This window comes from Nelumbo lutea, chromosome 5 (assembly GCF_056320005.1).
Source record: "Nelumbo lutea isolate HS-2025 chromosome 5, American lotus-T2T, whole genome shotgun sequence".
Taxonomy (NCBI): domain Eukaryota; kingdom Viridiplantae; phylum Streptophyta; class Magnoliopsida; order Proteales; family Nelumbonaceae; genus Nelumbo; species Nelumbo lutea.
The window spans coordinates 7,719,100-7,787,427 of NC_142688.1; the positions used below are offsets into that span (position 1 = coordinate 7,719,100).

Genomic DNA, 68,328 nt, shown 5'->3' on the forward strand with positions numbered 1-68,328 from the left:
GCAAAATCTATGCTGCATTTTATGGAAAATGATGCAACATTGATTACATACCAGTAATAAAGCATTACATTATAATGATATTTTTAATATTATTATTAAACAATTTAATGATAAATATACCTTATAAATTGTGACATGAAACAAAAAAAAAAAGCTAAATACACTCTGTGACGTTTTAAACATAATTGGTTAAAGTTTGATTTAACATGTAAGAATACAAATACATATAGAATACAAGGTTTTGCTTAAACATACTTATATTTGGACTCCTTCCAAATGGAGCCTAGTTAACTTGTCAAGCCACCTCCGGTTCCCGATTGAACTACAAGTCTACGACAACGAAGAAGTTTCGAGAAGAGGGACAAAGATATATAGTGAAGTGGGCCCCCAATTGTTACCCCACATCAATGATGTAAGCCCTAACCCAGAAGGAGCAGTATCACGAGCGCATGCAGAAATGACACTCTTATGTGATGGAGATAGCAATTGAAAGATTGCATACATTGATACCGTGCACTAGGGCACGCCGAATAACTGGAAATCCACCTAAAAGACAACCGTATGATTTTGATCAAGTATACGGCATCAGGTGATAAAGCAAATGCTGTGAATAAAGAAAGAAGTGGTGTAAAATAGAAGCAAGACTGTCGGGCACTAGAGTCTGATATATTAAAAAAAAAAAGGGTGACAAAGGTCCACAACCCCTGATGGCTGATGATAGAAGGGAGCCTGAGGGGATCGATGAATGCTATTGCTCATTTGCTCACTCACAGTTAAACATTAATTAAAGTTTTTTTTTTTTTCTTTAAAACTAAAAAAAAAGGAGGAAGACGAGCCCAATTGATGGTGGGGAGGGGGAGGGGGACTAGCATTAGCCATGAGCATCACACCCACACGTGAACATAATTGAATTGAGGACGGTGGAGCGTCTCTGTGTCTGTGTAATATGAGGCCAACCACGCCAGCCAAGCCAACTGTTTTCACTTTCCATCTCCATCAAACTCATTGCACTGAAGAAGTCGTTAAAAAAGAAGAAAAACAACCCCGATGCAATTGAAAAGTGCTGCCGAAAGCTTCATTTTATTACTGTTATCCTGTAGTTAATGTGATAATACTATATGCTTTTGACTGAAACCGAACTCATTCTTGCTCAGGGCAACCCCCAAAATGAGTTGATCTTCTGACTAATCAGTCATCACTAATGCATATATTATAAGCCAGCTCCGCCACTGCTCTATGTCAATGCTGCGGCATCCACCACTGACCACTCCACTGCTTACCTTGTTTAGCTTTTTTTTTTTTTTTTTTTTTTTGGGGGGGTGGGGGGGCACGGGCCCAGCTCATTTAGAGATGGATGCAAAAGTGGTCCAACAACAACAACAACAAGTAATTAACATGAGTAAGCCATATATGACCTGAGAAAATTGGGAACAATAAAGCATGTCCCCTGCCGAACCCACATGGGAAATGTCAGACTCAGACTTCTCAACCCAACTGCCAATCTTTAGAAATTTTATCTCCCTCTTCCCCTCCTCCGTTCTCATTATCTTTTGCTTGACCTAAAATATCCAAATGTTGTTTCCTGTTTTCCGATTGGAAAACGTAAGAAAAGATCACAATGTTCCAAAGTCCAACCACCAGAAACCCCCACCATTACCCCCAAATTCCATGACAAGGAAACAAGTTCGTTAGGGTTTCGGTGTGAATGAGGGTGGGTGGGAACAAGAGAAAAGAGGCCAAAGGGGCACTGACTACATGATGGTGGTTGGACCCTTAAAATGGTGATTGATGCCCCCCAGTCACAGCCCCTGTAATGAGGAACAAAATCGCTCATTCACTCGTTTCGTTTGCCAAATTGCCATAATTTTTCAACAAAAGTAAAACTAACTTTAGGTTTAGCTTGCATGCAGTTGTAGCTGGCAGGCTACTGGCCTGGCCCTGGGCCTGGGGTAGCTAGCTTCCCTCCCAAGAGTTGACATTGACCACCCCTGGCCCTGGGCCCTGCCTAACCCATTCCAACTTCCAATCTCGAACCAACCTGGGCTGGGCTGAGTGCTGGGGAGAGCCGGAGAGTCCCTCCCTCGCCGTGCCACCCCAAATTAAGGCCAGTGAAAAAAGAAAGCCCCCGCCGTCCGAAACTCCCAGGTTGGAATGCGACCCGGGCATTAGGTTACGGTCAATAACTAAATGCTTGCTTTGGCGTGTTACAACAAAGACAGAAACATTTGGGACAATGAGCCAAATGAAATACGACTAATCTCTAAGATAGGAGGAAATGTGAGTAGCAGTTCTTCTTCCTTCCAAGTTCCATCCTGTTATTGTTCTCTTACAATTGATGGTACGGCTTTCTTACAATGTGATTGTGGATCAATAAGGCAGAGACGTAGAGGTACCTAACGGGGATCTTTTGGTTTCTTGGCTAGTCCTTTCTTTATATATTCTACTTGAATTGCTGTTTTTGTGCCAGTGCCAAGAGATGGAAGAACTGAAAATATTAATTTCATTGATACTTTTGCTTTTCGGTGTTCATGGGCCGGCCAAGACTGGCTTTAATAACTATGGTCGGGCCCCAGGCCTAGGCCTATCTTTGGGACTATGACTTTAGATAGATTATATTTAATGCTTTATAATATTATATATATATATATATGCCATTTTTTAATATATTATGTTGGAAAATCTATGGTACTGGAATAGTTTTGATCAATCAAACCCCCTTATGAATTTTGATGAATATGACTTGATTGATTATCATTTTTTATGATACTAGTCATGAAAAGAAACACAATCTACCCTTGATCCAATTTTCTGTGCTGGACACCGAAAGAGATCCTAGGGCCTGCGGTTGACTGTTGCCTTGTAAGGAGCTCAAGCTTGAAAGAAATTTTCCTCATTACCCAGTTTAAATATTCGAATTAATATCAATATTCAAACATGGCCTGGGCTTGGTCATGCTTGGGCAACATGGGGATACTATCTTGCGGCTGGGGAACATCTCTAACGCTGTATTTGGTTTGAAAGAATTGTAAAAGTTTTCCTATATTTTCTTTCAAACCAAACACAGCCTAATGGAACATGATTCAAAAAGAATGTCTTTAAGTTGGAACATGATTAGTTTTGTTTTTGAAAAGCAGCAAAAACAATATATAATATATACATGGATTCAGGCTAGGTCACGGATTTGTTTGTGTAATACATAGTAGTACCTAAAAATAAATAAAATTGTAACATATCTGTTCATGTTCCCTCGTCTTCATCACCATTCACCACCGGAAAATACAAAAGATTATAGATTAAATTTTAATTAAATAATCTATTTACTATGATTTGCACAAAGCAGCATCCCCTCGCAAGCATTATGTCATTGGCATCAATAACCGGCAGAAGGCATCAAACAATCAATGGGCTTGGTCTGCTTTCGCAAGCTCTGCTGAATACATACAATAAAACAAAATAAAATAAAACCCCATGTATTTGTGCAAAAGCCCTTTTTTTCTGATTTTAATGACTAGTAGTATGTTGATTGTTGATGCTAGTATCTACCATTCTAGTAGGTTGAAGAGGGTCATAGTAATGCATTTTTATTTTTATTCACACTGCCTATTCATTGAATTAATATATATTTGATTTCATTCATAAATTCTATTGCATGGAGCATGGATTTTAGAGATCTCTTTTAAGTAGAACAAACTACTTGAAAGAAAACAGTTCGTTTGTGTTTCCATCATAGTTGACAACGAATAGAGAAGATCGAAACTCACCAAACCTGTCTGTATGAATTATAATTTTATTTTATACATGGTAAAAAAAAATAGTAGATTTTGCAATTTGCCAGTTCTGTTATTACAACCTTTTATTTTTGTCGCAAAAAAAAAGCATTTAAATCCATACCCTCTTTAATGTATATATGGATGGTATGGTACCTCGAAACAAATTAGAAAATTGACCTATAAATAGGGTTGTGAGCCAGCTGAACCAACTTTCAAGCTATTTGGGCTCAGCTTGCTAAATATTCGAATTCGATTCGAAAATTATATAGTTGAATCATGCTTGACTCAAATAGAATAGTTAGCCCAGGGGCGGAGTCAGGAAATTGTTATAAGGGGGGCTAAAACATGAATGAAGTATGGATAGGCCCAAAGGGAAAGCCAACCATTGAAACGGAGAGTGGGAAGAGGAAAAAATTTACATGGAAATTTATTTTTCAGTGGGGAGTTTCTGAACCATAAGGGGGGCCATGGCTCCCCTAGGCCCCCCCCCCCCCAGTTAGCCTACTCGAGTTTGAGCTTTGTAATACCCAGTTCGAGCAGTTCGTCAACCTAATCAAGCTTCTAATAAAGTAATATTTTCAATTATCAAGTCATAACACATTTTTTAATAATCAAGTTCCATAATATATTTTTGCTTAAAATATTTCATAATATTGATTTATTTATAATTTTAGCATATAAGTAAATAGCTCGTGATTCGTGAGTATCAACTCGAGTATTTGAGTATGAAACTCAAAATCCAATCTAGCTCAAGTCAAGTATTGAGCTCCAAGTTTTTGAGTTAAGCTCAAATTTGAACCACTTAAAGGTCAACTCAACTTGCTTCCCTTACACCCCTACCTATAAACAATATAAATTAAGGAGATATTCGACAGTGTGCATGATTTTGTTTCTGAAAATAAAATCCTTTATTACTTTTGCCCGCATGACAGTTTATTCATAAGGCTGTGTTTGGTTGTAATCATGGCAGTGCAAATGATTTGTGTGTAAATTCTGACATATATTTGTTTTAAATTTTAACTTATTTTGTTTGGTTGTAGTATAAATGAAGTAAATTAAGACATGAAGTAGAATAAAGTAAAATCCAATACAAAATTAAATAAGAATTTGCATTTTTTACATTTGCATTGCCATGCATTTGTACTAATGTAAATAAAATTGCACTGCAATCAAACATGGCCTAAAAGACATGTATCAACTTGATGAAGGAACATTTGACCCGACCTTGTAATTACGTAACACGTGGCAAATGCAACAGCTCGGCACAACAACGCGCCTAAGGCAAGAGCACCAAAGGGAGGAACCAGCGGTCCGGACTCCCTACCGGTAGTCCGAACTCCCTACTAGGATCCCAAACTCTCCCTTAGGCCACAAGCCAAACTCAAAGGATAGTAACCCGAACTGGCTTGCCTTATGGCAGTTCGGGACACACCTCTCTAAACTGGCCTGCCCTATGGCAGTTCGGGACACACCTCTTTGAACTGTCCTGCCCTATGATAGTTCGGGACACACCTCCGAACTCAAGACTTTACCTCGCTCACCACTCCAGCACTTCGCCTCTAGGACGCCAAACTGAACAACCGTACCATGCCTAACACCGAGGAAGTTCGTATCCAGGGGGCGGCGCACCTGACTGACTTGGGATCTGACGCTTGACAGCCGCACTTCAAACGGCCACCTGCCACCTCCACCTGTCACCGCCATCTCCAGTTATAGAGACGGCTCCGACAAAGAGTAATGGCGGTTCTATCCCAGCAGAAGGGATGACACCTGAACTAGCAAAAACACAGAAGTAATCATACCCGACCTGACAGAAGCCTCGGAGTGAGTGCGCGAAATGGTTATAAAAGGCCCCTACCCCCAACAACAAGGTACGCAAACTTTGCGCCATTTGATTTTATCTTGCCTTTGAAAGAATACTAACTTGAGCTTCGGAGCAATCTCACTGGGTTCCCCCCAGAGTTCCCTCATCTTCTCCGTTTCAAGCTCCCCGTTGCCCCAATCAGAGGCAAGGTCGTCGGCAACTAGGACCGATGGATTGCACACCACCACAACTTATCAAGGGGTGTTTCACAACATGATTGATTTTGTTTTTGAAAACAAGAGCAGTTGTCTCATCGGTTGCATTTGTTTTTATAAACAAAATCAACCATGTTGTTAAATACCCCCGCACCCCCTAAATTTGTGAGGTGAGTCAGGCCCAGCCCAGATGTGGGTCACAGGTCCAACCAGAAAATTTCACATCAGGCCTGAACAAACCCCAAACTTGGAAATTTGTAGGCTGGGTCGGACCAGTCTGGTTCATAATAGACATTTTAACCAAAAGTTGTTCCTTTTTATTTGAAAAGATGATTAAGTCTTGCTACGTAGATGGACCATGAAATAAAAAGCTCATTTTTTGTGTAGAAAAATCTTAAAGCAGGGAATTAATTACAAGCCAAAATTTTGAAATGAACTGAAAATGCTTAGGCTGCGTTTGAAAGGGGTGCAAATTCCGGTTCAGCACAAATTTGCATCCCGGGTCAGATTTGTGAGCATTTGGAAAGAGTGTAAAAATGTATTGAAAATTGGCATAAACATGCATTTTTGTCAGAACATGCATGGATATTGAGGGGATAGATTATTTTGATATTTTCCAAGCAAATTTTGCTCTTTTAAACAATCATGGGAAACAAGCCAATCATTTGCATTGATGTCTGATATCTGCCATCGACAGCTTCTCTGTATAGTCAAAATATCTCAAATCCATATCTAGATTTGAGCTTCATATCTGAGCCTAGAACTTCACCATTGTAGTTTCAGCTTCAATGGTAAGTCCAGATATTGTTAGATATGTTTTATTTGCCTCCGATCTAGAAATATAGCTACTGATGTTCCATTTTTGTGGTTTCATTTCTCCATACTGGGCTTCCCCTCACTACATCAACATTTCCACCGGTAATATCTTACGTCAAATTTGTTTCTGTTCTCAAATCTATCAATCATTTTGGTAATGCATTTTTTTTATGTTTTTAGGTCACATACAATATTGGAAATGACTTCTCTCTTCTTTATATGCTGCCATGGCTGTAGATCTAATACTGTTGGAGCATTTGGAGTTGTTTCCCCGGACATTTAACATCAAAAGCTTTGGTCTTCTTGATATTTTCCAAAACTGTGAAGTATGACTTCTAAGAATATAGTTTATTTATTTTTTATTGACATATATGGAGTGGAAACCGAAGCTAGATTGGAGTGGAAAAGTTTTACATGAATTTGGGTTTATTGTGGGGATAATAGGATAGAATTTGTATAATTATATATATATGGTAAATTTAACCTATCATTCTGATTTTTTTGGGGTTTGATTTTGATTTTGGTTGTTTGCATGATTAATTAGTCATTTCTCCTTTCATGTAACTCTGAATTCTGTTCTGTGTGGGGAGTAGTAAAGCAGGGCTTCTTACCAATAAAATGAATGAAAATCGTTAATGTGTTAACTAACTAAAGTAGAGGAGTTGTTAAAAATCTCTACATGGCTTTGTAAAACTTTTCATATGTTTAACTGTAAACAATTGAGAACCCAATTATCTAATAATTAAAAGGAACAAAAATTCGAGAACCCTATGGTTTGGCAGACCTAGGCATTCACACCTCAATGGTTTGGAAAACTTGTTTGGGGCCTCTTTTTTCTCCCCTAGAAGTGGTTTGACAAGTTTGTTTTCCTAAATTTATTTTTTAATGTTTTCTTCTAAATACACTTGAAGGTAAATAAACACTAATTACATCAATTTTGTTTTTTTTAAATCTTATATACTATACTACATGAATAATATGTATTTTCAAAAAGATGAGATAAATTTGAATTGTTTATATTCTTTAAATTTAAAAATATATTTATATATTCATGTATGCATACATATAAAAATATATTTATATTCTTCTAAGATTGTTGCATTTGTGTGCTTTTATTCAATTTTTGTTATTTGTATGCAATTTCTATGCCTATAATTTTTTTGTTGTTTTTCGAAGATTTCTAATAAACTTTCCTTCCTTTTATTTTCTATAATTTATTAATCAGTTTGTTATCTTTTATATTTGTTTCAATGGTCTGTTATTTTCTTCTGCAACTGTTGCACTTTTCATATCTTTATTCAATTTCTGTTATCTTATGAAACTTCTATGTTTTTCTATAATTTTTGTTCTTTTCTATGCATTTCTGAAATTTCTCCTAATTTTTCTTGTAATTTGCATGTGTTCTTTATTTAATTAGACCGTGACAATTGATATTTTTCTTCTTGATATTGACAAAAAAATCAAATAATAGTTTATATTGCTGCATATAAACATGTGGAGAATGGTAAATTTTGGCGAGGAGGAGCTGGAACACCATTGGGTAGTAGATCCAGTTTGTATTTGCGTTGATGAAAGTGTCAAACATCCACAAAAATTGTTTTGTTATTTGCATAGTTCAAAACAAATGAGATGAATGCAAAGTGGATGTGTAAATCTTGAACCACTTTGCACTCACATGAATCGGAAATTTTTGTTTACTCTACATATTTGTATTCGTATTCCTTCTAAACACAGTCTTAATTACCAAAATTATGATGTTATTCATAATTAATTAATTATGAATAATTAATCCATTCATTCATTTTAAGCGTAACCAAATTGATCCTAAATAAATAAAGTTTAGAAACTCAAGTGAAAAACATAATACACACAGAGATTTCTCGAAAATTGATAAGCAGATATAGGACGGAGTGTCCTTGGTCGATTCAAAGTCTCAATCTAGTTGATGCAGGTCAGAGGGGACGTCACTATGTATTTTTTGAGCTTGGATGGACCCAATCCTAAAATCAGGATAGCATTGGACCCAACCAGGCCCAACAAAATGGTCTTGCCCATTCAGTATAGGCCGACCTCGAGATATTACAAACTCGTGAGTCCGGATCTCCTTGCCCATAAGAACTCTTCTCATGTCTACCCACATAACATCATAGTCACATGTGGAGAATATCTCATCCTCCTACATAATATTATGCATGGGGTAATATGTTGTAGATATACGTGGGTAGCGTTCTTGTGGGTAGGAAGATCCGGAGTCCAAACTCGCAGCATTTATAGTAACATTGATACTCTTCATCTGACTTTTTTTTTACTCTGATTCTGTAACAATGAAGATATTAGCCAAGTTTCATTATTTTTATTCATAAATTTTACATGGACTTGATTATTAGTTATTAAATATTACATATTTTATAACATTGTATATATTAGATATGAATGCAACAATATAGGAAGATCTAGCCACTGAAAGACTGCCCTAAAAAGATGCAAGAAATTCATTTTGAACTATTTTCGGGAAACTCCAAATGGAGTTTTTTCACTTTTTTCGTCTTATTTTCATGCAAAAATGATGTGTCTCCAACCAAATGATTTATGGAATGCCAAAATCTTAATGTAAAATCCCACTATGTCTTTTGATTGTTATATCTTCCAGAAAACCTTTCAGAAAATGCTTACGAAATGTCTATCTGTATGTCAGGTATGTTTGCTTGCCACAGCCCACATTTGACACTGTTTAAAGGTCAAAAGCAGGATTGGACCAGGGTTCGGGCTGATATATGGATAAATGGGTTCATTTGAGTCAGTCAACACTTGATATATGTTAAAAAAGAATAAGTTTGCTACTATATGCTCTACATAATTCCATGTTAACTTATCCTTCAAAGAAAATAGACTTTCCTAATGATAGATAGGACTAGGGAAGGTCCAGAAAATGATTCTTTTAGTATTGTGCAATTTACAAAATGAAGGTGTCAAGACATATTTCACATATAAATCCATATATAAGAAAAATATAGATAAATTTAAATAAATTGATTTTCTTTATATTTAATGAGATACAAACTCTTTATATTTAAAACTACTACAAAATAGATAGCACCATGGTTCTCTCCTGATGAAATACTTTGCAACTTTAAGATTTGTATTTGAGTTGAAGTAGAGGGTCGAATGGTGTGTTTCACAATGATCGAGATTGCTACCTTCAATTGGACTTTGAAAGGTTGATTAAAAGAAGAATTTTGCAATACTTCAAGAGTATTGTAGCTTTGCTCTTTAGAAGATGGTGTATGTTTCCACCTTCTCAAAGAGTCTTTTTCGTTTACTTAGTTCATTTTAAACAAAAAGTTTCCTCTTTCTTAATAGAAGCCCCTATTTATATATTTTCTTGGTTTAATTTCTTCCTCCCATTGATTGAGAATTTGATTAATTCTTCTTATCTTTTTAGAGAGTAAAAGATTGTAATTGATGTCATTTTATGAGAGAATAATTTATCATCCACTATTCTTTCTTCAATCATCGACTAATTTTCATCTATGAGAAGACATGCATTGGTTGACTAGACATTTTATTAGCTATAGTTGTCTTTTATAAAGAAGAAGTTTGGCAATTTGTCATTTTATGGAGAAAATGATTTTAAATCAATAAATTTCTCTTCAACTATTGAATAGATTTCTATCCTTGGGACTTTAGATGGACTTTAGTTGGATTATTTCCAAAAGAGACTAAGACTTGTAATTCAAATTTGAATTTGAATTTGACTTTAAATTAGATCCCACATTTCCATCATGGGAATGGAGTTGCAAAAGCAAAGACCAAGTGTTAAGGTCCATGCACATATATATTTGAGAGTATGGGACATGGTCAAAAAAGAAGGGCCCACAATAAGGCCCATGGGAAAATATGAGTTTATGGGTAGTAGGGCCCATTTAGATGCCCATAAAATTTTTAATTTCTACATAAGGATTTTAAGATTGTTTTGTATATAAAATTTGATCATCACTAGTCAAAACCTGGCATAACCAGTGAAAACCAATTGGGTTCACAACCTGTTAGGTGCACTAAATAACTACAAATTTTAAAATGGTGTTAGAGACAATGAAATTTAGGCTCTCTTAATTGTATTTATTATCCAACCGATATTGTTTTTTGTACTTACTTTTGCTTATTTTAATACATATACTAATTAAATTCATGTTTATTTTTGAAAAAAAGATGCAAACTAGAAGATTTGAACCTGGTCATTTATATAAAAAAAAACATTACTTTAACCATCTAGTCGCCACTTACAAGCCTATTTTTATTTACAAAATATATTATATATTTTCATGTAATTTTTGGTTAAACAAATTGACTTGTGACCTGGTAATCAATTTGGTTTTATGTCTGATCAAAGTCTTAAAAACATTAATCATCACCTTTCATGCCTTATCCCAATTATATGGGGCCGGCTACATAAATCTTGTTTCACCAATCCATTTTATTTCAAGTCATACCCACTATTAAACTATTAGTGTTTAAATAATCTCTTAATACTTTCATCCTTATCCTTTTTCGTCTACCCCTAACTCTTCTAGTCCATTCCACTTATAACAAATTACTTCTATGCATGTCATTAAGCCATCTCTCTCTCTCTCTCTCTCTCTCCCACACACACACACACATTTTATCACTTATTAAAAGTACTTCTAGGTTTCTACAAATGATTTCATTTCTGATCTTATCTTTTCTAATTTTTACACTCATCCATCTTAGTATTCATATTTTTATTACATTCATTTTTTGAATATATTATTTTTTGACTGCCCAATACTCTGTTCTGTACAACATAGTTAACCTTACAATGGTGACTCAACCATATGGGAGTCAGCATATGAATTATATTTTGTCATTCTGTTCTATAAGATACTATCTCCATAGATAAATTTTGATTGTTTAAATAAGTTATTATCACATCCACACAAGTTCCTTTTTTATTTGCCCTTAGTTTTTTTTAGTCCCTCCAACTTTACTTTTTTTAAAAGGTATTGTATATGATATATACATAACCAAACCATCTCAATCACCTTCCTAAATTCCTTCCTATGATAAAATTTGGCCATCTTCCATTTTTTTAAAACAGACGAACAAAACTAACTTGTTGCACAATTTTAGCTAAGCTGACTTAATTGCTTTCACAAATATTATTTTTGGTATGAAATGCATCTTTTTCGATTCTACTTTATTCAAAATTTCTCTTTTTTATATTTTTATATAGTTTAATTTATTCATAGGGCCCAAGATTTAATAATATGATGACGACGACACAATCACGAAGACGCTATCACACCATTTTTCTTCTGTTATTAAAAGAAAAAGAATCGGTAAGAATCACGTTTATGGCAACCGACAGGGAGAAGGCAATGAAAAGATGCCAGAGTAAATTTAGACTTTAAATATGTTTATAACTAACTTGGTATAGAGTATGGACCGACCAACAAATGCCGGAAGAGTTTGCAACCGGGAAATTATTGACCGATACGTGATTTTTACATTTGGACCGATATATTGGTTGATTTTTGTATGTTATCAATTTATGGATTCGACTATGATATCTAAAAAATTTTTGATCAATCAATTAGTATCATAAACATAAACTTGATAGTCAATCAGCCAATCAGATCTTATTTATGAAAATTATAGATGAATTTTGAATGATCAAAATTCTTTTGATATTATGTCTTTCTCGTATCATAGATTTTTCGTCAATTGATTAATTATCAATTTTTAGGTATCATATCTCACTGACTGCTCAGGGTGGCCCCAACAGTGATTTCATTGGGTCATTGGTGAAGTTTGTCAACCCAATGAGTTTGATTCCAAGGTGCTGCCGCATATGCTTTGTACCTTGCAACTACTAGGTAAGGTAGCAGCACCTTTGTGGCATATACCAATTAGGGTTCAAACCCTCAACTACGAACAAAAATGAGCCAGAGGATCCCAAGCGAATATTCTGTTACTTTCTCTTCCACATGTTTTATAAGACAAAATTACACATACCCTACCAGGACTTTTTAACTGTAACAAACACCCACCTTATGGTAAGCCTGCTCTAAATTGAAGCTAGCCCTAATCTTTGGACTCCCAACCCAGCCATAGTCCATCCTGATAATATCATGTGTGTTTGTTTCAATTCAAGGTTGTCCAATTTCTTTTTTTCTTTTTTTTTCTTTTTAATTTTAATCAATGATGATGTTCTCGTTTCTTTGACTTAAGATGATCCCATTTATTTTCAAAGTACTGATTATAGATATACTAAAAAATCTTTACTCTTTAAATTTATAATTACTGATACATACATAAAATACATATATAGCCCTAACATTAACCTGACCTGATCTACTTAACTATTTTGAGCTCTGTTTGCCCAATACAACCCCAGACTACATCATCATCATCCATGTTAATGATGGATATAAAATGCCCCAAATATTGTTGTGTGTACATTGAATCTATATTATTAGGCAAAACTTATGGCAGTGAATTAATGATAATCTCATGTTTATAAAATGGCATCTTTAATGTTGTTAAAGCCTTTGATATAATTGGCAATTGTATTATGTAAAATATAAAACAATGAAAAATAAGTAGATCAATTTTTTTTTAATAAGATTTATTATATTTTTTTGCCCCAAGACTAAATACATAAGTGCCCCCTTCAAAAAAAATTTTTTTTTTTAAATATTTGTTTATAATCGGTGAGGAGTCGTTCAATCAATTTAAAACCCCTAAAGTTGTTATAACCCCCAATGACTACATTCTTGTAGGCGTGTGTGCCCAATCCGGAGCATGCCATGTTGAGCTGCTAACCGGGCTATGACAGCTTGGGCCAATTTTATGGGCCATGCCATGCTAACCGTTGGTCTGAATCCATAAATCCAGCATGGACTGAGTTCGACTTCGGTCAATGTAAGTTGGTGTTAACACAGGTTTGAACCATCTCTTGCAATCTTGTATTGGGAATTTCTCTCCATGAAATAAAACACATAAGTAGAGAGATATTACCAATGCAAGGCTGTAAAGATTATTTGAACAGGCATTGCACTGAACGAGGTCGAACTTATGTTTGGCATATCTCAGTACTACAGCACATAGGTGGCCTAGCTCATAACATCGAGATCAGCTTCAATCAATTGAAGGCCCATTCGAACAACCTTTACAACCTTGCATTTGGAATACCTTTATACCTATACACTTTGTTTTATGGGGAGATATTCCCAATTGAAGGCCATAAAGGCTGTTTGAACGGGCCTTGCACTAACTAAAGTCGAGTTCCATTACATCTATAATCAAACCTATTAACGGCTTAGCGAGCTGAGTGTTAGAACATAGAAATTTAAAGGGTATTTTACACAAAGCAAAGTTTGAGGAACTAAGAGTTAACAACACCTAAATACACAGAGGTTATTTGTAATTCATGATATTATAAAAGCGAGTTACAGATTTGGTAACCGATCGACTTTGGATCATAGTTTTAAAAGGCGACTAAGGCGAGGTGAGAGGCATACCCCTCAAGGCAAGGCGGCCAAATTTCGCTTGGCCTTAGTAGCCTCAATCTCAGAGCAAGGGGCGTAAGCCTCAATTTAGTGGGGCGTATGCCTTTGTCCTTTTGCCTCAATTTATATAAGGCAATAGTCTTAAGTTAAAGGGGTTTTGGGTGGGGAAATTTGGATTTTAGTATGGACAATTTTGGAAAAAGTAAAAACCCCAAAATGTAGGATTTCCACTTTCCCGTGGCCATTTTTTTTTTTTTTTGTCTTCATTTTTCAATCGAATTCAAGAAGACCGAACTCGTTTCTCTTCTACTGTTCTCTATTATATCTTCTATATTCTACTTCTCAGGCCAAACTCAAGATTCAAGAAGACAAGAATATTAGACGAAATCAAATCATGGGACTGAGTACATGTCCTCCTCCTCCATCTTGAATCTTGTGTGCAGGTTCTCCTCCTCCTCCTTTTCACTTTTTCCTCTCTTTTTTTTTTGTCTCAAACTATCAACTAGGTTGAGTAGCATATTTGTGGGAAGAGGTGCTAGTGTGCTACTTTCTTTTAGTTTCACTTTCGAATAGTAAGTGTTGTGATAATTGATAGACTTGTTCATAGGTTGAGCTTTGGGCCTGATTTATATTGTGTCGGGATCGGGCTTCAGGCCGGGCCCATTTAAATTTTGACAAAAACCAAGCCTAAATCCAATCCATGAATAGGTCTAATAATTGATAACTGATGAGATGCTTGGATATATAAATTCATAATATATATTGAACCTGAATCCGTTTTATCATCTTCCATGATGAGCTCTTGTTACAACTGTTAATGAAATTTTATCATGACAGCCATGGAAACGAGTTTAATTTATTTCAAGATTTGTCTAATAGTTTCGAAAAGATTTAAACAATCAACAATTATTGAACAAGCTTGAAAAGATATAATTCAGAGTTTATATAAATAATCTAAAGATTTGAACAATCAACGATTATTGAATACCTCAAATGACAAATAATTATATAAAACTTCAATTACTTATTTTTTTATGATTTTTAAGTTTTTAATTTGAGAAACCGCCTCGACTCGCCTCTTCACTTCTATTTGAAATTGTCAATCTCCGATTCGAATTCGGATTTTCAGACACCGTTGGTCCGTTGGCGTTAACTTGGAAAGGGTGGAAAAACGGGAACTATCAAGTAAAAATCGGAAAAAGACAAAGGTAAACAAGGAAAGCAGATAGCCACTTGCATTGGCTGAGGTTTGAATATCCAGTCCGAAGAGGGCACATGGAATCTGGACCGTCCGTTCAATTTTATGGTCAGTTTTGCGCTTGAAAGACGACCAGACGTTGATATTTCTAATTTATTCACAAAGAGGGCTGGAAGTTGGAAGTTGCCCTAAAGGCCAGAAAACCTACATCTCTCGTCACGTTCGACTCTGATTTCCCTTTTCTCTCACTTCATCTTTGAAGAAAAATTTCTTAAAATCTCCGATGGATGCACCTTTCTCTGCTAATATAGACATCGATCCGTTTTCTTTCCTGCGAATTCTGTTGTTCTTCAGTACTTTCTACCTAAGAGCTTCTTTTCTTCATTGTGATATCCCTCAATCTCAGCAACCTTGTTTCTAACACACGACGACGATGGGTAAACGTAAGTGAAATCTCTAATTTTTCTCTGATATGTGTTTTTTCCCTTTCTTATTATACCATTTCTGATTTGGATTTTGTGAGTTCGTATTTTTCTCCACCGGTTTTGTCAAAATTTAGGGTTCCGTCTTATAAGAAAGACAAATAAGAAAACGCAGATTCGTATCCTTGTGATTAATCTTGCAACTTGAATAACAGAATTTTTGTGTCCTAATTTTGTTTAAACTGTTTCTTTTGATATTTATTGTGTTTATATCATGTTCCTTTTGCATTACCAATAACTAACTTTGGCAATTTTATGAGTTCGTTGTCAGTTGGTTTTCATGTTTCAATTTCATCTGTTCTTCGTTTTCTGTCCATGCAGGTAGTAGTCAACGTAAAACCGCATTATTGTTTGAAAGTGACGACGATGACACTTTGAGTTCTTCGTCGACAACAACTTATGACTCGCAGGCGCAGGAGTCTGATAAACTGAGCGACTCAGGATTGGAACAATGTCTTGATAAATTGTCTGAAAAAAGGTGTATACTTCACTGTTTTAATGTTTATTACCGTTTAAACCTGTTTGCTTATTGAATTATTTGTTAATGCTTTGTGTCCCCTGCTGGAATTGATTTTTTTTTTCCTTTTTTCTTGACAAAGGGGTTCCACTCGAGAATCGGCTTTATTGTTTATTATCGATGCTTTTACCAATAAGTTGCAGCATCAATTCGTTGAAAAGAAGTAAGTGAATGTTATTTATTTTATTCTCAACTCTTGAAGCGAGTAACCATTGATTTTAAATCTTTCAGAGTTTTCCATGCCAAGTCTGTAGGACCCTTCTATAACTGACTTTATCTATGATAAACAGCATGCATGCAACAGTCCATATTAACACATGGATATGCACAGGCACATACATATGCATGCTAGTATTTATGTGTCTGTATATGGACTTGTAATGTATTGCAAATTTACCCCCATGGCCAAATTAACTCTGCTAAGTTACACGACATTCTTATGTTTCTGCTACTTCTATGACAATTTCTTGCAGCTGCATTACTTTACTGCACCAGTGCCTCAATTCCATAAAAAAGGGGTCTAGCAAAGAGATATCCTTAGCTTGTCGTGTTATTGGTTAGTGCAGTACTCTATTTTTTTGTGGCATTTGTTTTTTCATCATTTTTTAGTTTGTAACTATCATTTCATATTCTGCTCTGTAGGATTGCTGGCTATCACAGTTGGTTGTGGCAATAGTGCAGCACACGAAATCTTGGAAGATTCAATTCCTCCCCTTTCTCAAGCTCTTAAATCTGGATCTGATCCATCGAAGATATCATCTGTAAGTATGACTTTGAAAATTTGTATATTTTGAAATCCATAGATTTTGGGTGCAGAAAAAATCTGATAAACAATCTGTTGGTTTTTTGGATTATATGAATTTGTTAGATACTGGATTGTTTGGCTGTTATCACTTTTGTTGGCGGAAATGATCCAGAGGAGATTGAAAGATCAATGCAAATTATGTGGCAGTTTATTTATCCAAAGTCAGGTCCTAATGTACGTAAAAGTGCACCATAATTTTATTACTGAAAGCCTCTGATCATATACTTGATAGCAGTATAATGATTTTGGTCCTGTCAACTGACAGGCTTACACCACTGGTGTTTTAGTTTTTTTTTTCATTTTATTTGAAATTGCAAATTTACATTTTGTCGTCCTTATTTCAGTTTGAAACCGATTTTGTTGTCTTTTACTTCTTAGGTGAATGCGTCCAAACCTACAGTGCCTGTATTAACAACTGCAATATCTGCTTGGTCATTTCTTCTTACAACCATTAGTGGATGGGGAGTTAATTCAAAAATCTGGCAAGAGTGAGTTCAATTTCGACTTCAATAGCACATCTTTATTGTTTGATATGAATCTTTAGTTATTACTCATGTTTTTTGCAATCTGGTGCAGTTCAATTGCTCATTTTTCAGGTCTACTTGATAAGGATGATCGGTCAATTCGCATTGCATCTGGTGAAGCAATAGCTCTTATTTTTGAGATTGGACAACTAGAGAAGTTCTCTAGTGAAGCTAAGGTTTCTAGTCAAAGTTCAGTTCACGAAGGGAATAATTCTCGGGAAGGTTGTGCATATATACAAGGATTGAGGGGTAAAATCTTACATCAAGTGAGAAACCTTTCTGTGGAGGCAGGTGGTAAAGGTTTAGGCAAGAAAGATCTCAACAGCCAGAGGAACTTGTTTAAGGATATCACTGATTTTCTTGAGGTGGTGTTTGTTGAAATAATCACATATTATTAATCATGTCGAACAGAGCTGTGATCCAGAATTTGAATCAATTTCAGGATGGCTACTGTCCAGAAACCTCAATGAAGATAGGAGGAGATCTACTAAACACTTCAACATGGTCTCAGTTGATACAGGTATAATTTTTCCTACAATTGTGCTCTTCTAATATCATTTAAATTTGGCTGGAAAGTTCCAGAGGTTTTCTGAAATTCTTTAATTTCTATTTCCAACAGTTGAACTTTCTGAAGCATTTTTTGGGAGGTGGATTTACCAAGCACATGCTGGTCAGTTTTCTTTTCCAAGTATTTGTAATTTCTTGAGTTAATCTGCTACTGTCTTTCTTTACTTCTATATTTGTGTTTCTCTCTAATTTACCAATTATATTGTTTAAACAGGAAAATGAATTGCTCCAGGATGTCTTTGAATTCACTCCAAGGGGAAAACATGTAGGAGCTGAACATATTATGTCAAACAGTGAAAAGGTTGGATTCTGTTTTCGTTGTGTGTTTATGGTTTGAATATGTTTATGCTGCTTTTATTTATCATGCTTCAGGTGTTTATATATTCTAAACCAAGATTTTGATCATTAAATAAATATTGATATTTGCTATTGTTTTCTGAATGTTTGGATTTGGGATACGTCTGATGATTTCTGAGCATTAATTTTGTAAAATCAATATTATTCTTTTTTGCTTTCCAGTTTTTAGAACTGGATGTATGCCATCTTTATGCTCATTGTTCTTTTCTGTTACTTATCCATGTCTTAAAACATTCCTGGCAATGGTATGTTTTTGCTTTTTGTGGCCTTTCCATGCTTAAATGATGACTAGGATAAACAAACTCATTGTGTAAAAAGCAAACAAATAAACAAACATTTACTTACTATCAATGAACATAAGATACCATGTTGAAAATCAGAAAACTGTTGGTGGAAGGAGACTCTAGTCTGACCGTTAGCTGGCTGCAGAAGGAAGATTCTAGTCTGTGGAAGTTCTCAAATGAAAAAAGGAAAATCAACCAGATAACTCAAAACATGCAAATTCAGGTTCGGTTGTAATCAAGAGGAGTGCCAATTCTCTAGCAGACTCTTTGGCCAAACAAGGGGTGGGAAGATCAAATCTTTTTTGGGCTTTGTTGTAATCTGACCTTTAATGTTAGGGAGGGTTAAGAGTTTTTACCCCTCCCTTCATATTTTATTTTTCTATAATCTTTTTTCTTAATAAAAGTTTTTGTTATTGATTAAAAAAAACATAAGATACCATGTTTATGTAAAAGAATCTTTACTGGTATTACCTTTTTATGCAACTCTACTAGTGTATAGGAATGGAATAAATAAGAGACCAACTTTTCTATGTCCCTTCAGTTGATTTTGATAAAGGGCTGAGATTTTTCATAATACAATCCATATTCTAGTTACATGTGGAAGAACTAGCAATTTTTTGCACTTCTAGAATTATATGCAGGATTGTAAGTTGCTTAATGATTGCCTACCTCACTGTGAGTTCAGACTTGCAATGGGTCATTAATTTTAATTGATTAAGGAATTTTCTATAACTAGTTATTATAATTTTATTACAAATTTGGTCAGAAAAATGTTGGCTTTCACTGGAAACAAAAGAGAGGAGGATGCAAGAAGAAGAATGGAGAAAATGAAATAAAAGGGTTAATTATCAAAAATGGGGAAAATGAAAAAAAAAGGATTGACCTGAAACTGCATGAAACAATGAAAAGCGGCCCGAAGAGCTTATCGTTTGACTCTGGGGTTTCTTCTTAGGAATCACATTGTAGTAAGGCAATGATTAATCATTGACTAGTTGAACTTTGAAAACAATGGTAGTATTCCTTTCATGCTAGGAAAACACCAATATAAGGGAATACAAAAACTTAAGAAGAATTCACACCCTAATTTAAGGATACAAAATTCTTGTTTTTTAATCAGTAAATAATAAGGATACAAAATTCTTGACTGCAAGAGCCATCACCACATACAAATGTTAGCAATAAGCAATCTTCCCTTATGGGCTCTGATGGAGTTTGCACCATGCCAGTGTTTTAAAAGCGCAAGGCACAGTGGCCAATTTGAGCCTGAGGTGCAAGGCGAGGCACACACATTTTTTAATCAAGGAGCAAAAATACAAAAAATGCTAAAAAGTCGAAAAATGTCAGAAAACAAAAAATATCCCAAAAATGCAAAAATAAAAAATAAAAAAATATTAAACATAATATTAATAAAAAAAATATAAACTTAAATTTTAAAATAAATGTTTAAAAAACCTATTATCAAAAATTAAAATACATAAACATAATAGGTAAAGCATATTCAAATGAGAATTTATAAGTAAAATCAAACATATAAAACTTTTTCAAGCATGTAAAACCCACAATCTCATTTTTTCCTCAATTGCATTACTTTGAGTAGCTAATGTGATGTAAAACATATTACTTTCCTGATTCTACGAGCCCCCTTTGTGCCACACCCCAGCTGTTAGGTTCAAAAAATATCAAAAAGTGTTGAATTTTCAAAAGGTGCACGCCTGGGCTGAGGCACTAGGCGCACCAGGTGTGTGCCTTTTGAAAGGGCTGCGCCTAGGACCATGCATGCATGAATCATCACATATACAAACGTTTTGTTTTGAATTTATTTTAATGATTTAAAAATAGAAATTCTCTGTTTTATTTAAGATCATAGGAAATCACTTATCAGTAATCTTTAGTTCTTTACTCACCTATCCCCATTTATCTCCTACAGTCTTAGGAGGAATCACCTGTCTTTTATGTAAGTAGTTTGCCTTAAATCATTTAATAAATTAAACTAGTAAAGTGGTTTCATTAATTCGTTCCCACTTGGTTTCACACCTAAATCCACTGTTACAACTCACTTTAGAGGCAGATTCTTTCAAACAATTGGACTTGCTAGGTGTATAATTAGAGATATTTGGTTGTTCAAACTACAATCAAAATTCCAGGGAAGCGTTCATTATTGTCTGGTTTTTAGTGCATTTTATTCAGTTATATGCTTGATATTATCCTGTTCAAGGAGCCACTGCTTAGTGTAATCTCAGGCTGACAAGTGTGAGACATGGATTCAAATCTGAGAGTGTCCACTTTGTGCAAACATGCCAAAAGTTTGGTCTGTATCCAGTCAACTCCACCCATGACCCCAGATAGCTGGGAATCCTGTTCAAACTAGCTCTTAACATGTAGTTGCTCCAGTTAATAGAAACCATTACAGTGACGGTGTAATGTTAGTGTCTCTTCTGTCACTGAGGCTATTCAACTGTCACCTCAATAATTTTTAGCAATGAATTGCTTCGTAGAAGAAGACGGTACCATTTTTTATATGAAGCGTGGATGGAATCAATATCACTGTGTAATGCTCTTCTAATTTCATGTAATATTCAACATTTTTATTGCATGGTTTGGTCGGTAAGGTATGAAGCACATGAGGCAGTTGACTATGCAATTTCCATTTTAAATGACTTGATTGAGTTTCTGCTAGTACAAGAACTGGAGTTTTTACTTGGAATGTTTTTCTTCTCCATCTAATAGAAGAATTTACATGGGAAGGTCAAATAAAATAATTCAATACACAGCTTGTATAACTACAAGAGTTTATTTATTTATTTTATTGGTTAGAATTAATCTGCTAATTCTTTTTCTTCTTCTTTTGATGAGTACCTTCAACGGTTCTCTTATTTCCTCCAAAATAGCGGTTCTTATCTTTTGGCTTATATGCAATCTTTGCAGAGGTTGTACAAATCCCCAAATTCTATCGTCAACAAGGCAAGAACCCAATTATTGAACAAGCAGCGAATGATCTCTCAGGTAATTTCAGATCAACCAGTTTTGCATGATTAATAGTTTAATACTATCTTTTATCCTTGTTGCCATCACCTTTCAACGTATGTGATGTGTGGCAGGTTATTTCAACTGTTTGATGTGACCCAAAATATATATTTCCCTGAAAATTAGCCTGTTCAAATGATCCTAAAACCATCCAAATAATGGTGTAATGTTGGAATAGTATACCAATTGCTTTATGTTTTGGTTGCAGGGTAGGAACGTGGGGCACTTTGCTGTTGGTGATGGAATTGAGGAATGATTTAGAGTGAAACCAACAGTGGATCTCAATGGAAAGCTTTTTTATATGAAAATGTTATTAGTTGATTTTGGTCCTTTTTTTACCTTTCACTCTGAGAGGACTTTGTAGTTGGAAGCATTCAAACAACACAGATTTGCTTATTCTTTTATATTATCATCAGAGAGTCAATAAACAGAAGATTGTTCTGTTAATGGTCAATGTAACTGGGAGTTGTATCTGTGCCGACTGCCTCTTATGTTACGACTTGTCAGTTGTGACATCGATAGTTGTCCTTCGTTAAACTAATGATCAATTGGTTGGTTGGTCAACATTTTAGGAGTTCACTATTAGCGCCCCCTGCTTTGGTGTAATCTAATATGCCTTTTGAAATCTTCGGTTCATAATGTGAATTACCAGGAGACATAATTCTCTCCCTCTTTTAACTCTTTTGGTTGATGTAATATTAACAAAATAAAGAGTGAAAACTCCAAATGTCTTACTCTTAGATAAGGATTCAATTATAGTTGATTAAAGGATATTAAATACGGATAGCAGTTGATAGCCTCAAACAATGAGTCGAATGGGGCTTGTTTGGCATCGTTTCTGCCTGTTTCTCTTTCTAAGGAAATTCTTGTTTTACATCAGGAATTCTGTTTATTGTTGCTGAAGAATAATTGAGCCATTCGGCAATCTATTCTTCAAGAACCATCAATAGAGCAACAGTTGCAGAAAAAAAAAAATCATGACTGCGTTTGAGTGTAGTGTAAGTGCGAATCGATGCAAAGCTCCGTCATTGTTTTATGCGTTTGTTTTCATTGTAAAAGTAGACCAGTGTAAAATTCTACACCTGGTCTACTTTTTCAGCTGTTTGTTTCCATTGTAAGGTTTACATCGAAAATCGATATAAATCACTCTTTCGGTTATTTTTTCATCGTAAATTAATGTAAATGATGCATCAATTCACTGACTTTTCAATCGATTGACTTTTACAGAGGATTTTTCCACCGCAGTAAAACGCAGCCTAAAGGAAAAAGGAGGCAGTAAAGTGTTCGTTAACTTGAAATGACGTCGTGGAAACACCACATTTCTCAATCGGTGTTCTAGAGAAATTATGACACGATTTTGAAGTCATATTCCAGAATAGAAGCATGGTGTTATTTGTAATGTTTTTGAACCAAACATGATCCTGCGGGAACAACGATGCCAAACGGGGCTTGGAGACCGATCCATAACACCCCAAAAGGTAAATTAAAGATAGGTCATAGGTACCCTGTATTTTGGGGGTAGTGACAGATATGTACCTTGAACTTCCAATTACACTTGGGTTCATCCGCTAGTATTCCATAAGCTAAACATTACATAATGTCAAAAATACCTTTCTCATGGATTTTTGTGATCATTCTACGAAATAAAATCATCATCAATAATGCCGTCGTTGGAAAATTTGAATATGCTATTTGCTGTCCATGTGAAAATGTCATCATGGGGAGATTACTTAAGAATGATTTCAGAAATACATGAGAATAGTATTTTTTATATTATGCAATTTTTAACTGACAGAATACTAACAGATGGTCCCAAGTGTATTTTTGAAAGTTAAGGGTACTCAAGTATTGCAACTGAAAGTTCTGGATACCTATCTGCCACTACCCCCAAATAAGACGGTACATATCTGTAATTTACCCTAAAAATAACATTCTGAAACCTTTCTTCAATGTTCAAATTTGTACCATTGTACGTCATAAAAGAGTGCTTATTGATATTGAAAAATTCTGAATCCAGCGTAAAAAACATCAATACTTATTATTTTGGGAAAATTATAGACAAAGATGACTGCATATTTAAATTTACACTATAGGTTGGTTTAGAAAGCAACAAAACTCTAATAGCCAGTTGTACATTTCAAATTATAAAACCCCCGCTATGTTATTGGAGGCTTATGTGGTTGTTACCAACATAGCACTCTTAATCCATGTTGGGCACACCAAAAAATTTATACCAAAATTAAAACATTTATATCTCAATCTCCCTCTCCTTTTGTCTCTCCCACTCTCTCAACTTTGGTGTACAGTCAAATCAAAATTTGTCTCTCTCTAGATCTCTCATTTTCCTTCAATCTCTATCATTCTCCCTCAGTCTTTCTCGCATTCCCTCCCTCATTTTTTTTAATTTTCACAGAAACTTATGCAGTATTAATTAGATTGTACAAGTTATAAGTTAATTAAGGGATCAACAACTTGTATAATCAAGTTATAAATTTCTATCAAGTTGGTATAAATTTCATAGCCAAGAGCTTCTTATGAATTTTTATCAAATTGGGTTGAGGGAGTTAGAACCATACCAAATTGGTCTTATGTTCTTTAATACGGTCTACTTAGTACCATATAAGTGAGTAAAAAAAATAACGAAAGAGGGAGCGGGAAAGAAATTGAGAAAGAATGATGATAGAGATTGAGGATGGAGAGATGGACTGAGAGAGAGAGAGAGAGAGAGTGAGTGAGGGAGAAGGAGAAATTGACCAAGAGAGAGAATGAGAGAGAAGAAGAGATTAAATAAGAAACAAAATAAGAGAGATTGAGGGAGAGTGATAGATTGACAGCGATAATGTAAAACCCTTTTCTCAAATTACACAATCATTGAGTAGGGAAAGACAACTATAAGAGTGAGAGAGTGGAAAGGAGATTGAAAGACAAAGGGAGTGGGAGAAAAAGTGAAAGCCCTATTCTTATTTTCAAATAATCCATTTTATGTCCAACATGGGTTAAGAATCTCATATCAGCAGCAACAAACACATAAGTCTCTGATGACATGACAACAGTTTTTATAATTTAAAATGCATAGACGACTATCAGACTTCTGTTGATTTCTGAACCAACTTGTCATGTCAATTTAAATGTTGAACCGGCTCTCACTATAATTTTCCCTACTATTTTAGTTTCAATCAATCAATGCACACCTTACCACCAATGAATGGAGAACTATTATTATTATTATTATTATTATTATTATTATTATTATTATTTAAACATGATATTATGAAAACAGATAATATCATCTGTATCGATACTTTCAGCCATGACCATATCATGTGTGTCAAAAACATTATCCCATACCTCTCTTAAAATTGCCCATCTTTATTTTTTTTTTCGTTGTATTGAGATTGATTTTCTGTAACTCTGCATTTTCAATACATTAAACGTTGCATGGAAATTGTTCGGGGCTTCAGAGAGATCGAACCTAGGTACATCCTCCTTTGGTTGGATCTCATCTGACTGTTACCTTCCCAATTCAACTTCAGACTGCTTTAGTTTAGAGTTTAGACAATGGCGCTTATCTTGCTCCTTCGAGATTCTCAGTCCAAGTCAGTGTTACTCTAATGGTAATGGATGACTTTAAGAGTCGTAATTAAAGTCTGTCGTATCGGTCTCTGATCGGATCCAATCAAAGTGATGATACAAACCATTGGGCGTCCAAGTAAAGAAATTTAACGTAATCTTTCTTCTTCGAGTAATTGAGCTATATATTCTAGTGGTTTTCTTGTTCAACATGCATCAATCGTCCTTAAGTTTGACATACGTATGCACTGAACCGGCATACAGTAGATTGCGTACAAAATCAATTGTGTTAAACAAAGTGAAAAATTTCAGGGAGGTTTCTTTACGGAACATCCTACAAAGTTAATCCTTTATTAATTTTATCCCTTCTCCTTTGGGTTTCACAACTCACAAGTCACAAGTCCTTTCGCAGACACGTTAGGTGAATCATGGTGTCCATGCCCTTTTAATTTAATTTTGGAATGAAAAGTCATCTAATAGAGATAGGAAATGGGTTTCCGCCATTGCCCGTAATCCTGATCAATCCAGCAACTTTTAAACTGGACATCATAATTCTGTTCTGGGTCGTGTCGTTTGTCTTAATTAGAATATAATAATCTCAGTGTCTCCTCCTCTACTGGTGTCGACCGGCAAACCTTCTGTGTACAGTTAGCTGTTAAGTTTGTTGGGCTAAAGCCTAAAAATTGTTAAAAACAGTTTAAGAGACGCGTGAACGATGAACAGAGACGGAGCGATATACCGGTCTATCTACAATTACACGTTTCGGTTTCGTCCGATGTCTGCGCCTACGGAACTGGAAATAAAAGGCTTTTAATTAATTTCGTATCCTTCGTCCATTATCGTCCACTAATCTTCTTCTCATCCATCTCTCTCCTTCTGGGTCTTTGCTTTTCTTTGTTCGACTTAAAACCACGCAATCATCATCATCATCATCGTCATCATCATCTTCACCTGGGCACAACCGCTTCCAGCCTCTGAGACTCACCCCATTTCTTTTCCTCCTTTCACACTGTGAAAGGGAGGATTAGTGGTTTGGGTTCTTTGAGGCCGGTAAGGGGTTTTAGGATTTCTTTTTTTCTAGCCTTATAGATTCACTGATCGTAGGATCGAAAGAAGGGAGGTGATTCTCTTGAAGCTTCTTTCAGGTTTCATTTGAATTAGACACAACAACAAAGCATGAGGGTTTGTAGTTTCTTTCACTTCTCTTCTGTCGCCCTTTTTTTTTTTTTGATTCCCTGATCTTTATCTTTAGGCTTCTCATTCCCAAACCAAAAGCATGGTCTCTTTTTTTATTTTTGACTTGTCAAAGTTCTTTCGGCATCATAGAATTTGCCTTAATTTGAATGTGTCCAATGGTGTGAAAATGAACCAAGCATATGTGCTGACGGTTGGATTGGGATCTGTTATCACTGGCGATTGGTAGAACATAGCGTTCTTCTTGTTGATCAGTAATTCTAGATCAATCATGCATGTCTGGGCTTGTGGATCAGGAATAATGGAGTCTGGGTCTAAGTCTATCCTGTCAATCAAAACTCAAGATGCCAATCCAACGCACGTGATAGTTCACGAAATTAGGACCACGTTGGTGACGTGAGGTTGACGGGTCGGGATCTGCTACAAACTAGCCAATCAAGAGTGAACACGTCATGAACCGTCATTGACCCGTATAATTTTTGTTCTTGAATCGGCTTCGTAACGAACCCAGATTTCCTACTCAGTTTTAGACCCCCTCGCGCTACCTACAGTAAGTGTGGGTAGTGAGTTGTGGGCAGGAAATTGGGTTTGCTTCGTAACCCATCCCGTGTGACTTTGTTTGTGGCATTTCGAGAAAGAAGGTTGTTTGACCCGAACCCGAATCCACTCCGCCTCAATTTTCCATAATGATTAATGGCATGACATGCAACCGTTGGATAGAAAATCCAAATCAACGCAATCAATCTTTATTATGATATTCATCACGTCACGTGGCAGCTGACAATATCATATCCTTTAGTCAAACCGAACGATGTGTATTGTGTAACATTAATACGGTAATGTAATGTGCAGCAGGCTGCAGATCCAACAATAAACGAACAGATAAAGAACACAAAGATGGATTGCCAAGTTACAGAGAAGGTCTCCTCGGCGCCGGCGGCACCTCCATTTACTGAGCTACCGACAACTAGCTATGACCAGAAAGAGAAGTTTCTGAATAAGGCTGGATCACCGGTGAGGGGATACAGCCTTGTTACTACTTGCACCAGAAACATGTGGGATCGCCTCTTCCATGAAGGCTATAGAGCTGATGTGCGTATTAGTACAGATGATGGTGGTGATATTTGTGCACATGCCGACGTTCTCGTGAGTTCTCTTTCTACATTAACAAACTACGTACTGTTTCTGTTTCTTTTCATCCAATGTTTTCCTTGTTATAGCACTGGCGACATTTCATCATCGATCTGCCAACAGGGTATGGCTTCTCCTGTGCTGAGGAACATATTAAGGCATACCAAAGGCCGTGGTCGTCAGCGATCAATTTCCATTCATGGTGTCCCCCACAAAGCAGTACAAGTGTTCATTCGATTCCTGTACTCATCTTGGTATATAATGTCTTCCAGCAACCCGGCCAGATGAATAGAAATTAATATACTCACGATTTCGAGTGATAATTTCTGCTCTTCACATTGATATTTTCTGCTTGTAGTTACGAGGAAGAAGAAATGAATGAATTTGTACTGCATTTGTTGGTGCTGTCACACGCATATGTGGTTCCCCAATTGAAGCGAGCATGCGAGCTGCAACTAGAGCGGAGTTTACTCGCTACAGAGAACGTAGTAGATGTGTTCCAGCTTGCACTATTATGTGACGCTCCTCGTCTCAGTATCGCGTGTCATCGTATGATCTTGAAGAACTTCAAGGTTGTTATTTACACCGAAGGATGGAAGGCAATGAAGCAAAGTCATCCAAATCTAGAAAGGGAAATTATAGAATCAGTGGTTGAAGCTGCTTCGGTGAGATTTCTTTCTCATGGTAGCTCATCAGAGTAATGGAGATATATAGAATCAATGGTCGTGGCTGGTAAATGATAACAGTGAAAGTTGGGCTCCCAACCCTTTTATCCAACCTCTCAGAATGCTTAGTTTTTGTTGCAGAGAAAGCAAGAAAGGATGAAAAAGGTTGAAGAGGGGAAGATCTATTTACAACTATACGAGGCAATGGAAGCCCTTGTTCACATATGCAGAGATGGATGTAGAACAATTGGACCCCATGACAAAGTTCTCAAGGGGGACCAGACACCCTGTACGTTTGCAGCATGCAAGGGGCTTGAGTTGCTCGTCCGTCACTTTGCTGCTTGCAAGTTGAGAGTTCCAGGGGGTTGCATCCATTGCAAGAGAATGTGGCAGCTCCTCGAACTTCACTCCCGCCTCTGTGCCAACTCCGATGAGTGCAGGGTTCCCTTGTGCAGGTTCTCCCTATCAACTTTTCCCTTCTTCTATTATGCTTTCTTATGGCTTCAATGGATCAATCATCTGGTTGTTCCTATCCTTTTCTTTCCTCCTCCTTTTCCTCTTTAAGCAAATGTCTCCTACTTTCTGAGACTAATTAATGCACTTCTAACTTTATAATCACCAGTCACTTTAGTTAAAATTGTTACTAAAACAAGAGCTTTCTGCCATTGCAGGAACTTCAAGGAGAGATTGCAGACACACAGCAAGAAAGATGAAATTAAGTGGAAAATTTTAGTGAGGAAAATTCTAACTACAAAGAGATTCGGTGGAGGCCAATTCTTTTCACTCGAATATGCTGTCTCTACCTGAGATAATGGACCTACCGGTCTATTTTCCAGTTTTGCCTTGAATTCTACGGCCTAAACTTGTATAAAAGAATTTGTCAAAACCTATGTTTTTTTTTTTTGTTTTTTTTGTAAGAAGAGTACAAATATAAATATGTACTGTATAAATACATACAAAATAATATAAAATAGAAGATTTTGCGCTCTACGTATTTGTATTTGTACTCTGGAGCAAATTAAAGAGGCAAAGAATCATTTTACGGAATTCTCACTTTGATCTTTATTTACGGAAGTGGGATAAATGTCGTGTGTGTGAGAGAGAGAGAGAAACATCGTTTAGGACATTTTTAACTTCACGAGTAATAGAAAGTTAAGAAACTACTTTGGCCAAAAGTAGCTTCAACTGATGACTGCAACCATATCATGTCCTCCTGGTGGAGAAGAAGGGCCCGACCGCTAATCGGATTTTGGGATGCGAATTCCCACGAATCTTGAGTCTTGACCACACAAAGCGATTTCAGTTTCAGTGGTTTATACGAATGGACAAAACAATCAGTGTATTCTTTTTAGCTTGATCAAATCTATTTTCTTAAATGGGTCCATACATTCCATCCGCATAAGAGTAAAGTGGTTCTCAAACAAAATGAAAATACGAAATAATCGTAATTTCAAAGATGCCAATTTCCCTTCCGATATTCACATCTGAGAACTAATGGGGACTCAAATCGATCCCAAAAGTCACTGATTGGAAAGTGGGGTTTTTCTAATTTTGATCTCAGACATCATTGAAAAAACAAACCACTTAGATACATTAGGCTTCTGTTCTCTGCGATCACAGGCTAGAGATATAAGGTGAAGATGGTGAGGACTGTAATTTAGTGTAATTTCCATCCATCTAAATTTTCCTGCTAACTGTGTAGCAATCTCTTTTTCTTACTCGGGTGGAACACGATTCACAGTAGGAACTGCATGATGGTGGAGCTTTGCTACCTAATTGCTGCCTTTAATTGAAAATAAATGTTCAAAAAGAAAGCAACGGAAAAAGAGTGAAGCACTTTGAAACGATTTTTCTCCATGACTGTTGGAAGATAGATTTATTGGTTCGACAATATACAAAGAAGAGAGGGAGAAGTATTCATCCCTTGCACGATATACCAATAAAATCCCTCCACGAAATAACAGCTAACCAACAGCTAGTCTACTCACAATGAATTATTTCAACTACATTGAACCACAAAAAATAAGTGATCCCAAAATTCAAGGAACATTCCCCTTTTCCTAAATAAATTGGCTGAAAGATTATTATATCTTTAACTTTAACTGTGTCATTGTTACTCTAGTAGTTCACACTTGACGATAAAATGTGAAACAGTCCCGACTAGTTTCATGTATCTCGTAGAGCTTCCTGTTGGGTGTAGGATTTTGATGTGACATCTGAGTCAACTTCAATTTCTATTAATGGATTCTTAGGTCTCCAGACTCCAGTCTGCAAACGTTATGCTTCTTTAATTTCCATACAGTTTTTTTTTTTTTCTTTTCCCTTTTGGAAGCACCACCTATAACCTAAGAGGATCCTGTCCATTTTGTGGGGGAATTTATCATCACTCTACATAGCCAGCTTCCCCACCAAAAAAAAATGATGTGCAACGATAGGGTCACTGTTTAATTGGTTCCTTTCTGAATGCCATTTCTTCACAGGGTGCATGTGCTAAGGTGACGAGCTATCTTGATCTGAACTTCCATCTTGTCTAGTATTGTATCTGTTAAGAACTGGTAATGAAGCACTAGAAGATATCCGAAATGATCTGGCAGAACCCACCATTGTCCTCTCCTGCATCTGTCCAACTTCTTTACAAACTTGGTCCAACACAGAGAGGAAATCTCTTACAATCACAAAAATTCTGAAAGGATGGGCTTCTTCCCTTGCTGTGTCTCCATGAAAGTATTCCGTCACCTCTTTTACAAGGCATAGCACCTTTCTTTCGTCACTTCTGACTCTAATGATCTCCTCTTCAGCCTCCTTGAGGAATAGTTTCATTGCTTCAAAGAAGTTCCCCTGCGTATTTGATTTCTCATATTGCAAAACAGACCTGACTTTTTCAAGCCCCATTTCAAGTTTTGATACATAGCTGCTTAGGACATCTGAGTCCATCCCCGCTGCCTTTTTCACGTTCCCAAGTTCTCTGCTCAGTCCAGCCACAACCTGTAAACCTTGCTTCCTGAAATCCTCATCCTTTACTTTTGGGAACATCTTAGTAGGAGGGTTCTCCACTGCGGGGTCAGAACCTGAACCTTCTGACCTAATAATCTCCTGCACTACAAAGTGGAGCAATGTTGTCTTTCCATCAATACCTTTTACATCTACTAGTTTCAATAGTGTATCCAGCTTAAAAGCTCTAGCATCACCACGGTTGGTGCCAACATTCATCCGGTTCCCTGTTTTGAGAACTGCTTCCAGAAGTTTGAGGAATAGCCGGCTGTTCTTCAACTCTGCACATGCTGCCTGTCAAAGTGTCACAACAATGAATTCCATTTCATGAATGACCGTTGTTACTCAAGAGTAATACCGAGTAGAAATGATTTAGGAGTTTTCAGGCAACAGTACCTCTAAGGTTTCAAAGGACTTTCTCAAGTATTTTACTTCTGCCTCAAAATTGGCCCTGTACAACATTGCATTAACTCTTTTAAAGGCAAATGGTATATCCAGCACAGTCTTGAGAAATCGCTCTGCAGATCCTAGTTTTGATATGTCACCATTGTAGTTCCTCAGTTTTAGTTCTTCTTCCTTGGTTGGGGCCATCTTTACCAGAGTTTCCAAAAGCTCAACACCCAAACCATCAGGGTTACCTGTTACACCATAACATAAATTACATTTTTTGTCTACTTTGAAAGGATTCTTCAACAAGCAAGAATCCTGTTAAGTTGGAGTAGACACAAGCAATATTGAAGTTGTAGATAGGATAAGCTCTGATGCTTGTAATATACCCGTTGATATTAATACTTGATTTTTGTAGTCCACATACCACAGATCTATACTGCTTACTAACATAATAGAACCATTAATTAATGATGGGACATACCTTTCATATAAATGATGTCCACAAAAAATATAAAATGAAGGCAGATTGATTTGTTTCACTTTTACACAACAAGTGCATAGGAAATGATACCAATCAAACATTTCCTGCATAAACAAAATGCAGATCTATTGCAAAAACTGGATAACAAAATCTGAGAAGAGGCAAGTTCACCATAAGTGTTTCTTTGGAACACAATCACATACCAGGTAAGAGAACTGATTAAAAATGAACATTGATGAAGAGTAATTGTTATGAACAAATAAGAAGCGCAGTAAAAAATGTGGAGGCTATTCTTTGAATTATAGTAAACAATCCATTTTCAGTTGTTTGTGGAGAAAATCCTTCAGTAGCTTGTGGTGACATGTTATGGTTCTTTGGGTTCTCTCTATTTTCTTAGTTAACCTATCTTTTCTTGATGACTAAGTACATGTTTATATGAATGACAGGGGCTCAATAAGCACACAACTTATGCATCTAGAGACTTCTCGAATGTTAAAGCACCAACATAGTTGCGGTTGTTTAAGTTGGGTAATCATGGTGATGTAATTTGGGATATCTATTGCACTTGTAATTAGGATTCTCAATGCAGATAACTTAAAAAAGTGGTTGTAAGTTAAAATTCATCGCAACCATCTTTGATGTCACTTCCACTTATGTGCCTGAAGTTTGGGATTGATTAAAGAAACTAATAACCTGACTGATTTAGAATGATGTGTTATGAGTTGTATTATCTTGGCCCAGCCCCTAGGCCCCTAGGCATTGCTTGTTGCAGATGTCCTATAGAGGACAGTTTTCTATGCTTTGCAGAAGATATCATGTGTCCTAAGATGTCTACTTCTATGGGACTATGAGTTCTAGTAGTAGTGGAATAGTGTGAGTCTCTCTCTCTCTATTACAAGCTAGTAATTGTCTTAAGCCATGTGTATAACTACCATATAGGAAATATATCCATGTCTTTCTTTTATGGATGAATCATAGACTACAATTAAGGCCCGTATCACCGAGCAGACATGGGAGAAGACCAGGCAACATACCATCTAAGAGTGCCTCAGAGACCTCATCTCTTGTTACGTTTAATGCTCTCAGAAGTATAGCTATATTCTGTGACTTCTTTGGGTCCAAAACCCTGTTCTCCTGTTCGACGGGAGGGAGCACACTTCTTCTAGTCGCTTCTTTCTGAACCGAATTTGCTGAATTGCAGCCAAAAAGAGTCTCAATCATGTTTTCATTTAATCTGTAAACAAGTGGCATGATAATTAAGATTAAAAACCATTTAATCAGTAAGTAGCACAGAGTAATCAAGTCTATTAACATGCTACTTACTGAAATGAACTTGACTTTAATTGGTCCCACACCATGGCTCGATCTGAAGTTGCTCGTACTTTGTCCCAGTGCAACGGCTTCAACCTGGGCTTTGCCCCATCTATATCATTGCCTGCATTGAGTTGCTCGGAAGAACAACCACCTTGAGTACTTTCTGCATTTGGTACTGCTATTTTTGTCTCAGTAACAACCTTTGGAATAGGCAACTTAGGTTGAGGCCTAGACAATGTCTGAACGGGAATCGACGCCGATACCTTTGTTTCTGTAGGTCTTCCTTTCCTAAGCACTGCTGGTGGTGGAGGCGGTGGCGGGGGTGGAGGTGGAGGTGGAGGTGGAGGTGGAAATTGTATTTTAGATGACATTGGTGATGGATCGTTGATTGACTGAGGACGAACCGAATTTTGTGGCGGAGAAGGTGGGGATGGAAACTTCGCCCTCCGCTTGGGAGGCGATGGTGTTTTAGGTTGACCATCTTGAACTTGGTACTTTTGTGGTGGCGGTGGCAACGGTTGTGGGGGTGGTGGTGGAGGAGGAGGAGGAGGTGCTAGTGCAGGTGGCATTGATGGTACGATGGTATGTTTGTCATCAGGAGAAGACATTGAAAGACGTGATTTGGGAGAAGACCTCCGAGAATGAGGAGTAGAACTACTGGCACTGGTGAGGCTTTTGGAATTCATCGCCAAAGTGGTGGTTGTGGGAAGAATTTGACGTGTAACAGATGTGGAAGGACTTCCACCGTTCCCAACTGATGAGCCCTGGGGAGTATAATATGTATCCTCATCGGATGACATGGCAGCAGGGGGTGAAGTCCTCCTTGGAGACCTGGCCAGCGGCGGGAGTGGCTGAAGGTCGGGGCTTGGACGATGCAGCTCCGACTGATGGATCGAGGTTAGCTTGTTGTTAGGGAAAGAGCTTGCTCCATTGGGCTGATTGCGTCCTCTCCCATTCGAAGGCTCCACAGTTCCGAGGTAGAGAAAGTCTGAAGCAGAGGCTGTTGATTCTTGTAGAAACGGTCGGGAATTCCCTCGGACAAGCTTCCGAGATTCAACAGGGTGTTTTGCCCGGTGCCGGTACAGGAAGAATATCAATGCGGAGAGCATACCCAAGGTGGCAATTCCGACAGAAATTGCAATAGCAACCTTCTTTGTTGGGCTGGCTTGCTGTGTTGCTGCAGTTGCAACGGGGCCAGAGATGTTATTGGAAGGAGGAGCTGTACTGGCAGTCTGGGTCTGATCCGGGGTTGGACCAGTGGGTACCTCTGGGAAGAAGGGCTCATCTGGGTTAGGGAAAGCCGAGCCTCCTGGAGGTGGAGGCGGGGGCTCTTCGTCCGGTGGAGGAGTGGAGTCGACCGGAAACAAGGGCTGGTGTAGAATTCTTCTGTGAGCATCCGTGCTCAAGTTTTGAATTCTGGGCACCGCTCTTGACGGGTGAATTATGGAAGGCAGAGTCAAAAAAATAAACAAAAAAAGATTGGGACAAGGAACTTTCATTGCTGTTAATTGTGCTTCTTCTTCTCCTCTGATTGTTTTGTTTTCTTTTTCTTTCTCAGTTACTGAGTCTAAGCCCTGCTTTTTGGAGTTTGCTGGCTGAGAGGGTGGAACTGAGGAGAGGGAAGCCTCTCTCTCTCTCTCTCTCTCTCTCTCTCGGCACGCAGCAGTAAGATCTAGATGCCCGGCTGACGTCAGGAGAAGCCGCATTTTTGTACGATGAGTTTGTGGAGTATGTATGTTATGGGCTGAATGCCACGTGGTTTTAAGAATCTGCTTTTGCGACTTTTTTGGGGGTGACAGGTGAGATGATTTGGATTTTTTTTTTTTCTTTGAATTCATGTATTCTATGTTTTAGTGGGGGGGAAATGACTGCGTTAACCTCAGCCTATTCCTGCCCCAATTTTCCACATCTTTGGCTGGCACCAGGGAGACGTCCATTAATTATTCTCAAGAGTTCACTTATGTTGTTTATTAGCTGCTTCCTGTAGATGAAAAGGGAAAGTCAATTTTGTCCAGGTAAAGTTTCCACAAGTTACCCTTTCATCATTTATTTTGTGAGAAATGGGATTTCTCCTGTTATGGGGGGTACTTGGGTCAATTTAGTTCAAAGTGGCTTTATATAATGACAAAATAATTTTATTTAACAGATAATAATAAGGATAAGAAGAAAGAGAAAGGTGGAAGGCATGGGAAATTGGAAATAATCCGACAAAACGCAGTCGGCAACACATGGACGGACCCGTTTGGATCACCGTCCACTGAAAAAAACCACTTGTTGAACCAGAGGAAAAGACGTGGAATAGAGTCACTGACTCTTCACTGCGGTAAAGTCGGGTCGGATCGCTTACTCACAAGTCACAACAAGAAGATAAGAAGAAAAAGAAAAAGAAAAAGAATGAACTCTGAATCTCTCTGATCAAAATATAACTGGGGATTGCTTTTGGGGTAATGATGTCTCTCGTACTCCTGTTGGAGATAGAACGATTGATGGCTGATGGGGTGGTGGTGGGGGTATCCGATGTCTATAAAATAGCTACTTTGCAAACAAACAAGCCCTTGCGATGCAAAATTGAAAAAGAGAAAAGAGAAAAGAGAAAGGAGGGGGAATGGTTTGTTTGTTGGGTCATAGGGATTTGGGAAGGAGAGAGAGAGGAGGGATGTGACGTTATTGCTTCATTGTGTTGTGTTGCTGTAGCAGTCCTCTCTCACACGTTGGAGAGCATTTTGCTTAAGGTCTTCCATCCCAACTTTCCCTTTTCCCATCTTTTAATCTTTATTCAGATCACAAGTTAAGCATCTAGTTCTGGCCTTTTGCAGTAATTCTATGCAAACTTTCTTATATAATATCCCCATCCTTTATGGTTAGGTGTGTCAATGTACCGGTTGGATTTCATCTAAATCAAAATCTATTTAAACGGATTGGACAGATTAATAAGACATTAAATTTAGACAAATTGGATGGACCTATATAATATATTGGATTGGATTTGATCCATCCATAATAAATTTATATTGGATTGAACCAATATCTAGTCCATTGATAAAAGATATGTGCATAGGTGTCAATAGATCGGATTTGAGTTGAAACCAATCTAAATTAACAGGAATTTAAACAGATTGGGCAGTCCCTGGAGTGATCCAAAATGGTCATTGGACTGGATTAAACCAAATCCATTTGTCATAGACTCACATTGGACTGGATCGGATTGGACCAAATCCAATCCAATTGACACGCCTATTTATGGCAATGGGAGATTCAATTGGGGGAATTGGTTTATTTTCTTATTTATTTATGTCATGGATATGGAATATCAAGTAAAAAATATTAAGGTCATTACTAAGACACCCGCTCTGTATTTCAAAATTAAAATAAAAAGTAATAGAAAAATAAAATAAATAAAATAAGAATAAGGAGGGTATCTGAAATATAAAAAAAAAATTATATATAAAAGTAAAATAGAGAACAGATTAAAGAAAAATAGTTTTATTGTCTTTTTATTTTTTTAATTTCTTTGTTTTTTGTTTTAATTTGTTATTTTCTGTTATTGTTGTGTGCCCAAAGCTCGAAAGTCGAAACTGTGGGCGATCGAACAAAGCCAAACGTAACGTAGCCGACGGAATGATCCTCTCCACAAGATGGGATGATATATAGTGATTTATGACTGGGTGAGGTCGTGGAATCAGATGAATTTCAGTGAGTGTGAGTGTGAGTTGTAATAAATAAAAATAAAAATGGAGTTAATTAGTTTGCTGTTTAATTACCGTCTTTTTTATTAAAGAAATATTGTTTAACTTCTTGCTAATACAAACAAGCATAAAGTATACCAGCACCCACCGTTGAGTTGATCCATCATCCATCCCATCCTATGCATCATTCTATATCGTATATATAGAAGTTGATTAGTTGAATTAATGTTTGGTAGAGATGGGGTATTTAATTATGAATTAATGTAGATGCGCATGAAGGATGGATGGAGACAAAGTCCTACGCTACATTGTGTGTCGTGATGGAGGGGGTAAGGGGTATTCAACAGACTTTGTGAACACAGTGGTTGGAACTTGGAAGAAGCATGCATAAATCGAAACCGGATTCAGTCAGTGAAGCGCTCGTTCGAACAGCCTTTATAGCTTTCGATCGGGAATATCTTTTTATGAAATAAAGTACAGAAAAACGAAGATATACCCAATGCATAACTGTAAAAGTGTTCAAATGAATATTGCACTGGCTGAAGCCTGATAAATGAAGGATGGACGGTCGGTCGGTCTGACCGCCATATCCCAGTCCCAGAAGAAATTCTAATCAGTGCTGTCCCCGAAGATGCAAGTGGTGATAAGGGTAGAAGTGGACAAGATCAGCGGACGACATGATGTATCCCGCATTCCTACCTCATTAGTCAGACCTTGTTGTTGTCTGTACAAATGATCTTCACCATTCATTAATATATATATTTATATCCCTCTCCCACTTTACAGTTCTTCATGCATGCGCCTAACCAAAGAATTCTTTGGTAACAGTTTTCATCCTAAGTTTTATATTTGTTTTTATACTGTTACGAAAAATTAACAAAACCTGAAATCATGCATCATGCATAGAGAAACAACCATGAAAACCATCAGCAAACAAAAATTAAAGCCACAAGAGAAAGAGAAACCACCACCCTAAATCAAATCAATCGACAATCATAAAGGTCTGTGTCTCCTGAAAACATTTATTTACGTAACAAAACTAAACACTGGAATATCGAAACTGCTAAGAAAGAATTAGTCTCCAAAATGATCCCAGCATCAATCATTTGATTTATTAACAAGATTTACCAATACAACCCATAGAGTGATAGAGATAGTGCCACTGCTTTCGTTTTTTTAAACTTGATGCATGGTTTATATGGACACAGGACCCCTTCTTGCTGCAATAAAACTTTCAACATAGGACAATCAAACTCCCATAAGATAATTTAATTTGACATTGATGGACGGGGGGAACCAACCACTTACCAAGGGCCAAGGCTGTCCTGAGTTTGACCCGGCCCACTACATATGCCATTAGCAATTAATGAGGGAGATGATCTTGAATGTTGAATCATTAATAAAGGGTAATTCATGTGTCAGATCGATTAAGAGGGAAAGCTAGACCAAGCTAATTACCATGAACAAGAAAAACAGTCCTGAGTCCTCCAAACAAATTAGGTTATTGGAAACTTTGATACTCTGTTCCTTGTTCGATCCAGGTTAAACGTAAGTTTGATACACGTACGTAGAATCATGTAATTAATGAAAGTTGGTGTGAATACAAAGCAAAAGTGAAAGACAAGGGAATCAAGCATGCATGTATTAATATTGTAAATGGATATATAAACACCCAAAAAAGAACAAGCAGGCGCTTTGTGGGTGATGTTTATTACATACACTACTTATAAGGTGGGTGCCCTGATGAATTGGTGATAGTATGAGTTGACTCGTCAACACCCCCCCCCCCCAAGCTATTGCATGTCTCTGCACGTGCACTGCATTAATTAGTGATCGCATAGATCTGTTATCTGTATGGAAGAAGACGAAGAAGAAAAAGAAGAAGAGTCTATTCTCTCTTTGTATTATATATATATTTTACAGTCTGGGTACTCATCCTGCATGCTGCAGCTGGATTTTAAAATTCTCATATATATTTGCTGCTGTTGCTGCTGCTAACCTGCAGCTAGCTAATCCAATCTACTAATTAAATTGAGTTAAGGTGATGATATGTGTTTAATCAACCTCTCTTTACTAGCTAGTTCATAATGTATGAAACAACGTTTCATGGGCGATCGATGCATCCTAGATTTCTTGATTTGGTTTCTGGACACAAATTTTTTTTTTAATTAAAAAATAAACAGGATTTATATATATGCTTTATTAAATTGAAGTTGGGAGATGATGTGGGCGCGGCGTTAAATTTAACTGCTTGTCCTACCTCACCCAAATGATATGATGGCGGTGATGAGTGGCGATCGGAGACTCACTAGTATAGATCTCCACACTCCACACTTGTTTTTCAACCATGAACCACCCAACATAACAGATGAACCTAATAATACTGCTGCTCTCGACTACTCTACTCATGAAGGAGAAATAATATATTTGCAAAATATGAGAGAGAGAGAGAGAGAGAGAGAGAGAGAGAGGGGCCTCTTTTTTGAGGCTTTAGCTATTGAAGTTTGAATAGTAGGTTACGTTGAACAAGGCCTCACATGATGTGCCTACCTTTTATCATCATATCTGAATCCAACTATTGGCCTATATATAATTCCCGTCTTTGGACAAGGGAGGAAACGGATTCCATTGCAAAATCGAGGGGGACCATTTTCTCAACTTGTTTCCAATTCGATCAGTATACCCAACCCAAATGCACATCAGGATCAGGCCCTACACTTAATTCGGCACTTATTTCTTTTGGGTAATAATAATTGAGTTTATATCAAATCAATCTGTTTGGCGCCTTTCGTTGGGAATTCTAGCCTAATTTGAGAAGCATTATTAATATTACTCCATGAAAACAAGTAGAAGCAGTTAGTTCTCAATTCTGTGCTTTTGACTTTTTGTATGTGGACACATCTTGCAATCTTGTTCTTCCAACTTTAATAGTCTTCTACACCAATAAAAGTTGAGAGGAGGAACGTACACCATTTCGTTTCCGTGGTTTATACCTGAAACAATTACAAGACATATGTTGGGCAAGGGCAACCGACGTATATCATGCATGGGATCGAGTGGTTGATGTGACCAAAACAAAAAAGAAACAATTCACATTTGACAAATGCCATGGGACCTGCTCATCGACAAAATAGTTCGATTGGAACCAAGACCAATGCATGATTCCAAATTTGATGGTGAAATAACGTAAACACTGTCATTGTCTTGTTATTTCAGGGGTTTCGACTTTTCAATTTCCACAACCGACTTATCATTTTATATGAAATAACAGGAGATCTGCCAATCGACCTTATGTCCAAATAAAAACTTTAAATAAATTGAATATATTTTATCAATAAGCTGGAATAGCTCAGTTGGTTAGAGCGTGTGGCTGTTAACCACAAGGTCGAAGGTTCGAGCCCTTCTTCTAGCGGGTTTTTTCATTTTATTACCAACTTAACCTATACGCCCTCGGAAGTCAGAACCACATGGCTCATCCCTCCTCGTTCGTCAATCTTGAGTCTCGACATTTCACGTTCCACATGGACAAGTAAATATTTACACTCCTAATTTTTTTTGTGTGCTGGCACGTCATTGCATTGTTCGTAATAATGTTGTGGTGCCATTTTTTTAGAAAACAACGTCGATGCCAAACAATCACTTTAACATTTCCCCCAACAGTTGAGTGTTTATTCACTCAACCACTAGCCCCTAGTTGTTAGTAGACGGTTTATCAAATATTTTCTTGGTTTTGAAGATAAATCAAATATAAAAATTTATTAATATATACCGAGTCTTCACATTTCACGTTTGACATATACTCGTTGCTCAATTTCGAATATACCTGTTCATAGGCCAGGCTCGGGCTTGACTTTTGCCAAATTTTAAACGAGGCTTGACCCAAAATCCGAACCCAACACAAATAAATCTGGCCCAGGTGTCTAATTTCGAATACCGGAGTTCACTCAAGAGGCAGAGGCCCAGGGTTTAATCAAACACGGGGGTCGTGGCTTTGTTATCCACCGTGGGATGGAGCATTCTTCCTAGCTGGTGAAAGTGATTATGAATTCATTTCATGAAAAGTGAATGTGAAAAAGGCGGGAAGATCAGATCAATCTGAAGGAGCTGCCCTGTGTGGAGAGAGAAGGAATCTAGATGTATGATTTGGATGTCTGCGACTCCGTGTCCTTAAAGGTACATATATATAAGGGCTTGCTTTAACCGCTACATTTTGTTAGTCCCTTTTTATCCATATGCGCACCATGTGTTTGAGCTTTTGAGGATCAGAGAAGCAAGTATAAGGCGCAAATCTGATGTGCGTATATTCCTCATCAAATCAATTAGGCACTTTCACTGAACGATCCATCGAGCTTGTTTTTGTCACATAAAAAATAAAAAAGAAAGGAAGAAAAGAAAAGATGCTATTATGTAATTTTTGTGCTGACCCAGTACTGTTACGGTGGGAGTTTCCTATATGTGATCTGTCCCTCCTAAGGTTCAAGAGGCCACCTTAAAAAAAAAAAAACTTTCAGTCAACAAAAACCAGCAAGCTTTACCTCTTCACCGGTTTTTAAATTTGAGTTAGTGGATGTGGTTGCAAATCTCTCTCGTCTCTTTATTAACGCCCGAGTCCAAGCCCAAAGCCCGATCTAGACAGAAGGATGGAGGTATATTAATAATGTATTATATATATATATATATATATATATAGTCTTTTTATTTTATATAATATTATCCAATTGGATTTATTTGAAAAAATCCAAGTCCGGTCCAAAAAATAATCAGGGTTGATGCTTAAAGCCTGGACCCGTGGGTCTGAAGTCATGTCCAAAGTCCAAACCCAATAAAAAACACGTTGAGCCAAACTAATATTGTGGGCAACCTGGCTCATGAACAGTCTACTAACCAACTAAGGTTGGTGAGGTTCCAAAACAGGAGCATGGAAAGAACCGATTATTAGTGGCGACTGCGAGTGGAGATATTTCGAGAATGAAAAGTTTTATCTCTAGCTCTTCAAACTTCAGTACTTTTCTCTTTATACGTCAAAGATTCAAGAATCAAGATGCCCCTTTTGTCCTTTTGCTTTTTTTCTTCTTTCCAATTCCTCGTTGAAGGTCATGGCATCTAGCTACGTACATTGCTGGACACTATCCAAGCTTAAGTACTGTTGGACCCATAAGGCCAGAATGGCCCACTCTGCATCACAAACTTAATTTATAGCTGAACAAAACCTTGGCCGCATGAACTAGTGAGTGATTATTGTGTCACTACTGTCTACAGCTGCCTACACTGCTATCATGCATGCAGCACTTAGAAGTGCTTACTATTCATAACTTCAGCCTGTTACTATAGAAATTGCCTACACTCAAGTTCATTAGGTTGATGCTGAGATTAATAAGTTAGAGGAATTATAGGTGAATGATCGATTCGGATCTCTAAACGATTTGCGTTTGCTTGCTATGTTGCACACTGATCAATAAGCGGACCAAGTGAGAAAATGCAAGTACATATGAAATATCAAATATTTTGTATTTAGTAAGTGAGTTTTTATTAAAAAAAAAAAAAGTAAGTAATCAAAAGAAAGACGTTAAACATGAATGAAATTGTAGAATTTTATTTCAGCCTTTCAGGAGATCCGGGGTTGTAGTTTTAGGAAAGACCAGAAAACGTTCCCTGGTCATGGTCAAAACGTCAAAAGGAGATAATGAACTGGTGTGTACGATTGGTTTTTGAAAAATTTCCCGCTACATAGAGTCATAGACTCGTTGAACAGAAACGAACGAACCGGAAATTTTTATGTACATCAACAGGGGTCCGGATCTGTTCCTCAACAGAAATGAACAACTCTCGTTCTTGTTTCTTATTTTTCATGCGAAATGTTTTCAATACACACTATGACGTGGATTTATACAATACATCCTGCTCCATCACAATACAAATACATTGAAGCTGAGGCCCATCTAAGAAAAGAGTAAATTATAAAGATTACGTCTCCCATGAATAATAATACACAAGTATGGGAGATGTTCTTGATGTACCCTGGTACATGTTGTGAGTCACTATCTATTAGAAACATCTCCCATGAATAATAACATACAAGTATAAGAGATGTTCTCAGACTCCAATCTAATTCAGCACACTCCTTGAAACCTCTATTTTTTTTTTTTTTTTTTTTTGCAACACAGGAGGCTTCTGAGCTTTCAATTTAGAAAAATATCCCCTGTAGTTAAATCAAATTATAGGAATGCGTTAAATTATCAAAATATTTACTTGAACTTTTCTTGTTTTATTTTCTTCTCCCTTCTTAAACCCTATTTGACCCAAAAAAAAATCCATTTTCTCTAAATGAAACCAGCTAAAATAATAAGAATCATTTCATTAATTTAGAAAAACAAGTTTTTTTTTTAATTCTTGTTTCATTTCCCTGACATGAATGTCTCTCTTCATCTTAAAATATAAAAATTATTCACCACTTTCTCCAATAAACCAAGAAAACCCAAACAAAACCTTAAATTTATATCTATAAAAAAAAAAAAAAAAAAAAAAAAAAAAAAACTCACCATTTCATTTGAATATTAAATCCAAATAGAAATCTGCAATGATCTATTAGAGCAATCAAGAGGACTTTAATATTATATTTAGAAAAATAAATGAATCATAAACAAATCAAATTAAATAGTTGAATGTCAATCTTTTTTTACATTAAATGATGGAACTCCAATGAAAGGGGCTTTGTGGTAAAATAAAAGTTAGAGGGCCTTTATCGACAATAAAGGTTCAAGGTGTAATAACCATTGACCCCATAATACAAGGGGTCTTTGTAATTGTAATTGACCAAAAAATGTCTCTTTGATCGGATACGAGGAATACTAGGGAAAGCTACTCCCTGCGTCCATGTATAAATACATCTTCAAATGTCAAGATTTTCTCATTTTATTTATTTATTTTAGGGTTAATTTTATATATATATATATATATATATTTTTTTTTTTTTTTTTTTGAGAAAATACTTGTATATACCATAAACTTTTAAAAGCAATTTATATATACCTTTTTGAACTTTCGAAGGTTAAGAACCCATTTGACCACATTATATGTCAATGTTCCTTGTTCCCTTTAATCGACCATGCTATCATGCTCCTTCGACGACGACGTCGCAAGTGGCTTTTGGATCATAACGGTACTTTGTCAGTTATGACTTTGATCATCATTGACATTGCTCTCAGAAGGTCAGCCAACCCACCTTTGAATTTGTACCGTGTATTAAAATAACCACATCACGCTCAGTTTGGAAGGAGTACAAATATAATTATATATTGTATAAATACATACAAAATGTAAAGTTTTTCATTCTATATATTTGTATTTGTAATCCTTCCAAACTGAGCTTGAGAAAATAGACATTGGTGGAATAGTGAGACTTCAAGGCTTTAGAAAGAAGCCCTTCAAATAATTAAAGATTCTAGGCTCTAGGCTGGATTTAGAAAAGGGTTAAGGCTTAAGCTAGAAACCTTTGTTCGTTTGATTAGGAGAGGGGAGGAAGGAAGAACAAGGATAAAGATGGGAATATACAAGAATTGAATAGTGTATCAAATAGCTGTGGTATTTCTTTAACAGATGGCCTATTTGTGTTATATAGGGTAGGGGTGAGCATGGGTCAGTTCGGTTTCATGGTAGAACCTAGGACCTATCCTATAGGGGTTGGTTCCAAGTTTTTGAAATTGGAACCTACATTGTGAAGGTCGGTTCGAGTCTCGATTTTGGCCTTGGCGGTTCCAGGGTCTACCTATGGAACCTATTCTTTCTTTACTCTCCCCTTTCAAAAAAAAAAATGAAGCATGACCTTTAAAAAACTTGATTTTCAATAATAATAATATATAATTTATAAATTATATTATCTTTATTGATTAAATTGAGTAATTTAATATATGGTTCAAAATTTGTCATTATAATTTAAATTTAGTAAGTATTAACTTTTATATTATTTATTTTACATATTTAGATATTAAAATAAAAAAAAATATTTTGGGGTTTATTTCAAGGCAACTTTGGTTCCAAGGCCAGCTCATCAGGTCAATTCGGATAGGATAAACCCCTAAACCCTAGAACCGACCTAGGTTGGGTTCCAAGAATTTGGATCTAGAACCTATCATATAACAAATTGGGTAAAAGTTAGTTCAAGGCCGATTTGAGATCATTTCCATTTGGTTCCGAATAAAACCTACCCATTTGCTCACTCTTGATATAGGGCCATCCTATAAGATACATATAAATAGGTTTTGAAAATTCAACATACATTTAAATAGTTCACTAAATATATAACTCTTTATTCCATTTATTTATTTATTAAAAGAAACTTTGTTTAATTAGTTCATGCCCATAAATAATTTAACAACTAGGCTCACTAAATATATAACCCTTTCACGAGCTATTTGAACTCGGCTCGCTTTAAACCAAGCTTCGAGCCTGATATATAGGCTCATTTGTTAATCACCACTTGTAACAGTAGAAAGTAGGTGTTACAATGGAGTCTGGATCTGCTCTTCACAGACTCATCCCACCGTGTATTGGGAACATATTCCATTCTTTGTGTCATTCATAGGGAGATGCTTTCAATACATGGTGAAATGAGACTGTGAGGTCCATGTGAGATGCACTCTGAAGAGTAGATCACAATTCACTACAATGATCATAGTCTCTCTCTCTCTCTCTCTCTCTCTCTCTGTGGCTCCATGGGCTACACTCCCCAACACACGAGCTCACACTGATTTCACAGCTCGTTTAAGCCATGCATCTGAAACATCTTTGAAATTATAAAAATTCATGAGAAAATATTCCCGATGATGCACGGTTGAAACATGCTGTGAGGCACATTCTGTGAGGAGCAGATCCGAACCCTCAACACTCATCCCCCACCCCCAAGCCTCCGCTGCAACGGGCTGGAGACCTTACCAACCAGATGGCACATTGCCAGGATTTTAACGGTTAGATGACTGATATATTGGCTGTCACAAACCGTTGTTTCTGTTATAATAAATGTCATGCTGCTGTTTCTGGAAGTGTTTAACTTGATCCATTATTTTTACTGCATAAGTCGGAAAAAATGATTAGAAACCCTCTATCCCCTTATGAGCAGGATATTGGAGTGTAAAGCATATATATCATGATCAAAATACCCGTCAGGTTTGAATTGGACATCTTAGGCCCTGTTTGAATAAGCTCTTGCCATTGAGCATTGGGCTGTGGGGCAAAAAACTGAACCAATAGGCGTCTCAAGTGTTTGGAACATTATAATCTTAAGACGTAATACTTCTAAACCCCAAAGCACAACGCATCAAATTGAGGATTTGTGCTTTTCAGCTTTAAAAGAAAAGTCTTGAAGCTTATCCAAAAAGGCAAAAACAACCATAGTTGATTCCTTTACAGCTTCAGTAAGGCTATGCCTATGTTTGGTTTCAAAGAAAAGGTAGGGAAACCTGTACAAGGTCTTTCCCTCCCTTTTCTTTCAGACCAAACACAGCATAAAAAGTTAGGACCTAACTGATCCATGCACTCACAAACGATGGCAAAGCAGTACCTTTATGAGAGGTCCAAAGCAATGACTATATATGAAGAAAATTAAATAGGTCCAGTTAGTACACATAGCTCTACGTGAATCACACAGTTTCTCTTTGAATTAGAGGACATCCACAGTATAGCATTTAATAAGGATAGGAATAGTGACTAAAATCAATCCCCCACCCCACCCGCCTCCCCCTCCCCCTCCCCCCAAATGACCAAACCCTATCTAAACATTCTCTTAAATCTCAGGGTAATCTCTTGTACAGCCTTTTTGAACCACCGTAATTTACAGAACCAATTGCCACCAGATAAAGAGAAGCATAACATATGTCTGCACAGCCCAGGAGTCAAAAAATAGAACAGCAGAGCTTGCTTTAGGTGCGATCCTGTCCTACATGATTTGGGACCTCTGTTTGGCTGTCTAGTGGCATGTACTGCGCCATAATGGCTCTGATTTCTGAGTCCATGTATGACTGAAATAGAAATTTAGAATAAACGTTAACAATCTCAGATCAAGGACAAGACTTACTGAAGGGGGGATACAATAATCTGGTCATTCTCAACTAATTCCATATGCATAACATACAGTTTAAGATGACAACTATCAAGAGCAAGTTCTAGTTAAATAACCAAAAGCTTAATACCTATCCAAACATAAGCATAACCCACTAGGAATTTTACCAATATTAAGGGATTTAAGTATAGTGTACTTACTCTTAATCTATATTTGTAAACAAGATATGCTCCACCAGCAGCAATGGCCAATCCTATTAGAATGACCCACACAGCAGCCCATGCAGTTTTTACTTCACCAGCCCTCTTACCTGCAGATCAAAGAAAAAACCAAATAAAGCAGTGGAAGTAACAAGTTTCTTCCCATGTGCAAATGTATTCACTCGCAAAGCTTGGGCTTAGCTCACTTGTGCAAGTGTTGTGGATTCATGATCTGTGTCTTTGCACACATATAAGCATGAGAGAGACAGAGAGAGTCGACATACTCACTTATGCAAGTGTCGTGGTCCCTGATGTACAAGAGCTCTCCACTGCAAGTGCAATCATAGCTACCCCATGTATTCTTGCAGCTGCATTCAGGGCACTGACAACGCTTCTTTTCTTTGCACTCGTCAATATCTATCAGTGGCAAGAACAAGTTACACAAAAAACAGAACTGTTAAATCGGGCATGCCGATGGCCCCTTTATGTTATATGCTAAAGCAATTACAGTTTTATCAATCTGGAAAGTTACTCATTCCACTGCACTTTCATGATGGATCCTCTTCAAATGTTTTCTTGTTGTAATCAATATGAAAGCAAGTATATCGCTATATAGACCATGATACAAACAGCAAAGAACTCCAGTATCAATGAACTTATACATGCATGCGTATTTGCCAAGACACATATAAGGCTTGCAGCTCGTGTACTGTGTACACTGTACCATGGGCCATAATCATAGAATGGAAGATACAGATAAGGTGGCATCTCTTACCTTCACAGCTTTTAACACCATCACCTCTAAATCCTGGAGGACACTTGCACTTACTGCCTTCAACATCCTGACAATGACAAAATATAGTATATAGTTATATACTATATAGATTTCTAAATCTATGTGAATAAATAACAAAAAAAAATATCACCAACCACACAAGCAGAAAAGGTCTTCCCATCCCGAGTTTCATGCCAACAACCACCGTTATTTACCTTACACCGTCCAGGTCCACTTGCTGCAAGGTGAAAAATAGTATCAAGGCATAGCTATAAGATACCAGGAAAGGAACAAGAAATTTTTAGTTGGTAGTCAAGCTATGAAAGAACAAGAATACGAGACACCTACTAGAACTGATGTGCATATAATCAATTGAAAAACTGATTTACCATATTAATGCTTAAGAAGGAAAAGCCTACATATGCAAGGATATATTGATGTATAAAATGGCAGGCGAATAGAAAATTTTACATATAAAAGTACATCATCCAGCTTTTTCTTGCAAAAAGTGACCACTTTCAAACCTAAACCTGTGTTCTCATACTTTGCAGCCCCAAGACCTTACCATTTCACTGAGTAATTCCATTACCTGTGCTTGGCAGCCCAAGCATTTACTATTGCACCGAGTAATGACCCTTAATGGCACATAATGACTGCAATCTCCAAAGCCATCATCAACATAGGGTCGGAATGGTCAAAATGAATTTGCAACTTTTAGGACGTTAGGATGTCCAAAAGATATTTACTTAGACACCCTATATATATATATATATATATATTTGTCCTTTTTCCAAAAAAAAAAAGCATGTGCCTAAGAGAAATAAGATTTTTAGGCCTTCCACAAGTTTCTTCTAGAAGTGAACTTTGAAAGCAGTACTTATTTTCCACTAGTATGATGACTCTTTTCTAAATTGTCATAATTTTCAATAGTATTGTCACCATTAAGCCTGATAGACTTATTATATCTTCTCAGATACCTTTAGTTTCTTCAAAATGTACATTTTTTTCTCTAAGGGACCATTTGATAACAGCTGAAGAGGTAAACTGAATCTCTTCTAATGGATAAAATAAATAGATAATTAAAAATATCAAGATTATGATAATCAACCCTACTTTTTTTTTGAAAGATGACATATTAGTTTATTGAGAATTAAAGATTGTTACAGAGTTCAGGTCAAACCCATAATGGTGGGATTCACTAAAAGACAAAGCACCAAGTCATTCAGTTCAGTCATTTCAGCTGTGCTATCAAAGAGACCCCAAGTCTTTTCCTCTAGAGAGAATAAACAAAATCTGAAATTCTTTTCCCCTTTCACAGATCAGAGGCTACTTAGAATCCAACATAGAGGTTAGGCACAGAATTGTGCAAGAAATTAATTAGAAGGTGAAAATAATTGCATAAATTGATGGATGCTGGGGAAAGAGCTTCAAGTGACTATAAGATACGCATATAATTGGATTAGAAAGAAAAGAAATATTTCTGATAAGCATGAATTCACTTCTTCACACGCATGCAGAGGGGAGGGCGGGAGGGAGGGAGACCTTGACAGGTGCTGTAACCATCTCCTCTAAACTGCACACCATCAACCATGGGACACTCACATACTCTTCCACGGAATGTATCCTGAGTAAAGTAGGCAACTGTTATAGTAATAGAAATAATTAGAAACATGTAAAGCTATATACATTATTTGATTACTACCTTGCAAGCAGTGATATTAGCTGTTTTATCTTGCCAGCAACCACCATTATTATCCAAACACTCATTTGTCTCTATATCTGCATAAAACAAATTATATCTCAATTCTCAAAAATGATGTTCCAAACAAGCACATCAATCAAAGGGTGTAAAATTTTCAAAAGTTATAATTAAAGCTCACCGCCACTTAAACAAACAGTTGGCTCAGTAGTTTCCTCAAAACCAGAGCAAATGGCCTTAAGAACAGCACTTTTATCCAGTTTCCCTGTACATAAATATTTTAGAACCAAAGACATCCTAGATGTTGTTGCACCAAGAAATGCAAGATTCTAAGATCAACCTCGATATTGTCTATTATTAACAACAAGGGTAGGCAGTATTGTCACATCGCCTCTTGATCCTTTTCCAACCTGCAGGAAACATTTCCTATCATCTTACAGTTCATATATAAAAATGAGACTAACAGATTTTGATGAATTGCATATGATGGGCTACACCAATTCACTAAAAGATGCCATGGAACCACTTGAAAAGTTGTAGAAGAAAATGTACAGAGGAGAGAGGCTTACTTGAGCATCTTGCTCTTCTTCAAGAACAGGATTTTCAGAGTCAGTATTTGGGTCTCCCATACACTTCTCTACCTGTTTGATATCAATCCCTACCCAGATGCAACATATATATTATACATGTTTCGTTAATGACAATATGTATACATAAAATCCAAGAATGCAGGAAAAAAAAAAGAATCTTACCTAGAGATTGGATAACAGCATCAGCACACTCTTTGTTGTATTTTTTCTGCTTCATTGGACATCTTATTTGAAAATCAGTTACATAATCCCACCAAACCCAAGGCTTTTTTGATTCGTTTGCCACTCTAAAAACACATAACTGCCTTAAGTTTTCAATAACTACATCTTTCCCTTCATAACCTTGGCTGAAATCCTGCTCAGGATCAGGTGCACAATATCTTCCATGATTGATGCATTGGGACTTGCACTGTTTGCTCACTGTGAAGGCCTGAGGACAATACCAAGTTATATAATGGGGTCTGAACTGGGTATAACCACCTTTTTCAAGTATTTGTGCTGCACCTTTGAAATTTTTCACAAATTCCATCAACATATCACACTTGACTCCACATTCATCATTACTATTGGTCCAGAGCTCATATTCCACACGATCATCTGGGTGTGGAACAGCTTCCCTCCAATCAAGATTAACATTAACCATATCCCCAGAGCTGAGTGCCTTCTTTAATTTGTCACCAAATTTTTTATCAATAAGTGCAGAAGGAATTGTAATGTTCTCAATATACTTTGCAGATCCACCATCCTCTTGTGGTGAATCCATAGTTATCAATGGTTCCTCAATGTCATCTGCAACAAGCACCGCAGAAGCCCCAGCCTTCTGAGCATTCCAAACTTTTAAAGCGAAAAAGCAGTCTGTAAAGGAATCCAAAGTAAATTAATCCCTTAAACTTGTCTTCAATTAAAACAAAACATAAAGTTTAGTACTTGAAGAAGAATGCTAATATTTACTCATATCCTCCACTTTACAGGTTTCCATTTCAGGGGTTCTTACTCAATGTTGGTCCCAGCTATCTGGGTCATGAGCGGGGTGGACTGGATATGGACATAAACCTTTGGGAGTGATTAGGATTCCAATCATTACAACCATGACTGATAATTAAAATGGTGATACAAGTGATGATGATGATATCCATGCTTTTTTTTATAATTGATGTTATCCATGCTTTTTAGTCTATGGCATCAAAATAATACTTCTATGCATGTGATGTTGTCAATGGATCAAATAAATGTTCAATTACACCCAAGTAACCTAACTGAATTAAAAATTGTTAGCAAAACTAACCTTCATTTATAATCAGATCAAATTTAGATGCTCCCTGAATTATCCAAGCATGTTATCAACACATATAACATATTTATATATGTAATAATGTATATTTCAGAAAACACTTATGCACTTTTTATAACAAGATAAAAGGACTTGAAATGGAAGTTTTTTTTAATACAATAACCTAAACTTTTTACATTTTTCCTTGATAACCCATACAAGTTGTACAAGTATGGCAAAATAGATACATGGATCAGATAACACAAAAGATGTACATGCTTCAGAAAAACTAAAAAGAGATCAGGGAAGATCCACCCCAATCCAAAGCAAAATTCTGAAACTGTAACCTACTAAAGTCTAGCAAAGTGAAAGACCAAAAGTACAAGGTGTAAAAATTTTTTACAAATGAAATCAACCATAGGTAATATGTTCCTACCAGATCATCCAGCTCTGTCTGAAGTAAGCTTAACGACCAAACCAAACCCTAGTCCTATGGTGTTGAAATCTGAAAGTCTGAGAGAGGCCGGTAAATCTGCAAATCGCCCAGCTCTCTCTCTGATAATAAACCTTACCGTCCCCAGTTCCCCTGACTATATTCTATTTCATTTTTTTCTGCATTCACTACTGTTCCTTTTCATTATTCTCATCTTCTCTTTAAGGCAACACTTTTCAAACATTTTTCTGAATCTTATCCAGATCTTTTTACTCTTATTCTCTTTTCTATTTTCATTGAAAAGGAATAAATTTTGCTTTGACCTTTTTAAATTAAGACTTCTGAATTTTGTGCCCTTTTCTTTCATTTTTCTCAATGGTTTATTTTGAAAAGTTAAAAAAAAAAAATCAATATTGCCAAATTCAGCTTTAACTTCATTAACATAAGTTATTATCAATGAAGCACTACCATTAAGGTGAATGTATGTGTTTCTTTTTTCTTATTTGCATAAGATTCAAATCTTGACATGAATTTGGGATGGTTGGGCTTAGCTATTAATGGACCTAAGCTGACTCAAAATTGTATCAAAGGGACTAGTTGGAGTTTATCCTTGTCCTCATGCATGTCCTGGGACAAAGGATTTTACAGACCAAGTTGGATCAATCTTATAGAAATTGAGTCCTCAGTTACTATTTTACTCTAGGCAGCCTGGAATGGCCCATTTGCAAACACATCAATTAATAATAGGATGCCATCCCTATTCTTTTTTTTCCTCAAAAGTTAAAGTATTGTTGTAGTAAAAGGAGGGAAGGAACCCTCCAAAATCATATACAAAAATAGAGGCTAATTACTAAGCCCCGAGTATAGATTATCTGTACATCTAGCAGGACGGAACTACAAACTTATTATCTGTTATCATCTGATGTCATTGATTACACAAAAGAGAGAGAGAGAGAGAGAGAGAGAGAGAGAGAGAATCTGAAGAAGCATTTTATGGGCCTTAGACCAAAAAATTGCTAGCCTCCTCCCCATATGGCCAATTAGCATCTCCTTCATAGCAGATTCTTTGAAGAACCTATTGTTTCTTTCCTTCCATAAACGACCAACACAGCAAAATGAACAATCTTCCATAATATCATTCCCCTCTTGCTTGTTGAATAAGCTACCAGGTTTGGTAGGGAAAATAGTAACAAAAGAATGCTTTAACAAGATGGTTGGTATGGATAGAAATAATGCACTGATCTTGTCATACTGACTTGAGAATCACAAAAATTAACATATCATGGAAATACTTGGTCTGTTTTCAAATCTTTATGTGATTAAAGGTGGTTTTTGAGACCAACTGACATTGGAAACTAGAACAGACTAAGATGCACATAATCCAAAAGTGTAATACAATAGTAACCGCACAACTCAGTATGAGGTTGAAATTTTGACTATTTTCCTTGAATGTTTTTTCTCCTTCTATTAAGGGCCACTCTCTACACTAGGTGGACCCTCCCAGGAAGTCCTCCCACTCGCATCTCTTTTGCACCTTGTTCCAGTTAAATCCTCGCATCAAAGGGGTATTGAGCCTGCAGCTTCAAAACGTCTGCAGTATTTCTACATCATCACACCCATATTCAAGTGGATGGATGCCCTAGTAAGACAGAGTAAGACAATTAGTTACTTAAATAGAAGACCACCTACTGCACCATTAAGACAGAGTAACGTAATGCAAATTGATAGACTGTAAAGATCTGCACCATGCAATTTAACAGGGGACATCACCTTTGATAAAGTGGAAGGGAAAAACAGACTTCCTACAGCCAATTCTATATGATTGAGTCATGAGATAAGGATTTGTTAACTCAGCTTCCCTCTAGCATCATCCTCTTCAGCTCTTCAACAAACTGAAATCAGAGTCTCCTCCATCAGACTCAGAAATCTCAATCAATGAAGGGCCATTGTATCCACTAAAAACAAAATCCATTTTCACCTGCAATGTAACAGACTATCTGAACAATTCATCATAATCATCACCATCCAAGCCTTATCCCAACTATATGGGGTCGGCTACATGAATCCTGTTTTCCATACCATTCTGTTTAATGCCATACCCATTGTTGATTTATTGACTCTTAAATTGGTCTACACCTAGCCCTTCTAGCCCCTTCAACTTGCAACAAGTCACTTCTTCTTATGGGTGTCATTGACGGACTTCTATGCACGTGATTGAAGTCATCAAACCATCTCAATCTACCTTCTTTCATCATATTACCCATTCGAGCTACTCCTAGGTGATAAAATGCAATTTAAAAACCAAAATTCAGTGATAAGAGGGCAACATGTATATACAGTTTGAAAGCATCTAGGGATTCTATAAATTCCACTTTGTGCATTAGACCTTAAAAACCATTTCAAAGATGAAGACGAAGTTAGTTTGCAGGTAATAGGTGATGTAGGCCCATGTGGCCCTGCCCAATAGCGGGCCTACGTGTGTTAGGCGGCGGCGGCGTTCAGAGCGGACCCAATCAGGGCGCGCACAGAACAGAGCTCGGTGGCCTCCCCGAAACCAATAGCGCAGAGTCAACTGGCGACCTCGGATGACCGCGCTCCTCACATACGAACTTCATCCGAGCCGTCCGAGCTCACCTACCTCCAGGCAACCTCAAGTATAAATAGGAGCTAACGCCCTCAAGGTAAGGGATTGGAACTGTGACTCAAGAACGAGCATTTGGGAACTCTTATTCTCCTTTGTGGCCTCGTCCGAGTGTTCAACCTCAGGCCTCGTCCACCTTGCACCTCCCTTGTACTAACTTGACCATCGGAGTCTCCGCCTCGGGTACCAACCCAGGGCCTATGACGTTCTCCTCCTTTCTCTCCGTGCAGGACCGACCCAATAGTCCTCGGCACCTCCAGGCCTCGGACTCCTCCACTGCACCTCGGCATCCCGGCACCTTGGCTTGGGAGCGAATTGACTGCGGTGCCCTCAGCCCATTTCGACCGGCAACAATAGGCATGCAAAGTTCTTAGTCCCCTTGAGTAAACTCAGCTAGCAATATCAATCCCTATAAAAACAGGCTATAAACTGTCCAGAATGGTAAAATGGTAAGTTCATGTCTTAGTTGGACAATATGAGGGCATGGTTCAATATGTTGATTAATATAGGCAAACCACGCAAGACATCCATGAGACCATTTGTGAAGTTTATACAAGCACAGCAACAACAGGCTCCAGAATGCAAAAGTATAGCGATACAAATGCAATACTGCAGTAGAACAAGCTGAAACACCATAAATACAGAAGTAGTTTTACTCGTTAAAACTCTTGAGCCAGCTCCAACAGAAACAAATTATGAAGGATACAATCTAAAAATTCTAAATTAGAATAAACTGTGCAATTTCAAAACCTCATAGCTAGTCATACTCGAAGATCAAACATAAAATACATAACAGAAAGAGAACTGCTCATGACAACAAGATACCGAAACTTATAGAACGAAGTAGTACCTCAAAGTTGAGAGGAGTAAAAGCAATGTAATTCTGTCAAATTAGGATCACATACCTCCTCGATCGACCAAAACAAATGTAGGGAGAGCTCCGCTCTTTGTCTTGAACGATATACCGAAATCGTCGAAATCCTTGCAACCCTTCATGTTCTCCTTAGGATAGATAACCGTTCCGGCCATGCTCCCTCCATACTGAGGGATTCCGAAATTCCCGATGGCACTGTCATGTGTACCTTTTATGCTGTCAGGAGATGTCACAGTTAAACTGTTCTTCTCCACCACGAATCTCGCCTTAGCCGGCGATATTAGAGAAACCCCCACCAATAAAAACAACACCGAAAACCCTAGAGAGAACCCAACTGCTGATCTCCTCCTCTCCATTTAAAATTTCCTCGGAAAAATAAATTTTGAAAGGGAAAAAATAAAGGACTTGACAACGAGAGATTGCAATGAAATTTTTTGAACGAAATTATAGAACTTTTAATCTCAAGGCCATCAGAAACTGGTAATTTAATTCTTTTGCGAAAATAAACAAATATGAGACCCAAGTTTACTGTTCTTCGCACAGAATCTTCTGATTCCGTAAACTCTGAAGAAGCGAAAAGAATGCAAGGTATTGTGAAGAGCTTAAAAGTGGAGTTCAATGGATTCATCCGTTCATGGGGTGTTCAGTTAATTTATTTTGGTGATGCGTGGGGCGCTGAGTCCGTTGACCATTTGAGTCAATAAGTGAAGAGCTTAGAATTGGGATATGCTCCTAATCAATCGCGCCTCACAAACACCTCACAGTTACATCCGATGATAAATACAAATACGAAAGATGTTTCCGATGTGCGGTCAGGATATACTGTGAGGCGCGCTCAAAGTATGGAATCAACGCCATTTAAGGATAGGTGTTTTTTTGAATAAAAAAAAAAAGGAGGAGACGGGATATGTTGCTCACAGAGTGCACCTCACACCGATCTCACATGTACATTCCATCATGTATTGGAAATATTTTCCTTTTTTATGAATTATTATTCATGGGAAACATTCCCAAGATGGATTTGAGAGTGAGGTCGGTGTGAGGTGCGTTATGTAAGAAAAGCTGATCTGGTCTCAAAAAACAGTGTTTATTGGCATTTTTTCATTAAAAACGTGTTTTAACCGTTGATGCCACGTAGACATTTTTTCAACGCCATTTCAGTAATATTAGAAAAGGCAATAAAACACCAAAAAAATGTTTTGACTGATCACACCTTTCCCAATTTTCAAAGTATAGTCTAAATAAAACTTTTTTTTAACAAACATTAAACTAGACATCAGGTGTGATGTGAAAAAACATATTTCAAACATGGTGTCGACATAGCATAGTTTTTCAAAAAGAACAGCATTGGTTCTAAACACTCACCAGATCAATCAATGATTCGGTATGTTTCAAAAATCAAAGTTATTGGTTCGGTTTTGATTGACCTATAAGAAAAAACAACATTTAATCGAACATCTCTCTCCAAATTGCTCTCGCAAAACCACACATTATAACATACAATTCCTCAATAATTTATTCAAGTTAAGCTCCATGTGAGATCTAATAGCTCTAATATGAGTTATTGAAGCTTGAAAATAGTGAATTAAATTGGCTACATTCCATGTGCCATATGGATTAACTAGTTCTACAACTTTGAGTTGTTGAACATGGTTAGGCAAGGGATGATTTGTTTGGAGGAGACCACTTTGCCATAGTAGGGATCCAAGGATCATGAAGAGCACAAATGGAAAAGCCATCTTTGATCAGTCACATAAATTTTGATTTCAGATCCTTGAGTAACTTATGAGCTTGATTCCAGCATAATGAAAATTATTTGCAAATAATGGGCTTTTATTTGAAATTTATTTTTGCTTCATAACCCGACTCCATGGATTGGTAAATAACCTCCATAGTTTCTTACCAAACACCACTTGATTCATTGGCAAGCTCTTTCTAAGTCCCAATCCACGACAGCCCTTGACAAGCAAAATTTATTCCATGAATCATGTGCTTAGGCTGCATTTGGAAACTGATGAAGGAAGATTTGGCCAGACCTCTTAACCACCCAATACGTGGCAGAAGTAACAGCTTGGCATGGCAGTACGCTCAAGGTGTGAGATCCAAGAGGAGGAACCAGCGGTCCGAGCTCCCCAAAAGGAGCCCAAACTCCCCCTTTGACCCCGAGCCTTACGAGCAGCGCAAAGGGCAACAACCCGAACTTACCCACCCCGGGGCAGTTCAGGCCATACCTCTATCCGAACTCAAGACTTCACCTCGCACACCACTCCAGCACTTCGTCTCCAGGCCACCGAACTGAACGACCGTACCTGACACCAAAGGAGTCCGTATCCTGAGGCGGCGCACCTGACTGACTTAGGATCTTACGCTTGACAGTCGCACTTCAACGGCCACCTACCACTGCCACCTCCAGTCACAGAGACGGCTCCGACAAAGAGAGCAGTGGCGGTTGCCTGCCCCAGCAAAGGTGATGACACCCGAACTGGCAGAAGCACAGAGGTAATGATATCCGACCTGACAGGAGCTTGGGAGTGAGTGCGTGAAGTGGTTATAAAAGGCCATCTTCCCCCCAAGAATGAGGTACGTGATAACTTTGCGCTATCTGGTTTTGATCTTGCCTTTGAGAAAATACTAACTTGAGCTTCAGAGCAATCTCACCGGGTTCCTCCACGAAGATTCCTCGCCTTCTTCTCCGTTTTAGGAACATGTTGCTCCAATCAAAGGCAAGGTCGTTGGCAGCTAGGACCAACCAGATTGTGCTACATCATTTGGCACCATCTGTGGGAATACGCTTCTAAAAGCCTCCCTCTAAAACTTTTGTAGCATCTTCTGACCAAGAAACCCCAACACCTATGGCTTCTTCCAGCAATGCCAAATGTAGCACAGAGATGAACGCCACCGGAGAACAACTTCAAGTCCTCGTGGTATGTATCAGACAGTTCACCATCCCCCTTTCGGTGGATGGGACCCCCAGCCTGAGTATGCCGCGAACAGTGGCGCCTATGAATCTTCCCTCCGTGTGTCCCCCCTCCTCCTATTGGAACCACCTCTATTGAACCTACCATTGTTTCCCCGACAACTAGCCAGAACCAATTCGATGACCTGATGCATGGCATGCGGGCCATCCAAGCCCAGGTGCAACAGCTTCAACAACAACAAATCCACCAGCAGCAGATGTTGCACCATGTCTCCCAATACCACTACCAGCAGTAGTACCCCCAACTACTTCAAAGTCAGCCGCAGCTCCCACCTCGCCACCCCATCATTAGGCGAGCCAAGCCCTCCCCTCAAGGCAGGCGCCCCCACCTGGAGGCTTCCCAAGCTTGGGCCTCCCAGCCTCGGAGATCCTCCAAGAGCCAGGCCTCATCCCCTGGCAGGAGAGAGCGAGTTGCGGCCCCCACCTCGCCACGCGCCGACAGGTCAAGAACCCGATCTGTCAAAACAGCATCACCTTGGCACCCTCAGAACAGGCTCCTTCACACCGAGAACCAGTTCAGCGCCTTAGCCGCGGACTACCCCCAACAGTCCAGGCCCATCAAGCTCAGGAACACCGAGGCAAGCAGTGCTAGCGCCGGGCCTTCCAAGCAACAGAGGCACCGTTGGTGAAGCTGCCGAACTACAGCCCGCGTCCTACCCAGGCTCCGAGGCAAAGAAGAAGCGAGCTCGAATGAGGTAAAAGCTACCCCTGTCCTCTCAGTCCCTTCCCTCCTGTCATCAGGACTCCTTGCAATCCCCATGCCCAGCATGTCAATGCCTTCCAGTCAGATGCACCTGGCGAGAGCCAGCGAGTCCTGTATGTGCGTAGCCTTCACCATCACCTTCAAAGGAGTGGCTCGCACCTGGTATAGGAACCTGGCCCCCGGGTCAATAAGGAGCTGGGCCCAGTTCGTACAAGTCTTCACCGCGCACTTCGTAACCAACAAGCAATGCCCCCGAACCGAGGAGAGCCTCCTCGGCGTGGTCCAGAAGGAAGGGGAGCCCATCCGCAACTACATCAAGGGGTTTAACGACGCATGCCTACAGTCCCACGCCTGGACCCCGCAGTTCAGCTCACGACGGCCAAGATGGGAGTGATGCACAAGGAGTTCAAATGGCACATAGTGGCCAACAAGCCCACGACCATCGTCAAATTCATTGATCTCGTGGACAAATTCATGCGAACGGAGGAGGAGATCCATCAAAGGACTGGGGGCGGGTTTGAAAAAAGAAAGACAGAAGAACTCCCTAGCCAAGGAGACAGTTAGAAGAGATCTTAATGACTAAGATCTTAATGACGATCTTAATGATGTGAGATCTTAATGACGATCAAGGACGCCCCGTACGTAAAGTGGCCACCTCGCCTAAAAGGGAACCCAAACGAGAGGAACAAAAACATGTACTGCAGTTTCCATAGAGATCACGGTCATAGTACCGAAAATTGTAATAATCTCCGCGACGAGATAGAGGAACTCATCCACCGCGGGTACTTAAGAAATTTTGTACAGGATAGTAGTAACAATAATAATAATAATAGTAAGACAGGTCGGCAAAGGGAGGGGGCAAGGATGCTCCTAAATCTAGCAGCAGGCCGGCCGAATAGCCACAGAAGCAGCCTCCGGAAGAGAGACCAGTTCGGGGGACCATCCACGTGATAGTGGGAGGTTCGGTTGTAGCAGGGTGCACTTCGGCAGCAGCCCAAACGTCAGTTCACGAAGCTGCCCGAGAAGACCAAAATCCTCCAAAGAGGTTGAAGATGGAAGAGCCAATTCTTTTCATAGAAGACAATGCGTGAGGGGTCCACTACCCTCACGACGATGCACTTGTGATAAAGCTGAGGATCAATGACTTCGAAGTCAAGCACGTGTTTGTTGACTCAGGCAGCTCGACAAACATTCTATTCAAATCGGCGATTAACCAGCTCCAACTGCGGGGAAGTGACTTGAAGCCCGTGAACACTCCTTTGGTGGGCTTCAGTGGGGAAGAAGTCAGGCCCCTTGGGAAAGTAATAGTACCCGTCGAGGTCGGCACGTGGCCCTGTGCGGTCAGACTCAACCACGACTTCCTGGTGGTCGTGACCCCCTCCCCATACAACGCCATAGTAGGGCGGCCAATCACCCATGTCTTACGGGTGGTGGTCTCCACCTACTATTTGGTGATGAAGTTCCCCACGGACTTCGGTGTGGGAGTAGCGCGGGGCGACCAACTCGAGTCCCGCAAATGCTATGTGGCAGCTTTAAAGGGAAAAACCAAGGTGGCCGGTGAACTCGAACTGGAACGCCCTACGGAGCAAGGCAAAGAGCGAGCTGCGCCCACGGACGAAATGGTCAGGGTCCCAACTTCGATGACAGACCCAGCTTGGATGCTATAGATTGGTGCTTCCATCCAAGAACCTCTACAATTCGAACTGGTAATTTCTTACTTCAAAATTTAGATGTTTTTGCTTGGTTTGTGGCAGAAATGCCCGACATAGACCCTGTGTTCATAACTCACAAGCTCAATACTGACCCCATAGTCAGACTCATTAGACAGAAGAAATGCAATCTAGCCCCAGAATGCTGGAGGGCGGTCAATGAGGAGGTCGAGAAGCTCCTCGAAGCAGACTTCATCAGGAATGCTCATTACCCGAGCTGGGTAGCCAACCCAGTACTAGTAAAAAAGGCAAACGGCAAATGGCTCATGTGCGTCGACTACACCGACCTGAACCGGGCTTGCCCGCAAGATTGCTTCCCCCTCCCCAGGATTGACCACCTAGTAGATGCGACCTCGGGACATGAGTTGCTAAGCTTCATAGATGCCTACTCAGGCTACAACCAAACCAGGATGGACCCAACTGACGAGGAAAAAACAACCTTCATAACCGAGTTCGGCCTGTACTGTTACAAGGTCATGACCTTCGGACTAAAAAATGCTGGGGCGACCTTCCAAAGACTTGTGAATATGCTATTTTAGCCCTTAATTGGCACAAAAATAGAATGTTATGTAGACGACATGGTCGTCAAGACACAATTTTCGCATCAATTAGTACAAGACTTGCATTCTATCTTCCAAATTCTTTGACAATTTAACATGAAACTAAACCCAAATAAGTGTGTCTTCGGTGTCACCTCGGGTAAGTTCCTAGGGTACATCGTCAACCAGGATAGCCGCTCTAAGTCGTTTCATGTCTAAATCAACAAATTGCTGCCTACCCTTCTTCAAGGCAATAAAAGGCAAAGGGTTCGAGTGGAACCCAAACTGCCAGCTCGCATTTGACGAGTTCAAAAGATACCTTGCCAGCATCCCAGTGTTGACCCAGCCCAAAGAGGGCGATGTTTTGGAACTGTACCTCTCGGCAAGTGACGAAGTGGTCAGTTCGGTACTAATAAAGGAAGCAGATCGGGTCCAACTACCCATCTACTATGTTAGCAAGATATTGCAAGGAGCAGAAACAAGATATCCAGAGATAGAAAAGCTAGCCTATGCGTTGGTCATCGCGGCCCGCAAACTCCGCTCGTATTTCCAAGCCCATACCATCGTCGTCCTCACTTACAAACCCCTAAGGCAAGTATTACTTAGACCCGAGGTCTCTGAACGATTGACGAGGTGGATCATCGAACTCAGTGAATACGACATCCAGTACAAGCCTCGAACTGCCATCAAAGCTCAAGCCTTGGCAAACTTCGTTGCAGAATGCACGTTCCGCTCCGAGACCCCTAGCTCGGCCGAGCACGAGGCTCCCAGTTCAGGTGAGCTCGGTGCTTCCAGGAAATTCGAGTCCGAGCATTGTGAGGTCATACACAGATCGACATCTCTCCTGGTTAGGCCAAGTGTGAACTGGGATGAGGAGCCCTGGATCCTTCACGTGGATGGCTCCTCGAATCAGCAGGGCAGCGGAGCCGGTGTAGTTCTTCGCGGCCCGAGTGGCATAAAACTAGAGTACACACTACGCTTTGAGTTCGCGGCATCCAACAATGAGGCAGAATATGAAGCGTTGATAGCCAGGCTAGCCCTAGCGCAAGAAGTAAGAGCGAAACACAGTCGTTTGCAGTGATTCTCAGCTCGTGGTCAACCAGGTCATCGACAAATATGAAGCTCGCGAGTCAACCATGATCGCCTACTTAGCAAAGGTAAAGGAGGCTCTCCTCAACTTCCAATCACACTTCATTAGACAAATCCCGAGGTCAGAGAACACTGAGGCCGATGCCCTGTCCCGGTTAGCTAGCACCAGTGACAACACCATGAAAACGGTGTATATAGAGGACTTACCTCGGCCTAGTATTCTCAGGAGGGCAGAGGAGGTCGCTCCCGTCCTTGAGGCAGAGCTGAGCTGGATTGACCCACTCGCGAGCTTCATGCTACACGGAACCCTCCCTCCAGATCGCAACGTAGCCAGAAGGGTGCAGCGCCAGGCAGCCAAGTATGTCATAATAGACAGACGGCTATACCGACGATCCTACACGCTCCCCTATCTGCGTTGCTTGTGACCTACCGAGGTCAAGCTCGTACTACGTGACACCCATGAGGGTCTGTGCGGCAGACACTTGGGGGGCAGGGCTCTCGCCCAGAAGGCACTTCGACGAGGGTACTACTGGCCAACAATGAAGGCCGAGGCCACCGAGCTCATTAGAAAATGCGACAAGTGCCAGAGGCACGCCAACATCCACCATCAGTCTGTCGCCAACCTCAAGTACCTCACTAGTCCGTGGCCCTTTGCATAGTGGGGCATCGACCTACTAGGACCATTCCCGCCAGCAACAAGTGGGAGGAAATTCCTAGTAGTGGCGGTGGATTACTTCAGAAAGTGGGTAGAAGCCGAACCTCTCGTAACAATCACAGCCTAAAACGTCCAGAATTTCTTTTGGAAGAGCATAGTATGTCGCTTTGGGTTACCTTAGGTACTGATCTCCGACAATGGCAAGTAGTTCGAGGACATAAAATTTCAGGAATGGTGCCAAGATATGGGGATTCGGCAGAACTTCACATCGGTCGCACACCCGCAAGCAAACGGTCAAACAGAAGTTATGAGCAGAGCTATCCTCCGCAGACTGAAAGCGCGACTAGACCGAGCTAAAGGGATGTGGGTGGACGAGTTACCAAGTGTTCTATGGGCTCACCGAACTACTGAGCTTAACCTCACCTACGGCACCGAAGCAGTAATACCAACGGAGATCGAAGTACCCACACTACGACTAGAAGCATACGACGAGCAGATTAACGGAGAAGAACTACGTACCAACTTCGATCTACTCGATGAGGTAAGAGATATCGCGTACATCTAGACTACAGCTTACTAGCAAAGAGTAGCTTGGTACTACAATGCCAGATTAAAAAGAGGAACTTCCGCGTTGGTGACTTAGTTCTCCGTAAGATCATGGCACCTGAGCCCGGTGTCGGCAAACTCGGACCGAAGTAGGAAGGGCCCTACCGAGTAAAGAGAGCGCTCGGAGGAGCATACGAGCTCAAAACTTTATAAGGCAAACAAGTACCCCGAGCATGGAACGTCGTTAACTTGAGATGATACTACCTATAGATCACAAAGTGAAGTAGACTAAATCGCTACCAGAGCCAAAGGTCTAAAATACCGAGCTAACAAGGACCTCGGCATGGGCAAACAAAGTGCTAACAACGAACTAGTAAGGACATTGGCCAAAAAGCGGATTAGGCATATGGTCAGTTCGGAAGAAAGAGTGAACAACACTTAACCAAAAGAACATTCCATTGCAAGATACTTTGTTTACGTTCCAAAAAAAAAACAACAACAACAGAAGCGAGCTCACAGGCCCGGAGGTAATTCATCACCATCGGAAGGCACTTCAACGATACCTGAAGGTCCTACCTCGTCCTCAGAGTTTGGTTCATCGTTGGCCATCTCCTGAGTAATGCACGAAGTGGTTATGGCGCTAATATCGAGCTCGGGGTACGCATTCCGGATCATCCACCAGCACAGTTTAAAACCCCTTCTGTATGAGCCCACCATCAGGTCGTCAAAACGCGGTGAGGCGATATAGTCTTCGACGACCTTCTTCTTGAAATCCTCGATGCCCTGAGAAGAGATCTCAGTCCTCTCCCGAATGTCCTCTTGAAGGTATTTGACCTGATACTGCAAGTCCAGCCTCAGGTCCGCCATGTGCTTCACCACCACTCCCATGGCCTCGGTGTCTCTCTGAGACCTCACCAACTTGGCCTATGCAGCGAGGGAAGCCGCTTCGACAGCTCGTGCCCGCTAAGGTATAGATGGAGGAGTTCACCTACCAAAAGGAAAAATAACGGGAATGTTCAAAGAGCAATAGCAAGAAAGGTAATGACAAGGAGCCCGACAAGAAGTCGTTGACTTACCACCATGGCATAAGAGGCAGCATGCCCGACTACATGGTTCAAAGGAAGATCGGTCCACGCCGCGACCTCCTCAGGGTAAATGACCTCCCTACTTTTTTAAGAGCGTGGTTCGGCGACAACACGCTCCTGAACTCGCCTTGGCCTCCCGAGCCTGAAGGCCCAGTTCATGTATAAGCAGTTTCAGTGTAAGGAGGAGCCCCCGTATAAGCAGTCTCAATGTAAGGAGGAGCCCCCATATAAGCAACCTCGGCGTAAGGGGCCCCTGCCGCTTCTCGTACTAGAGGGGCCATCTCAGGCTCCCCAGGCGGATCCACTGGCGGGTAGCCCGGTACCTCGAGCTCCGCATCTCGGGGCAGTTCGACACGAGTTCGTTTGGCAACTCGCTTCCTCCTCTTCATGGCATGAAATAGGTTCCCACCACGAGTCTTCTCTGCATCCATTACACATGCAAAAAGAGCTCGGTGTCAAGAAAATGAAAGAACGGAAAGCAAAACAAAAGGCAAGCCTCTGAGCAAGGAACCTACCCGAACTCAGGTCGGCCTAGATGAGCTTGGCCTCCATCAGATAATGGTGGCATTTTAGCCCAAGTCGGGCCCATTCCTGGAGGCCCTTCGCCGTCTCCCTATCTAACGTAACACCGGGATCGGGGGCAGCCATCCCCCACCCGGTTTGGAACAGTCATCCCATTGCACTTTGCACCCCGAAGTAGTCTCGTTTCCACGCCGGGACCTTGTTGGGAAGATCGTGTAAAAGCTTGAAACTCGGGCGATGAGACAGGTAGTACGTCCGCCTACGCCTGGGAAGGGGACCCGCTTGCTTCATAAGCATTAGAATGGAGGAAAAGATCTCCAGGTCTAAAGGCAAAATCTGTTCGCAAAAGAGGGAGATAGTCCCAACCAAATTACAGATAGAATTCGGGTGGAGCTGACCGACGGTAACGCCGAAGTGGTTCATAACCTCGACGATGAGGGGGTAGAAAGGTAGGCGCAACCCAGCAACGAGTTGCTCCCAGAATATCACAATCTCGTCAGGACCGTGTTTCCATGGGAAGTCGCCCGAGGGTATAAAGTAAGTATACTCCCCGGGCAAGTTAAATTGGGTGATTAGGGAGTAAAGTCCCTTAGGCATCATGGTTGAGGACTCGAACTTGTCTAACGTCCGACCTCGACTGGAGGAGGACGCCAAACTACCCGAGGCAACTCGGCCTACAGGTTCGAAATTTTCCTCGAGTTCTACCTCGGGTTCACTAAGGTTGTCGGGGGTTGCAGCTCGGTTCGTAGAACCTACATCTGACCCCCTCGAAGAACTGTCTGAGCTGTCTGAGCCAGACATCGAGAGGAAAAGAATACTAGGAAAGAAGTGCCGACTCACCCAAAAAAAACAAATGGACTACGGAAGGTTGACACGAGCTAAAAACTTGGACGCGAGCTCAAGAAGCAAACGAAGAAAAATGGCAACGGAAAGCGAGGTCCCCTACACCCACAGTGACCCGAAACCGACGGTTCTAATCAAGGCAAATCCAACGGCCCACGACCAATCTGACTGCACGCCTCCTAAGATCGAGACATGATTGGCTGCACGTCTTTTGAAACTGAAACGGCGTTGGCGCATGTCACCCCGCATTGAAGGCAGCAGCGGCGCATTTTTTCAAATTTGAAATAACGCCCGTTGTCACGCCTCCCAACGGTGCGTTTTTTAAATTTTGAAATAACGTGCACTGTCACATCTCCCCGCATTTAAAGACGAATTGGCACGCTTCCTGACTTTTTGGCGCTCAAAGAAACCTGAAAATCTCTTGACGAACGCACACTTCGCGCTATCAGTCAACTGGTTTGAAGTACGGGTCAAATCCACCCACCACCTCGTGAACTCCCCGTGCCAGGGCAAGCCCCTTAGCGCGAGGAGTGGGGGGCAATTGATGAAGGAAGATTTGGCCAGACCTCTTAACCACCCAACACGTGGCAGAAGCAACAGCTCAGCACAGCAGTACGCTCAAGGCGTGAGCTCCGAGAGGAGGAACCAGCGGTTCGAGCTCCCCAAAAGGAGCCCGAACTCCCCCTTTGACCCCGAGCCTTACGAGGAGCGCAAAGGGCAACAACCCGAACTGGCCCACCCCAGGGCAGTTCGGGCCGCACCTCTATCCAAATTCAAAACTTCACCTCGCACACCACTCCAGCACTTCGTCTCCAGGCCGCCAAACTGAACGACCGTACCTGACACCAAAGGAGCCCGTATCCTGAGGTGGCGCACCTGACTGACTTAGGATCTGATGCTTAGCAACCGCACTTCAATGGCCACCTACCACCGCCACCTCCAGTTACAGAGATGGCTTCGACAAAGAGAGTAGTGGCGGTTGCCTGCCACAGCATAGGTGATGACACCCGAACTAGCAGAAGTGCAGAGGTAATGATATCCGACCTGACAGGAGCTTGAGAGTGAGTGCACGAAGTGGTTATAAAAGGCTTTCTTCCCCCTAAGAAGGAGGTACGTGATAACTTTGCGCTATCTAGTTTTGATCTTGCCTTTGAGAAAATACTAACTTGAGCTTCGGAGCAACCTCACCGGGTTCCTCCATAGAGATTCCTCGCCTTCTTCTCCGTTTCAGGCACCTGTTGCTCAAGTCAGAGGCAAGGTCGTTGACAGCTAGGACCGACTGGATTGTGCTACATTAGAAATGATGCAAATGGAGTGTAAATTCTGGTTCAAGATAAGTTTGCACTCTGGTTCACTTTTGCTTGTGTTTGGCAACATTATATTTTTGCATTGGTAAATTACAGACCCGTGCATATTTACATTGATAATAAGATGTAAAAGTACATCAATAAAAAAGAAGTAAATTTGCATTCAAGTGGGTTTTTTATTAAAAAAAACATATATTTTATTAGAATGCAATCCAACATATGAAAAAGATGAATCTTGATTTTAACTCCCACTTTTGTGCCTAGATATTTTGAGCCCTCTAGTGGCTTTCTAATTTTTAATATTTGATGCTTAGGCACACATCTACTATACATGATGCTAGATTTCCCATGATTGATTTTTTATCATGAAATAGATTTAAAAAAAAAAACTCTAGAATTTTATGTAGAGCCTTTACTTAATCAATGTCAATTCTTTAGAAAATAATGCAGTCATCTGCAAATAAGATGTGAGAACTTTCATGCCAATGATAAACAAGTAAGGA

At 39.1% G+C, this 68,328-nt stretch overlaps 4 protein-coding genes and 1 non-coding gene across 8 annotated transcripts; 3 read left to right on the forward strand and 2 right to left on the reverse strand.

The window, feature by feature from the left end:
• Positions 1-14,952: 14,952 nt before the first annotated feature.
• SAT32 (interferon-related developmental regulator family protein / IFRD protein family) lies at positions 14,953-22,365 on the forward strand. Its single transcript, XM_088946414.1, has 13 exons — positions 14,953-15,775; positions 16,136-16,292; positions 16,414-16,494; positions 16,805-16,887; positions 16,974-17,092; positions 17,200-17,310; positions 17,515-17,624; positions 17,713-18,025; positions 18,103-18,180; positions 18,280-18,330; positions 18,442-18,528; positions 21,794-21,871; positions 22,101-22,365. The coding sequence occupies exons 1-13, from the start codon at positions 15,766-15,768 to the stop codon at positions 22,146-22,148; spliced, it is 1,326 nt and encodes a 441-aa protein (XP_088802540.1). The 5' UTR covers positions 14,953-15,765; the 3' UTR covers positions 22,149-22,365.
• Positions 22,366-26,303: 3,938 nt separating this feature from the next.
• On the forward strand, positions 26,304-29,442 carry BT4 (BTB and TAZ domain protein 4). Of its 4 annotated transcripts, none has more exons than XM_088946415.1 (6): positions 26,304-26,644; positions 27,509-27,802; positions 27,911-28,041; positions 28,146-28,452; positions 28,594-28,907; positions 29,124-29,442. In XM_088946415.1, the coding sequence occupies exons 1-6, from the start codon at positions 26,639-26,641 to the stop codon at positions 29,257-29,259; spliced, it is 1,188 nt and encodes a 395-aa protein (XP_088802541.1). In that variant the 5' UTR covers positions 26,304-26,638; the 3' UTR covers positions 29,260-29,442. The 4 variants fall into 4 exon arrangements, with proteins under 4 accessions (XP_088802541.1, XP_088802542.1, XP_088802544.1 ...); XM_088946416.1 differs by having other exon boundaries at positions 27,512-27,802; XM_088946418.1 differs by having other exon boundaries at positions 26,388-26,644; positions 27,512-27,802; positions 27,877-28,041.
• Positions 29,443-30,289: 847 nt separating this feature from the next.
• On the reverse strand, positions 30,290-35,558 carry LOC148850131 (formin-like protein 6). The gene is made up of 4 exons (XM_088942942.1): positions 33,638-35,558; positions 33,349-33,548; positions 31,840-32,081; positions 30,290-31,737 (listed from the first exon to the last, which is right to left on the reverse strand). The coding sequence occupies exons 1-4, from the start codon at positions 35,464-35,466 to the stop codon at positions 30,943-30,945; spliced, it is 3,066 nt and encodes a 1,021-aa protein (XP_088799068.1). The 5' UTR covers positions 35,467-35,558; the 3' UTR covers positions 30,290-30,942.
• A 5,094-nt stretch (positions 35,559-40,652) lies between these two features.
• TRNAN-GUU (transfer RNA asparagine (anticodon GUU)) lies at positions 40,653-40,726 on the forward strand. Its single transcript has one exon. It is a non-coding gene; the product is annotated as a tRNA-Asn (tRNA).
• Positions 40,727-46,880: 6,154 nt separating this feature from the next.
• Positions 46,881-56,480, reverse strand: LOC148850133 (vacuolar-sorting receptor 3-like). Its single transcript, XM_088946419.1, has 12 exons — positions 55,882-56,480; positions 50,795-51,487; positions 50,612-50,700; positions 50,383-50,452; positions 50,224-50,307; positions 50,046-50,122; positions 49,886-49,967; positions 48,499-48,581; positions 48,344-48,410; positions 47,857-47,985; positions 47,569-47,678; positions 46,881-47,327 (listed from the first exon to the last, which is right to left on the reverse strand). Exons 1-12 carry the CDS (start codon positions 56,204-56,206, stop codon positions 47,229-47,231), a joined length of 1,908 nt encoding a protein of 635 aa, XP_088802545.1. The 5' UTR covers positions 56,207-56,480; the 3' UTR covers positions 46,881-47,228.
• Between the last annotated feature and the right edge of the window lie 11,848 nt (positions 56,481-68,328).

Coding starts and splice junctions, on each gene's coding strand:
- SAT32 (XM_088946414.1), top strand. Junction 17,093..17,199: donor ATCCATCGAAGATATCATCT/GTAAGTATGACT, acceptor TGAATTTGTTAG/ATACTGGATTGTTTGGCTGT. Junction 17,625..17,712: donor AATTCAAAAATCTGGCAAGA/GTGAGTTCAATT, acceptor AATCTGGTGCAG/TTCAATTGCTCATTTTTCAG.
- LOC148850131 (XM_088942942.1), bottom strand. CDS start 35,466: ATGAATTCAAAGAAAAAAAAAAAATCCAAATCATCTCACCTGTCACCC. Junction 33,549..33,637: donor TTAAAGTCAAGTTCATTTCA/GTAAGTAGCATG, acceptor ACTTGTTTACAG/ATTAAATGAAAACATGATTG. Junction 32,082..33,348: donor CTCTGAGGCACTCTTAGATG/GTATGTTGCCTG, acceptor ATGGTGTAACAG/GTAACCCTGATGGTTTGGGT.
- BT4 (XM_088946415.1), top strand. Junction 28,042..28,145: donor CGATTCCTGTACTCATCTTG/GTATATAATGTC, acceptor TTCTGCTTGTAG/TTACGAGGAAGAAGAAATGA. Junction 28,908..29,123: donor TGCAGGGTTCCCTTGTGCAG/GTTCTCCCTATC, acceptor CTGCCATTGCAG/GAACTTCAAGGAGAGATTGC.
- LOC148850133 (XM_088946419.1), bottom strand. CDS start 56,206: ATGGAGAGGAGGAGATCAGCAGTTGGGTTCTCTCTAGGGTTTTCGGTG. Junction 49,968..50,045: donor CTAATATCACTGCTTGCAAG/GTAGTAATCAAA, acceptor TACTTTACTCAG/GATACATTCCGTGGAAGAGT. Junction 48,411..48,498: donor AGACCTTTTCTGCTTGTGTG/GTTGGTGATATT, acceptor TGTCATTGTCAG/GATGTTGAAGGCAGTAAGTG.